General features: G+C 40.7%; 7 protein-coding genes across 7 annotated transcripts in view; 4 read left to right on the plus strand and 3 right to left on the minus strand.

The window, feature by feature from the left end:
• LOC310939791 (regulator of G-protein signaling 3-like) overlaps nt 1-13,475 on the plus strand; it is a gene marked incomplete at both ends in the record, with an annotated part of 24,944 nt that extends 11,469 nt beyond the window's left edge. The window contains 17 exons of the mRNA XM_083904635.1: nt 1,554-1,616; nt 4,643-4,724; nt 4,945-5,050; nt 5,147-5,243; nt 5,388-5,669; nt 6,848-6,887; nt 6,974-7,233; nt 7,373-7,456; nt 8,413-8,524; nt 8,633-8,802; nt 9,378-9,960; nt 11,263-11,486; nt 12,359-12,405; nt 12,483-12,581; nt 12,842-12,903; nt 12,998-13,164; nt 13,242-13,475. Coding sequence (XP_083760761.1) covers nt 1,554-1,616; nt 4,643-4,724; nt 4,945-5,050; nt 5,147-5,243; nt 5,388-5,669; nt 6,848-6,887; nt 6,974-7,233; nt 7,373-7,456; nt 8,413-8,524; nt 8,633-8,802; nt 9,378-9,960; nt 11,263-11,486; nt 12,359-12,405; nt 12,483-12,581; nt 12,842-12,903; nt 12,998-13,164; nt 13,242-13,475 — 2,712 coding nt within the window. The remainder of the gene's footprint in view (nt 1-1,553; nt 1,617-4,642; nt 4,725-4,944; nt 5,051-5,146; nt 5,244-5,387; nt 5,670-6,847; nt 6,888-6,973; nt 7,234-7,372; nt 7,457-8,412; nt 8,525-8,632; nt 8,803-9,377; nt 9,961-11,262; nt 11,487-12,358; nt 12,406-12,482; nt 12,582-12,841; nt 12,904-12,997; nt 13,165-13,241) is intronic.
• A 1,595-nt stretch (nt 13,476-15,070) lies between these two features.
• Nucleotides 15,071-15,661, minus strand: LOC310940277 (myosin light polypeptide 6-like; the record flags this gene model as incomplete). The annotated part of the gene is made up of 1 exon (XM_083905209.1): nt 15,071-15,661. One exon carries the CDS (start codon nt 15,659-15,661, stop codon nt 15,071-15,073), a length of 591 nt encoding a protein of 196 aa, XP_083761335.1.
• Nucleotides 15,662-22,977: 7,316 nt separating this feature from the next.
• On the plus strand, nt 22,978-30,795 carry LOC310940434 (transcription termination factor 1-like). Its single transcript, XM_083905407.1, has 11 exons — nt 22,978-23,014; nt 25,199-25,787; nt 26,189-26,313; nt 26,428-26,613; nt 26,744-26,822; nt 28,060-28,184; nt 28,288-28,483; nt 29,385-29,477; nt 29,812-29,877; nt 30,290-30,375; nt 30,575-30,795. The coding sequence occupies exons 2-11, from the start codon at nt 25,231-25,233 to the stop codon at nt 30,775-30,777; spliced, it is 1,716 nt and encodes a 571-aa protein (XP_083761533.1). The 5' UTR covers nt 22,978-23,014; nt 25,199-25,230; the 3' UTR covers nt 30,778-30,795.
• Nucleotides 30,796-32,322: 1,527 nt separating this feature from the next.
• On the minus strand, nt 32,323-35,614 carry endog (endonuclease G; the record flags this gene model as incomplete). Its single annotated transcript, XM_083905408.1, has 6 exons — nt 32,323-32,529; nt 32,611-32,692; nt 32,828-32,937; nt 33,026-33,167; nt 33,252-33,445; nt 35,444-35,614. 6 exons carry the CDS (start codon nt 35,612-35,614, stop codon nt 32,332-32,334), a joined length of 897 nt encoding a protein of 298 aa, XP_083761534.1. The 3' UTR covers nt 32,323-32,331.
• Nucleotides 35,615-36,722: 1,108 nt separating this feature from the next.
• Nucleotides 36,723-50,339, minus strand: ntng2a (netrin g2a; the record flags this gene model as incomplete). The annotated part of the gene is made up of 9 exons (XM_083904636.1): nt 36,723-36,841; nt 36,920-37,009; nt 37,789-37,932; nt 38,028-38,233; nt 45,092-45,268; nt 45,909-46,147; nt 46,265-46,410; nt 47,763-48,021; nt 50,112-50,339. 9 exons carry the CDS (start codon nt 50,337-50,339, stop codon nt 36,723-36,725), a joined length of 1,608 nt encoding a protein of 535 aa, XP_083760762.1.
• A 2,896-nt stretch (nt 50,340-53,235) lies between these two features.
• med27 (mediator complex subunit 27) lies at nt 53,236-57,214 on the plus strand (the record flags this gene model as incomplete). Its single annotated transcript, XM_083905346.1, has 8 exons — nt 53,236-53,438; nt 54,236-54,380; nt 54,889-55,019; nt 55,465-55,558; nt 56,369-56,476; nt 56,583-56,624; nt 56,899-56,976; nt 57,075-57,214. 8 exons carry the CDS (start codon nt 53,236-53,238, stop codon nt 57,207-57,209), a joined length of 936 nt encoding a protein of 311 aa, XP_083761472.1. The 3' UTR covers nt 57,210-57,214.
• Nucleotides 57,215-60,428: 3,214 nt separating this feature from the next.
• Nucleotides 60,429-71,144, plus strand: part of fnbp1a (formin binding protein 1a) — a gene marked incomplete at both ends in the record, with an annotated part of 14,918 nt that continues 4,202 nt past the window's right edge. The window contains 14 exons of the mRNA XM_083905466.1: nt 60,429-60,458; nt 62,012-62,127; nt 63,071-63,121; nt 63,620-63,767; nt 63,972-64,034; nt 64,165-64,260; nt 65,153-65,167; nt 66,007-66,135; nt 66,227-66,373; nt 67,841-68,017; nt 68,130-68,321; nt 68,531-68,545; nt 68,628-68,737; nt 69,053-69,185. Of these exons, the coding sequence (XP_083761592.1) occupies nt 60,429-60,458; nt 62,012-62,127; nt 63,071-63,121; nt 63,620-63,767; nt 63,972-64,034; nt 64,165-64,260; nt 65,153-65,167; nt 66,007-66,135; nt 66,227-66,373; nt 67,841-68,017; nt 68,130-68,321; nt 68,531-68,545; nt 68,628-68,737; nt 69,053-69,185 (1,422 nt within the window). The remainder of the gene's footprint in view (nt 60,459-62,011; nt 62,128-63,070; nt 63,122-63,619; nt 63,768-63,971; nt 64,035-64,164; nt 64,261-65,152; nt 65,168-66,006; nt 66,136-66,226; nt 66,374-67,840; nt 68,018-68,129; nt 68,322-68,530; nt 68,546-68,627; nt 68,738-69,052; nt 69,186-71,144) is intronic.

The following is a 71,144-nucleotide window of genomic DNA, read 5'->3' on the forward strand; positions in this document are numbered from 1 at the left end:
AAGATCTAATTTCAAGTCATTTTACTCAAGTCTAAGTCAAGTTGAGGCTTTTACCAACATTAATCAAGCAAGTCTCAAGTCCTCAAATTTGCTTAAAGGTTAAGTAAGTAGTTTATAGGGCCATCTAGAGGAGAGGCTGAAATTTACAAAATCTGCTCACCCCCTCCCTTCCCTGAGCGCTACGGTATCCGCAGCTGGTCAAATGTCGTCCTCGTTGTCTTTCTCTGTGTCAGCTGATGAGGTTCGTGAGGCGAGGGAGAGGGCGAGCTACTGCGGCCGTAGCAGACGAAGCGGAGAGAGTGGAGGCGGGACTTCAGCTACAAGTAAAGAGACGCTTGATTTGTTCTCTCGCGTTTGTCCTTACAGGCTCCGGTAGAAACATGGCATCTCGCTGCTAACAGTGGCTATGCAACCGCGGCCCGCGACCATGTTATTTTACATGACTTTTTGAAACACTACGAAAATGAAACTATTATACAGCGACTAGACAATGCAGGAGCACATAATATGTATAAAAAAGTGGATCTTGGGTTATATAAACCCATAAATACTACACAGTGTCCCTTTAAGTCAAACTTGTGTCAAATCACATGAGTCAAGTCCCCCACCTCTGTTAAATGTTTAATAATTATGAAGGTGCTCATATCTTTCTGTGAATATTTTGTGTTTTGAGAGATAAATTTAAACTGAAAATCAGTACCTTGTTTAGAGACCAGATTTCTCAGAGTTTCTGTAATCTCAGCTCACCTTGATTGTGTTGGTAAGTTACTGCTGTAATTTAGGGTGAGTCATATCATGTGAAGATCTACACATCAGGTCTATGGGGAGTAGCTTCAGAGTATAAAGAGTAAAAAAATCCTGAATGACATTCAGGATCGCACGGAGGGGAGGTGTGTGAATGTGTACGTGCATGTGTGTGTTCAGGAAGTGTGTGTCTTATCGCAGGGATACATCCAGTGTTTTTGTGAGTCACTTTGTGTGTGTGTGTTTCCTGCTATTCTTCACACTGTTGGTTCTCACACACACACATACATACTGCTCTAACATGCAGATCAGTATGAATTTTCACACACTCCTGCTGGACCAGGGTCTGATCTAGTCCCTGTTCTAAATGTGGACTTGTTTTGGACTTTGTCTGGATCAGATCAGAATTGTGTCTCCTTCTTTAAATCTGAATTAGGATTTCACCTGGTGTGTCTTTTAGACATCCAGCACTGGGTTTGACATGGATTTGTGTATTTAAACTGGACTCGGCTCTGGCTTGTGAAGTTAAGACCTAAATTAGATATGGTTTGGTTTGGACTAGGGCCAATCTTGTTTTTTGGAAATTTGGCTTTGATCTGGTTCTTTAAATCTGAAAACAGGTCTTCAGATGGTACCAGAACCTTAGAGTTTGTGAAGTCTGTGTGAATCTATTTACATTTCTAAATACGGACTTGGAATAGAGCTTGCTTTTTCTTTTCTTTTTTGTAAACGGGCTAGTTTGTCAGACTCTGGTCCTGTAGAGGGATTAGCCGGACGGCAGGTCTACAGGATTTGAACCAACAACCTGATCTGTGGCCATGCACACCATTCACCGACTGTGCCGAGTTTGCATCGGACAGAACCTGCCTCAGGTGTGTGTTTTGTGTGTGTATGTATGTGTGTGTGTGTGAAAAGATTAGGATGAAAGTTTATATTGAGATGAAAAGGTCTTTAAATCCAATAAACCCAGTTGCTTAAGTTTAGGACATTTTAAGAATATGTTTATATATATTGTATCAGGTGAGCCTTTTAGTAAGTTGCTAAAAATGGATTCTTCTTGTGTCCCCACTGGCAGCCATGTTTACAGTAGAAGCAAACACCAGTCTATCAATCTGGTTCTCAGTGCAGGGGGTGCACACAGTGCAGTCAGTCTTGACCATATGTCAGTACACCATACAACTACACTTCAAAAAATGGGAACTATCTCTTTAAATGAAATCTCAGTCAAAAAAAGCAAACAAAGAAGAACCTGGTAGACTTGAGTAGAACCAAGTCACATGTTTGTCAGTACTTACAGTTTTTTTTGTGTTTTTTTTTAAACGTAGTCAGGTGTGACAGGCATTTCTGCTCATATTCACTGAAAAACTGATCTCAGCACAGTACAACTAAACACAGTTCTAGTAGAAGCAAAACAGCAGGAAATGTGCAGCCTGTGCAGAGGCGCAGCTTGTGAACAGGCAAGGCAGGCAACTGCTTGGGGCCCCGAGCTGATAGGGGGCCCCCCGACACTCGGAGTCTGAGGGCTGTTTTTACTGAAATGTGCAGTGAGCAGCCACATCCCAGTCTCCCTTAAAAACAATGGAAGATTTACAATGACATCTCGGTAGGAAACCTCCCTAAAGGGGCCCCACCTCACTTTAACCTGTGTGAAGTTATCGTTCTGCAAGTTAGAAAATGAAGAGGATTATTTACAGTGTAATGCATATCTTTTTTACTCAGTTTATATATGTTTTTGTTCAGTTATTTACAGTATTTTATTGTTCTTTACATTTATAGTTACACATACTTTTTAATTACAAGGTTTCTCCATGGTATTTCATTCATTTCGAAAAAAATTTGAACTCATATGTTTTTCGTTGGTGTCAGATTATTTATAACATAATGGTGATGAACACTGGTTGGAAGGGCCCCCTGGGAATTTTTGCTTAGGGCCCCTACAGACTCTAGACTCGCCTCTGAGCCTGTGTGATTGGCTGCTCAGTGTGATGTCGGTGACCGCCTGTCATTTCCCAGCAAATCCTCCAGAGTTTTCTCTGTGTGTGGTTTTGTAAGAAAGTGTGTTTCCAGTCCAGCTGGTTGGATAAATGTTTAATAGTCATAACCATTTTCGGCTTCTCTCTCTCTCTGAGAGAGGAATAGTTTCTAGTCCAGCTGTTTAGATAAATGTTTCATATCCTTATGTTTAAAACAACGGTGTGTGATGTATGACTGTTCCTGTGTGTGACAGGCGAATCAATAATTCACACACAGATTAAAGTTGAAGGATCTGTTGAAAAATGGCATCAGACAGGAGAAGAGTGTGTGTGTGTGTGTGTGTTTGAAGCGGGGTCCATTATTGTCTGCTGTTCAGAGTAAAAGTGAAATGTCCTCACCTAGCTGGTTCTTCCTTGGTTGGATCTTGTTTTGTTTTTAGTTTTGTGTCAGTTTGTCTTTATTACTGTTGCTTAGTTCTCCAGGACCAGGAAACTAACCCTGTATCAGGACCATGAACATGGTCTGATGGAGTGTTGAAATATTAGGACTGATTCTGCAGGGAAACACAAACACAGAGTTGTGTCTTGTTCAAATACCTTCACCCCAGAGTTCGCCTCATCATGCTCAGATGGGGGTCCGGGTTTCCCTACAGAAGTTTTAATATCAGCCTGTCAGTCTGAACTCGGGGACATTAAACTTCTTTTGTGGAGAAAATACTCTCAAGAGAGTCGACCTTTTCCTTCAGAGTGTCGGTGTTTACAGAGTCATGGAAACCAGCACCCACACTGACCTCCAGTCTGGATCTGACACAAACACCCCGACTCAGTCAACATAAAACCGAGAGCAGCAGGCCACAGTCCAGACAACACACCTCTCACAGGCTATAGGCACAGAACCTGCATGAAGTTCATTCTAATCATTAAACACCAAACTCTGGTAGCAACGAGGAGCTATTGACGGCTGATTTAAACACGGAGAAACAATAAGTTTGTTTGCTGTCCATTTCATATGTGACAAATTCAACCGTTTATCTCTGAGCAATTAAGAACACTATGGGTACAAACCTCTCAAGCTAACCTATCTCATGATTAACTATGCACCAGATATAGTATTTTTTTAAAAAGAGGGCTGCAAACAAAGAGACCAAGGTCAGAAGTATTCACTTTTAAGTGGAATTACCAGACTTGAACTCAACTGTGTTTGGCACGTTTGGGACGATATATGCTTGGCATTCAAATGGTAATGTTGTGAGAACCTTGTTTTAAGTCATGTGCAAGATAGAGTTTCGTCAAATATTTAATTATATATTTAAATTAAATATAATATTGGTTACAATCAAGGGCCCACGGTTGGTGTAGTGGTTAGCGCTCTCTCCTTCCAGGGTTCCCTGGGTTCGACCTCCCTGTGTGTGTGGGGGTTTTCTCCAGGTTCTCCGGCTTCCTCCCACAGTCCAAAAACATGCAGATTTGGGGATTAGGTGAATTGGTCTAAATTGAGTAGGTATGAGAGTGAGAGTGAATGGTTGTTTGTCTCTATATGTGGTCCTGTGATGGACTGGAGAACTGTCCATGGTGTACCCCGCCTATCACCCTATGTCAGCTGAGATAGGCACAGCACCCCCCGCGACCCTCCTGTGGAGGATAAAGCGGTAGATAATGGATGGATGGATGGGTTACAATCAAGTGAAGTTATCTTAAAATCAATCATTACCTGCACTTGGTGACGTGATTGTGAAATCTTCCATAGACCAGACTGTCTATTATGCAGATGCAGCTCCTGTCTTTGGACACAGCAACTGAGTATTCAGACACTGTGGGGATGTTAACTGAGCCCATCTCTGTTCTGTTATAGAGATCACACATGCACGTACTCATCAACATCCATGTGTTTGGCTCACAGTCTGCACTGACTCTGTTCTGTCCAGGTGAACATTATCCGAGGAACCGACGGGTTTGGATTTACAATCTGCTCCGACTGTCCTGTCAAAGTCCAAGCCGTCGACCCCGGTGAGAAAGTCACGCAACATACGTAAATGTACAGCTGAAATAACAAATAAACATCTGAAAACAAGGAGCAGGAGTTGCACTTTCCCTCCTCAGGACCAGTATCTGCTGAGTCATCAGTATCCAGGTCACATGGATTGAGACCTTCTTTGATTGGCTGGGTGAAGTCACTGGTTCTTGTGATGCCACACAACTCAGTCAAATGTCTCTTCTCTGTTCACAGGAGGTCCTGCTTATCAGTCTGGACTCTGTCAGGGAGACTCTGTCTTGCAGCTGAACGGACTTCCTGTAGAAACTTGGAAGTGTGTCGAACTTGCCCACGCCATTAGGTAAAGCCCACCTCTCACACCATCTCTCTGAATACTCAGTTTGACAACAAAACCTTTCCAAATAAGTATAATAAAACTATATGTGTGCCTCTGCAGGAGCTGTCCATCTCAGATTGTGTTGGTCGTATGGAGAGGTTTACCTGACCTAAGGTCAGGATGTGAAACTTTGCTTCAACCATTAACAAACAACACAGTGAGTAACTGGTAGGGTGTTGTCACATTGTGATTTCACAGCTGTAATTGATGAAAAGGACATGACTACTATTGCTTGGTCTTTGTCGTTTGACAGGTGAGTTCACCTGGTATACAGTGAAGCTAACAGTCCTCTGTTTCCCAGATAACCGGCAGGAAGCTGCTGCCTCACCCCACCCACAGCAAACATGGCCGCAGACGGGGTCAGGGCTCCGTGGTTCGATCCAGTTTGGCTGCTCTAGGTTCTCTGTGGAGGGACAGAAAGGAGGAGCAGGATGAACAGGAGGAGGGGGAGGAGGAAGAGGAGGAGGAGGCGAGGGATGTAGCTGAATACTCCCGCCGCACCACCACGCTAAAAGGAACACGAGTGACATCATCAAATGGAGACAATTACATCATCCTGTCACCTGTCTCTTCAGGAGGACAGGTGAGTTTCAGTTGGTGGAGTCTACAGGTCCACAGCATATCACATAGCCCTTAAAGTGATGTGGAACATTACCTGTAATACTTGTAAAACTTTTTATATTATAAAAAGTGACATGATGTAGGATCAACTAACAGCAGGGTGAATGTCACGCCTGTCAAAGCCTGAGCTTTCAGGTCCTATATATTCTTTTTAATGTGTTAATTAAATTACATTATCTCAAATGAACACATGAATTGTAGAACTGAACAAGATATATATTTTGAGAACTTCTACTCTGACTTAGGTCTTTAGGTAGAACACTTAATCTGAACTACTATTTGAACAATTGGCTGAGAACACATTTTGAAACCTTCATCTGAAGTAGGCCATCTTTTGCCTGACCAACAAGCATGGAATCTTTCACCAGAACCACAGTTCCAGTGGTTTTTCAGATTATTATATTAAGTTTTTATTTATAATACAACCGATCTGATACAGTTTAGATTCATGTTAAATTACATTTTTAGAACATGTGGAAATTCTCTGCTGCTGGTGAAGAATGAAATAGAGACTTCTGTCGGCCGACAAGGTTTTATTTTCTTTGCAAAGAAAAGGTCAATCTACACAGTTTTTCGTAGCTGGAGAAAGACCCAGAGCATAGTGAGCCCTCAACATTTATACCTGGGGAACATCCCTTCCAGATCTCTTTGTCTGGGAAGGGTCTGCCCCTCCAGGCCATGCTTTCACACCACCTTCTCTATTGCAGGTATTGGAGTCGACTCCCCTGCAGAATGTTGTATTTAGATGCAAGTTGAGTCTAGACATCCTAATTGGAATACACTAAAGGACCTGGTATCTTGTCCTCTTGTGTTAGGAAAGGGATGTTGGGCAGCTGTAGCTCTGAAACAAAGACAATGAATTTACCATTACAAACATAAAACATTTCACAACGTACTGTATAAGAATTTATCCAGCCTGCAACCTTACCTTGAATCCATCAGCTGAACTAGAACATATGCATCGTTTAAAGTTTTTCTTTCTCATTTTAGCCCAGATCAAAAGTGAGAAAAAATCGAGAGCACAAACCTTATGTATAACCTCAGATCCTAACATAGAACAAAGCAATAATAATCACTGTAGAAACACACATCTGTGTTGATTTGATTGGACACATTCCATATGTTTTGTGTCTTTTTCAGCAACTCCACCCAATTTATCAAGACAGGAATGGAACGATTGGTATGTTCCCTGGTCTTAATATCGCTAATTCGTAATTTTGACGAGTATATTTACTAAATTGTAATATTTATATAATTCATCACTAGGTCGTCTATACCAGACTCACCCCAGCAGAGGTCAGAATCTTCTCCGTGACCCTCGACCTGGATCATCACGACAATCGTTCACCAGCCACACCTCCACCCTGCCCCCGCCTCTATCCTCCTCCTCCTCTGCAGCCATGCCCACTAACTATGGCAACTACCAGAACTGTACCATCGTCCAGTCACATCTGCCCTGCTCTGCTTATGAAAGTCTCAGTATCTCAGTGGCACCTAAAACCGTCATCTTCCCCATCTTTGTTCAGGTCAGAACCTTTAACCTTTAAATTGACCCATGACTAATACTAAAGTCGCCATGTTAAAAGCAATGGCCTTTAGTTTCTGTGTGGAACTTTTCAATTGAACCAGAGTTTCAGAGTCTGCTGTTGGTCTTGTTGATTTTAGCCTCTGGATCTGTGCAGCCCTGAGAGAACCTTGCTAATGTCAGAGGAAATGATTCTTCACCAGGCGGACCTGCTGCCCGCAAAGGTAACAGTAGTGCAAATGTGCGAAGTACCACCACCAATTATGCCAACGACTGCAATATACTATAATATATATACTGAAGTTCTGCCTCTCAAAGAGAGCTCTCGATTGAATCAAGAGAGATTTGCTGAGATTTGTTTGTTGTTTGATGTTGTAAAGTTTTCTTTATGTCTTTGTCACCCAGCACTACTGATGCGTATTTGCATTGACATTGTCACCCTCATTGTGACCACACCATCACATTACTGCGAAAGATTTGTTAAAAGTATTACTAAATGCTAACACTGCTACTCACAGCACTGCTTAGAAATCCTGATAAGACACTGAGCCGAGTTTAGGATTATTGATCCCGACTGAACCTGATCCTGAAGGACTCAGTGACCTCTGAGGATAAGTTTCACTGAAATGGATCATATTGATAATACTGCTGACACACACACACGCACACGCACACGCACACACGCACACATGCACACACACACACACACACACGCACGCACGCACACATGCACACAAACACACACACACACACACACACACACACACACACACACACACACACACACACACACACACACACGCACACGAGTGAAGAGGTTCTGGGAATCTGCAGTGTTGTAGTTTCATGTTTTCTTTAAAAATGATACGTCTGGTGGATTCTGACAGAAGTCAGAGATCACGTTGACATACTTACTTCTTAAATAACACTTGTATGTTTCCTGTATGTAAAAGTCACATCCATGGTACTGTGGATGATGAGTTCATCACAGATTAACTCAAACATTTATTTACATAACTCATCTGTATGTGTCGCCTAGCGCATGATGGTGGGCAGTTTCTGTCATGGCCATTTGTAGCAACTTTGTTTGAAACAAACAAGACAACAATGCTAGAAACTGGTACAATGTCCTATAGTGTGTGTTCTACATGTTCAAAGTGAGTGTGTGTGTGTGTGTCAGGTGACAGTGTTGATCTACAATGACCTGCTGCTGTTGACCAGAGAGGATGAGGTTGGACGCTGCAACGTCCTACAGAGTCCACTGTTTCTGAACACTCTGCATCTCAGAGAGGGTATTATTTGTTCTTGTTATTGTTTTGTTCAGACCTCTTAGAGCTGTTGTTTTTGTGTGTAATCTGATTGTTGCATTTAAGTTTTTTTTTTTGTGCTGTTGTGTTCAGTGTCATCGCAGTCGCTCCACATCTACATTGTGCAGACCTCCCAGACGTGTTGCCGATGCATCTTCAGTCTGGAGTCTTTCAGCGTCGAGCAGAAAATCAGAGTCCGTCTCTGTCTCCACGAAAACATCCATCACCAGCTGATTTCCACAGAGAGTGCACACGGCCATCAGGTAGAGGACAGGTTTAACAGAGCACTCATGTGTTCTTGTAGGCGTCACTTTAATGCTTGACAGTGGAGATGCCTGCAGACTTTGGCTATTGGTGGTGTACACCACTGTTAGGTAAACACTGTCTTAAAAAAACAAAATGTGCAGTTCGGCAATGTGTGATAAATTCAAAATTAGTGATCAGCCATACACTTAAAGCCATCACTGCATACATGTGACTGCAGAGCAACTCCACACATGTGGCCTCCCTTTATACCTGGCATTTGAATGCCTTTTCTGTTATTGGATAGTGTTTATTCACATGCATTTACACCTGCATCATCCAATCCAATTGCTATTCGATATTGGTCACACCGTGACAATGTGGTCACAAAGTGTCTCCGACCACCTCCTGAAGTGGTTTGGCAGATCGGATAACAATCCGTCCTCGGGTGTATTTTTACACCTGTACTTACAAGTGGTCAGGGACTATTTGATTGTAATACGATCACAGAAAACACATTTTATTGCAAATTTGTAAAGAAGGCCTGTGAGACTTGTATTAACACAAACTCTCCTTCTTTTTTCCTCCTCCTTAGCACTCAGACCTCCCCTCAGACTTTGGCCTTCTCTCTCTTGGACACTCTGACCTCCTGTATCGTCCCTCCTCTCCTGATCCTCCCCTGCTTCACCCGCACTCCTGCTACGCCTCCCCTCGAAATGATCTCGGACCTTCGTCGCCCTCTCCTTACGCCTCAAACTCCCCTTGCTCCTCCTCCACTCCCCCTCCTCCTCCCCCCTTCTCCTCTCTTTCCCCATACACCACCTCGTCCTCCTCATCTCACCCCAGGAACATTACGGCATTATCTCATCTCCCTCCTCCACCATCTTCCTCATCCTCTTTTACTCTGCGGAGTCCAGTCTGGAAGGAGAAGGGGAGAGCAGACGAAGAGGAGAGGAGGAAGAGGAGGAAGCAAGAGGAGGAGGACGAGGTGGAGGAGAGGCAGCAGGGTGAGGGGGAGAGTGCCTCAGAAACATCAGAGAACGTGGGAGTTGTGTGGGGACGGCGTCACCAGTTTAGCCCGCAACACTTCAACATGAAGGAAGAGGAAGAGAGCGATGAATATGAGGAGGAAGAGGGAGGAAGTGCTGAGGAATTTCCAACCTCCTACAGACCTGCAGGTCAGTGTGTTGTAAACCTATAACTGAACAAGTGAAATAAGATTAAGGGCCAATTCCAATTCCTATCTTAACCCTCAACCCTTATCTTAACTGGCCCTCAAAACCAAGTGTTGAGGGTTATTTTGTCACTTAGAAATGGGACACCCCTTAAATGCAGATACGTCTTCAGACTGTGGGGGGCAGAAAAACGTGAAAGCTGCGTCCAGTCTGTCAACTCCAAAGAAGAAGAAGAAGAACACATTTACGTCACGATTATTTATTTATTATTTTATTTCAGTCAAGTTATTAGGTTGTCAGTTAGTTATAAGATGATACTCATACAAATACCACAACCACGGACATATTCAGCTGACAGTTACCACACACCACGGCTTATTGAAAAGTAAACGATAGCAAACGATCGCGTGTGCGCACTGGCCGGCTATTGACAAAAGATTGTAAAATAAAAATAAACGTTACGCAACAATGACGTAAGTAATCCATAAAATGGGCCTAAACTAAGATAATACAATGGTTTTCATAATTTTTATATCTCTATTAACAAAGAAAATACTTAATTTGTATCGCACTCGCTTCGCTGCCTTCGACGCCATCTTTCTTATGTGAAAACATGCAATGCATTCTGGGTAGCCCTTGCTCCCAAGGGTGGTCTCGGAAAATCTCAATATTGAGGGGCGCGATACAGCCCTTAAACTTGCCCCTCAACTTAATTTTTCTGAGAATCGGGACAGCACTTGCACTAGAGGGAGCGCACATTTTTGAGATTGAGGATTAAGATTGAGGGTTAAGCAAGGAATTGGAATTCACTCTTAGTGACTAGTAAAGAAGTCACTGAAAAAAGCTGAATAGATAAAGATGTCTGTGAAGGTTCTCACTCATTCAGGTCATAGTCATCTTCAGTAAATAGATAAATCACAGTTTAAAATCCTGGTTGTATGAGGTTGTACAGGACAGGCAGTAAGTGCTGAATGATTATAAAGTGTAGAGAAAGTCAGATCACACGGAGCTATTGGTCTTCTGCTGCCTTGTTTGGTAAGTTTGTGTCACTTCTGAACAACAGGCTTAAAACACTAAAGCCACAAAATAACACACACAATTTTAAATCTGTAATTTTATAAATGGGTTTTGGTTTGTGTTGAACGGTTTAGACATTTACACAAATGTATTTTTTCAGTTGGAAGAGGCAAAAAATAATTAGAAAATATTCAAGATTGCTGGCATAGATTTTAGTCGCTAAAATCTATTTTTTGTCTTGGGTTCCTTTTTCCTGTCTGGTTGATTAATTGATTGATATTTGCTCAGTTCTGCAGCGCTCGCTCTCTGAGGGTTCTTTGCTTCAGGAGCCCCGATCGCCCCGCTTCCTCTCTGACAGCACCATCCACCAACTCACCCGCACTATGACCTTTGACGCTAACCTTGGTCCATGTGCCAAACCATTACCACCCTCCCCACACACTCTGAGGAAACAGCTGACCAAGGAGGGGGGTTCTCTGCACCACATGCTGCTGCTGCTAAATGGCACCAAGGTAGAGACCAGTTGAGTCAATTATGGACAAGGACAGACAAGGATAGACGAATACAGAGCAATAGAACACAGAAAATATTGGGAGAGTTGAAAGCAGAACAATACCAGGAGAGTGATGTAGAGACAGAACAAACCATAATAGCAGCAATCAGATCATTCCAAGATAAACCAGTCAAAACCAGATCAACGACAGAACAGTGGGAACCAGAACAAACCATGATAGAGCAGGCGAAACCAGAGCAGGTCAGATCAGTACATTTAAAGGCTGTATATACTGTAATAGAGCAGTATGAACCAGAATAGACCAGACATTGGCAGGAAAGACAAGTGAAGTCCACGTCAGAGTTGTAGAAATGTACAACATCCTGGGACAGAGTAGTAGAAACCTGATCATTCAAGGATAGAGCAGCAGAAATAAGATCATACTGGGACAGAGTATTAGAAACAACCGACCGGGCTCTGACCAGGACAGATGAGTCCAGAGCATTATAAAACAAAACTAACCAGAACAGACCATTAATGAGCAGTAGAAACCAAAAAGAATCACAATATCACTTATTTGGATAAAGCAATGGAATTCAGAACATACCAGACCAGTGCAGTAGAAACCAGAAGAGATTAGGATAATGCTGTACAAACCAGAAAAGACCAGACCAAAGCAGGGGAAACCAGAAGATGTAAGTATAGAGCATTAGAAACCTGAATGAGATCACTGTGTTGGGAACTAGAGTTCTGGAGGTCCAGAGAAAAGTAGAAATGAATAAAGACAAGTAGAGAACAGCAGAGGGAACATACTGCTATAAAGTCTACACATTCAGGTTGAGTTTGAAAGAACCAGGCAGAATCTGACTGTCTGCTGTTTTGTTTGTTCAGGACTCAGAGTTCAGAAACCTTCACCTGAGGAAGAAGACCAAGAGTCTGTATGTAAACACACTCACTGTTGTTGTCCCGTCCTATCCTGTCCTGCCTTTTTGACTTGTTGTTTTTATCTCTTCAGAGCGGCTGATGTTCGGAGTCGCCTGTCATTTCTACACCGACGAAAAAACTGTACCCGTTTCCACGGTAACAGTTTGGAGAAGGCTCTGAAAAACAACCGGTAATACAAGACGCTTCAGTACAATTATACTTTTGAGACCCTTATCAAGGAAATACAAATAATTATACTTTAGACCTAAACATCCTAATCTAAAACCAGGTCTAGATGTTCAGACCTGAACATCCTAATCTAAAACCAGGTCTGAACCATCAAATGGTTGAAGTCATCACTGCCAAATCCAGCTGATTCCTATGCGATTATTGTCTGTTTTCAACACGGTCCACGGGGGATTCACTATCTGTGGTGTTTTGTTTTTTCAGACCGTCTCCTGTGGAAGTGCTGAGGTGGGCGGAGAGTCTCGAGGCTCTATTGTCCAATCAGTGTAAGCTCATCTAATTCCTGTTTGTGTTTAACCAATAGTGAGGGGAGTTTAACTATTGGCTGAAAAATCGACCTGCTCTCTTCTCATTGGTCAGATGGTCTGGCAGTGTTTCGTCACTTTCTGAGGTCAGAGTTTAGTGATGAGAACCTGGATTTCTGGTTGGCTGTGGAGAGATTTAAAAGAATACACCCCCTCAACAAGATGGCTGCCAGAGCTGAGAAAATCTTTGACGAGTTCATTTCTACCAGTGCAGCAAGACAGGTAGAAATCTGTCTGTCTGTCTGTTATGTGACTGATCCTCTGACTTGTCTTGTAACCTCACCTCCTTGTGTGTCTAGGTCAATGTGGACTCATCTGTCAGAGAACTGACCAATCAAAGCCTGCATCTTGGTGTTAACCTTACTTCCTTCCAGCTGGCCCAGGATCAGATTTTCAGCCTAATGGAGACCGACAGCTATCCAAGATTCCTCCGGTCCCAACTCTATGCCCGGTTGGCCAATCAGACCTCACTAACAGCCACAGTATTGGCCAATCAGAGCCGAGCTGGGATCGTGCCTGACAGTCAATCATGACTATATAAAAGAGCAGGCAGAGGCGGGACAAAGTGGAGTAATTGATGATCATCCAATCAGAAGCTCTGGTCTGATCAGAGGCCGTTGTGCTGGATGTGTGCTTCTCTTTTCTACTCTTAGACAAAAAGAAACAAACATTCTTTATCCAAGTGCATTATGGGAAATGTATAATGCAGTGTTTGTGGTGTAAATGTCAAGAAATCTTCACCTCTGCTGCTCAAATTTGTTTTTATTACTTATTTTACTTCATCGTCTTTGTTTCAGATTGAAATATAATGTGCCACAAACTGATGAATAATTGCAGTAGGGTCATCAGCACCCACATAATACTGACAGACCATCAGCCTTTGCTGTGTGGTGTTAACTGTTGTGGGCTAATGTTAGCATGCGTTAGCCTGTATAATTTTAGCATGCTAGTGAATGTGCTAAACTGAATAACTTCTGCTAAACAAAACATTAACATGCTTAGCCTACACTTAACATTTAGCTGAAGAACAGCGTCACAGAGCCGCTCATATGTCTGTTTACACAGATCATCCACATTCTTTTATACTCATTTTTAACGTCTTGATGGCCGTGGCACGGATATTGAAAGACGTTTCAATGTCATATGATGCACACGAGAAGTTAAAGATTTAAATTTTTGGCGGATGACTGTTTTCGTCACGTTGTGACTGTCTACAAATGATGACTACTTGTACTGTATGTGTTTATTGACCCTTTATTACCTGTAATAACATGCAGTAGAAGCAGAAGCAGCAGAACAATAGTGGTGGTGAAATGAATCGTGTTTTTTTTAAGTAGGGTTATCTTTTAATTTTCTCATTTATCAGATGTGTCAATGGTAAAAAGAAGGAGACAAAGAGAAAGATAGTAAAACATATAATGTATCTCAAATAAATAAATGTGAATGACCCAGTGAGACAAATCAACTTAGTTTGTCTATTATTTCTATTTCATAGATTTGCTCTGTGAACAAACAGCACTTTAACACAAGTTGATCAAACCAGTGCGATTCGGGACTCTTGAGAGTAAACCTGTCAACAAACAGACTCATTCACAACATAATCAGTAAGGACTGTCCCACTGTGTGAGGGCCCTGTTACGGCCATTTTGAATTTTTCATAGTTTACCTCTTGAGACAAACCTCTGTTTACGGTTACTACATTCAAATTCAAAATACCGAGGTCTTTTAGGTTTCATTTTCTGACGTAACTGGCAACCCGTGGTTGCTCGGCAGCTGAGACTCTACTGACTGCAATGATCGGTAGACGGTGGTAGGTGGCGCCACATGCCAAAACATGATTTCAAAACATAAACATGATTTGCAGTTTGCAAAATATTTTTTCAATGCAAATATTTTGGCTGTACTGTTGTTGTTGGTGAGTTCAGTATGTTAAATGAACATTATTCCTGAGTCTCTGTAACATAATAGGAGGATTTTATGGCCAGTAGCTTTAGATTTATTACATAATGCACCTTTAATAAAACTACTAGAAAAGGACACAAGCATGTTTTGTGGTGGATAGTGTCTAATTTATTTCCATGACACTTAGGAGAAAATGCATCAGATAAAAAGTCACCACAGTTGTTTTCTATCCAGCCAGAACGTGTTTAACAAACTCTGTGTAGTTGATGTGTCCGTTGGCATCCTCTTGTCCCACCATCAACTGGTCCACCTCTTTCTCCGTCATCTTCTCTCCAAGCGTGGCGAGGACGTGGCGGAGCTCAGCCCCCATCACTGTGCCATTTCCTTCCTTGTCGAAGACCCGCAGACCCTCCACGAAGTCTTCGAAGTTGCCCTGCTCTTTGGAGCGCGCCACATGCTGCAGCATGGGGAGGAAGCTGTCGAAATCTAGCAGCTTGGCATACATATCCTCGGCTTTTGGTCTGCCCAGCAGCTTCATCACATCATCGTTGGTTGGGTTGTGGCCCAGCGCTCGCATCACGTCTCCACACTGGGCATAGGTGATCTTCATTTCACCTGTCGGTGTCTCATCAAAGAGTGTGAAGGCGTCTCTGAACTCTTCTATCTGGTCTGGAGTGAACTCCACCACGATGCTCTTCAGGTCGACCTCCGGAGGTTTGGACTCTGGCTCTGCTGGTTTGGGAGGTGGAGGCTCCTCTTTCTTCGCCTCCACCTTCTTCACCTCTGTCTTTTTTGGTTCCACTTTCTTGGGAGCCATTCTGCTGCAGTGTGTGGGACAGACAGAGGTGGACGAGTTGTCCATTTTATAAGAGGCAGGGAGAGGGAGAGCGATACAGAGAGAGAGAGCAGATAAAAAGCAGACAACCAAAGAAGGAAGAAAACAGAAATAGAAGCACTTGACGATAAGAAAGGTCCAGGACCAGGTTTGAACTAGTCTGAAAGATTTCACTACTCTTCATGGAGTCCATAAAGTAAGGATTATATCATATTGGTACAAACAGGATAACAAACAAAATGCAATTTCAATGGCAAAATTAATCAAAACCAAATAAATATTATAAATACAAATGAGTCAATGAAAATGTATGTCAATACTTTCTGACACTTTAACACCTATTCTGTCAGTGAAGCTCAGAACATGAGTTGAAATAAATACTAAATCCTCTAATAATACACACACAGGTCAATATTTCTCCCAGTAATAAACATTTGAGTCAGACCAGTCGACTACTTCTCAAATCTCCTCTGTCTTTCAGTATCTTTGTCTGACGAGGTGTTGGTCCTATTTGGAACACATCAGTGTCATTAACATTCCCTGCTGTGATAAGGATTAGCCATGGTGCTATTTTCAGTCCTTAGACACACACACATTTGAACAGCATTCTTAGTGAGGACCCTCATAGACATAACATAATCCTCGTAACCTAATCCCAAATCTAAGTTTTTTGATCCTCACAAAGATACCCATACAAGAACACGCACCCCTAAAAAGCCTTTTAAAGAAGTGAGGACCAGCCAAAATGTCCACACTTTCCCAAAATGTCTTCACTCTGTATGGTTTACACACACACACACACACACACACACACACACACACACACACACACACACACACACACACACACACACACCCCCACACACACACACACACACACACACACACACACACACACACACACACACACACACACACACACACACACACACACACACACACACACACCAGCATTTCCACTTTATAAATCAACACAATTACAAATATCTACTTCATGAATGACATCTACAAAGAACTACTCTTTGCAGTTCCATAGAATGTCTGCAGGTGGAGCCCCAGAGCAAAAATAGAAAAAAAAATTTGGTCCAAAATTTGACAAAAAAGTCATACTGTCGTCCAAATTTTTTTTTTTTTTTTTTTGACAAATTGAGTGTAGCATGTTATAGCGACCTAAGGAAGTGATTTCAATGAAAACAAAGTGAGGACCGGCCAAAATGTCCTCACTCTGTAAAAATGACCTCATTTTGTTGGTTAAAAACTCTCAATGGTCCTCAGTATGCCGCAAGTACAAGAACACACACACACACACACACACACACACACACACACACACACACACACACACACACACACACACACACACACACACACACACACACACACACACACACACACACACACACATTATGACAGCTGCATCAGGTGCACATGACCATCACTGTGGTAACATCAACGTTTCTGTTGTTTCTGCTCAAGTTGCCGTGACATCACAGTGACACCTGGTGGCAAAGTAGAGAACTCCAGAGTGAAATACAATACATGCAAAACTACTGTAACTACATCAAATGTGTTTACTTTCATCTTTATTTCAGTCAAGTCACGCTGTTTTATAAAAGTCAGGTCCAACCAAAAGTCAGTAGCATCATAGATGCACATGGATGAACAAGTTAACAACAAATAACAAGTTACAAGGACAAACACAAGGTAATAATGATGAGGATTTAATTTATCCAGTAATTAAATCATCTGCAACTTCTTCCTTTCTCCGAAACTTCTAGTCATTTACAGGTGAGGTCGTCCTCTCCTCTGAACACAGATCATCTGTATGCATGTCTATCAGTGTGTGTTTTAGTGTATTTTTGAGGCCCACAACAGAAGAACAGCTTTCTCTAGGTTCAACAACTGACTGACTACCTCGCAACAATGCAGGAATGTGTGTGTGTGTGTGTGTGTGTGTGTGTGTGTGTGTGTGTGTGTGTGTGTGTGTGTGTGTGTGTGTGTGTGTGTTTGGACAGAGGGAGGCAGGATTTGGTGCCTCTCTTTGGTTACTATGGTAACTGTGATGTAAGCCCAGAGGGGGAGTTTGCCCTCTTTCTCTTTCAATGTGTCAGTGTGTGTGTGTGTGTGTGTGTGTGTGTGTGTGTGTGTGTGTGTGTGTGTGTGTGTGTGTGTGTGTGTGTGTGTGTGTGTGGATGACGATAGAAAGACTTCAGTGAATGAGAAGGGAGCGACGACCTCACAGAGGCGAAGAAAGTAAGTTTATGAGAAAATGTCAAGAGAACATGATTTTGCGGTGAAGTAATTGTTTTTGTTGTGTTTTTTTAAACTGAATTCTTTAAAAACTTAGATCGTTTAAACTTTGTCCAGCCAACTTTTCTGTGCTTTGTTATGTATACAATGTATTAGTTTTAGCACTAAGTCAGATTCAAAACTTCAAGGAAAGAAAGTTTTGGTTTTGTCTCATTTTCATCTCTGATGTTAAGGTTTGTGTTTGTGTGTGTGTTTGTCTGCATTTTGATGGTTTGTGTGTCATGTCCTTGGACAGCCACTTTGTGAAGCTAAATACACGGAGAAACCCGGTGACACTGTTATGAGTGCAATACAATGCTGATGTGGTCAACTTTAATATGGATTAAGTGATTCAGAATCAGAATAATACTGCTCTGCTTCAGGGTGAGATTAAAACAAAACCTGGACTAATTAAATCAAGACCAGGTCTAGTGTACTTCAAACTTGAGTTACTGAGACCAGATCAGGCAGCGTTTGCATGAAGGTGGAATAAAGAAATCCAGGATATCTGAGAAAGTGGAACCTTAACCTATTCTACTAAATTCATCCTGACTTAGTTCATTGTACGAACATCCAACCAGGATGAGAGTCATCTCCTCTGTTGGCTGCACACTGATTTGAAACACAGCCTCCAACCATTAGGAAGAACCATGAGCTCCCTCTGAGCCCTAATATGACCAGTAAATATGGTATTATTAATGACTCTGTAGTCATGCATAAAACCACGTTTTCATATCTAGATAGGTTTATGTCCAATTTCCTAATCTAATCTCTCTCTCTGTCCTATTCCCTTACTTTAGCTCCATACCTTGATGACATCACCACTCTGGCCCCCACCTACACCGACCGTCATGACTGACAAAAAGTTCTCCGGTGTGCCGTCTCCCTTCACGTCTTCACCTCTACATCGGAATGGACCATTTGGAGAAACAGCACCCAAAACCTCTCACCAAAATGGCAGTCCAGACCAAGGGCTGGAACACCAAAGTTCTAGAAACATTAGTCCCGTTCTCCAGGTTCTCTCTGCCCCCAACGGCAGGACCTCAGACCCCACCTCACCCATTCGGAACCTTGGAGGTCTTGTGAGTTCTGTACAAGGTTCTGGTCCTGAAGGCAGGTCCAGTTTACCCAGACCTCGAGGTCGGAGCCTTGGCTCAGCTCTCAGTGTGAGGACCAGAACTACAGCTACAAGAAGCAAGGTAACTCCGTTTTGATTTCTACAAGGTTTGACACACTTTGAAGCTCACTTCAGCAGTCGTAGATGACTTCACTCCTCTGACTCAAAGAAGCAGAGTTCCTCTTCTACATATTCTCCACTGTCAAATAACTCTGACTGGTTCCTGTTGTAGCATAGGAGCAGTCAGCAGCAGGATGAGCCAGAAGCATTGTTGGACCTGATCCTTGAATCACAGGGTCAGAGACTGAATGACCAGAGAGCCAGCGTCAGTCTGCTGCCTGATCCAGGAGCAGCTGGTCTGTGTGAGACCTGCAACCATGACAAGCCTCATGCATCCACTTTAGACTTCTACAACATGCTCATTCACTACCAGGTAGCAACATGTCATATAAAAATGTTTTTCATACTTCATTAAAGCTGCAGTAACCCAACTCTTTTAACCCAGATCACCAAACTAACCAAGGCTCTGAATATGACTTTGTTTTGATATGCACCAAAACTTTTGAATTTCCCAATATCCTCTATCAGCAATTATAATGTAATATTGTTTTATTGACCTCCGCCAAGGAGGTATATGTTTTCTTCAGAGTTTGTCTGTCTGTCTGTCTGTCTGTCTGTCTGTCTGTCTGTCTGTCTGTCTATTAGCAACATAACTCAAAAAGTCACGGAAGGATTTGGATGAGATTTTCAGGAAATGTCCGCAACACTGTAAAAAAGAAAACTCAAAATTTCAAGGCAACTTGCTGCAATCAATTTTTGAGTTTACAGACCAACAAAAGATCTTGTTATTATTTTGTTTTATGTTGTATTAGTTGATGGAACTTTTTGAAAAACTCAATATCTTTTGATTGCATCAAGTTGCCTTTGAAATTTTACAGTGAATGGGACCAGGAACAAGTGATTTAATTGTGGGCATGATCCGTAGAGGGGGGCGGGGTTGAGCTGCCTTGGCGGAGGTCTATGCTCTCCGAGTGCTTTTCTACTTGTTATGGCGTTTTAAAGGGTCGTCACATTGATAAACATATCATTTAGTGATAAAATGAAATAAATTACATAACGTATGCATTCATACCATCCAGTTGAGCTAGGTCAGTCAAAGAGACCAAACCTCAGCAGCTGCCCACGCTCCAGTAGGTTTTCTGATAAAGTAGAGTAAATGCCAAACTAACATATACTGTGACAAGAAAAAGTTGAGAAAACTCAATATTTCAAGGCAATTTTTGAGTTTACAGACCAACAAAAGCTCTTGAGTTTTTAAAAAGTTCCATCAACTAATATTATTTTGTTAGACAAACTTGTAAGTTAGAGTTGTGCCAACTAATATTGTTCAGATAATTTAAAAATTAAATGAAAAAAAATAATTTTGAATTTTGAGGTGGCACAAATCTAAGTTACACGTTTGTCTAACAAAACGATATTAGTTGATGAAACGTTTTAACAACTCAGGATCATGTGAAATTGATCGCAGTAAGTTGCCTTGAAATTTTGAGTTTTCTCAACTTTACAAAGAAATAGTGCAACATAACATTTTACGTTTAATATATAATATATTAAATTTTTTAAGTAACTTACCCAGCGCTGGTACACAGTTACATATTGCTGAATGACTGAGTTTCTGAGCAGCAGAATTCACTTCACAATTCAAAAATCACTTTCTTGGTACTTGTGAATGTGACTGGGGACATGAGAGCTTAATCCCTCTTCTTTCTCCATACACAGTCTGACCGAATGGAAGAGCAGCGCTGCTCCCTCCCAGACCTGGATGATGCGGTTGGATCGGTTCTTGAGGGTCAGGAGGATTTCTTCAGTCTGATCCAGAGGGTCCAGTCTCGGAGAATGGATGAACAAAGAGCCTCCCTGCTGATGTCACACACTGAGGATGATGATGATGATGATGATGACACTCACTCTGGCATCTCCCCTGTCCATCACTGACATCAATAACAAAGATCGGAGTCTCAATGGACAGGATTTTACGGAGTGCTGTGTCTTTGTGTCCAACAGATGAACAGAGTCTGGGTATTTTTGAGTCCACCTGCAGGATTCAGAATAAAACCTTTATCCAGACTGAAACAAGGACCCAGAATCCAGACTATGCTGATGTGGACACAGAACCTGAGCAAGATCCAAGAGTGGTCAAATGAGCTATTACTGTGCATTACGCTTTCTCTGTGGGCCCTAGGATGTGGTTCTGGTCTTAGGCTGAGCCGTGTAAGTGATGTGAAACACAGGTGTGGGTCATAATCTCCTCTTAATCTAGAAACTGCTCTGTCCGACCAAACAGTCATCGTAACAGAAAAACCTAGAAGCAAGACCTTATAGGACTGTACAGACTCAGGTCCTGGGAAGGTTCTGTGTGATTTTACTTTCTCTTGGGAAAATTAGCTTATGTCGTGTACTGGACATTATCTTGGTTTTAACTTAACCGTAACTACAGCATTAGTAAGACTTGAATCTGTCAAATACTTTAATCTTGATCTGATTTAAATATGAATCTAACAAACACTGCCAAGATCAGTTTTATTTTTTAGTTTGTATACTTTAGTTAATAGTGTTAAGTTAAACAAATAAAATGATAACATAAATTTAAAAAGTCAATTTATATTCAGAACAAAGTAATTGGTCAAGATCAGTGTTCAATTAAAGATACATTAAAACTAACAACAACCAGTCAAAGAAATAAAATGGAATATTTCACTGTCAGATGTAGAAATATTTTATTTCAATCATCACTGAGGAAGCATTTGTAACTATATTCCAATAATCTGTTTACAGTAGGTATAAGTCCTGTTTTCAAAGCTGCTACTTTAGAAAAAATGTGTTGAGGATTGACTATGAAAATGGGGCGCCGATTGTAAAGTTGCGCATGCTACAGCAACGTTTTGCCACATTTAGCAAAAAAGGAAAACATTTTTTTTGTTAGTTTTGACCAGATTTACAGCAATATTTGTAAACCTTGTGATATTTACTTCTCTTGTAAAAATAAATAATTTCGATGTTTAATCTGAATAAAAAAATCTAAATCTAAATGTTAATAAATATGAAATATAAATGTTAACTCTAAATGCTAAATCTCAATGTCAAATCTAAATATATTAAATACTAAAGCTTTTGTTTGAAACTAAATATTTAGCTAATATGCAATCTCACACTGCCGGTAACCGGATGTACCAAAATAAAAGCTCGAGGAGGTCAGGCTGTGTTTATACAATCAAATAACAAATTAAAACCACCCTACTGGAGGAAATGCATTTTATCATACGCTATCGTGATAATAAGTAAATATCACAAAGTTCACATATATTGCTAGTCAAAATGTTAAATGTGGCAAAAAGTTACATTTTACTTTACAACTTTAAAGTTTAAAGGGGCCCCATATATGAAGAGTCAAGTTTTTGTTATGAACAGCAGGTAAACACAGGTGTTGTTGCTCAAACTGTCAATGAGCCTCTCTACCAGAACAAATACCTCATGATGTCACAGTCACGCCTGTGTTTACCTGTGTCTTGTCAAGGTGGAGGCTGAAAAAATATGTTTTATTATAGTTTAGAGTTTCACAGTAACGCAAAAATAAAGAAGCAAATACTTTTTTATACTTCATTTTTTTCTTTAAATACTACTCGGCTCTACTCTACTCGGTTTGGTATTAGGTAATGCTGCTTTTTTTTTTACCTCAGTAAACTGTACAGTACATTTCATTTCTCGGCTGTGTCTGTGTAAAAAAAAATCAGAGTGAGACCTCTGAGCTTCTTCAGACGATCTCTGAGGCCCTCAGCGCATGCGCTGTTTCAAACCAGAAATAAACAAGCACCCGCCATTTTGACCCGCGTGAGCGAACGCCAAGCGTGCAGCAGGAAAGTAAGAAGACGGTAAGTCAACATTGAGAGTTTAACTGTTAATCCGGTTTACAGTGTCAGGTGAAGTCCTTGACCCGCTCAGATTTACATTAAACATCCCGGTTAAACACGTACCAACAATAAATTCGTTTTTTGTAGAGGTGCTGAATCCCGGGACCCCAGCTCAGTAACACATGGGAGGAGTGTGTACGTGTGTAGTGTTCATATGTGTTCTCTTTGAGTACTTTATCATCATTTACTTTTTTACTACACGCATCTGTGAACACTTCAAATACCCTGTATTAGAACGGTAGAACACGTGACTAGGAAGTTCTCAGTTTAACCTCAAAATGCCGATCATGAATTTCATGATACCGATATGTATGGCGTGCTTGGGCCGATAACAATACGGCTATACACGTACACTATGTATGTTTATCCCTTCACCCAACTGCGGAAGTTATTTCATTTATATATGCACCATAAATCAAATAGTGCGAAGGGGGAAGCTAACTTTGAATGCTCATCATTGTGTCAGCGTTTTCAGTATTTGCATTTTCACAATTCTGCTAATGATCTTGACAGAGCAACTGCTGTTATAATCATTAGTCATATCTTCAGATCCTGGTGTGTTTCATTACCCAATAATACATTTTAAAGCCAATATTGTGCCAATAATATTGTGCATTCAGAATAGTAGTGATGCTCAGATGAAGCAGTATTGAACCACTGCGAATTTTATAACATGGGTTAATTAATGAATTAATTCAATAATTCATTAATACATTAATTCATTAATGAATGAATTCATTAATTCAAAGGTTCATTTTAGTGACATCTAGTGGTGAAATAGTAGACAACAAACACTGTCAATATAGTTCAGCCGATTCAGTAGATATTGACAGGTATCTGGGATTGAGAGTGGGTGTAGTAGGTGAAGGGAAGGTGGGCTGTGCTTGTGTAACTCAGATAGTAATGACATTTGGGGATGGGAATTTAGAATTATTTTGGACTCAGGCGATTTCTTTTTTTGCTGACAACTTCTCTAGCTTTTGAAAAAACACGTTAAAAAGGAACAGATGAGGCTGTTATGCATAAATATTGTTTAGCCAACAAGAACTCTCCAAACTATATAAACGCTATCCAATCTCTAGTATCCAAACTCTCAACTTCAAAAACCCACATTTTGAATGGAGCGTGAGGGTTCTATAAAGCTGTAAAACCTCGCGGCAAAATCTGAACCACTTCCCGACGCAATTGCGTGGTGCAGTGAGGCTTCGGACGTCAACGTTTTTGGCTCCTCCCCTAAAAGCAGAAACGCCCCTTTCATTACTCGACACACGATTTGAAGCCTCGGCACATCTCGTGACATCACTACAGAATGGACATCAACTTGTGACTGATGAGCTTCATACATGGCATTTTGCCATTTATTTTCTTTCCTCTTCTATAAAGTGTTCATGTGACAACATCACATCCATAAATTATATTATATGTCATATCTGGATGAACAATTGAGAAACATTTTACACCAAACCCACAGACAGACATGTTGGACCGGCTCTTTATTTACCGACATTGAACGTGTTTCGCGGGTTTATTTTCAGTGAAATTCTCCCAAACTTAGGGTCAGAGTTTTTTTTCGAGCCTTTGTCCGTTTCCGCCATAATGTGTGCGTTCTTCTTCTCTGCTCCCTTGCGGGACGTAAACAGCGAGCAATACTGCTCCCAGCACTTCCCGTAGCTAGTTCTGGATAGCTCGAGTGTGTGTTTGGTCGTGTTTGTTTGCACTGCAGTTACAGAGGAGCATGAAGCGGCCGGTGTGTGATTTACAAACAACAACAATAAAACGACTCAAATTAAATCGTAATGGATTACGTTGTAGCCCTACAAATCTCTGTTTGTAACATGGTTTGCTCCAGATTTATGAAATTTTTCTCTGTTTCCAAAATTCAAATTGTCTTCAACCATCACTTTGGAGCAAAACTCCTTCTTTTAATAATCTGACACTTATCGTGATAATTAATTGATATCGCCTAATGTGATATAATTATTATACATACAGATCGTGTTTGAGCATATCGCTCAGCCACAGCAGAACAGTGTCCACTGATGGACTTACTGGTTGAAGTTGCTCCAACTGTACTCAACTGTGATTGGTCAGCAGCTCACACACTGGTGGACTCCCACCAGATTCACTGTGTTTCCTCTGTTTCAGCTTCAACAATGAACTGACCTGCAACATCAGCAATGCCACGCTCCACCAAGATGACTCTTCCAACAGACTCCCTCTCCTCCCTCCCTCCGAAGAAAAAAAGTAGAAGGTCGGGGATTGTGGAGGAATTTCCTGTTCCTGTTGATGTTGACACACCTGAGAGGCTGAAGAAGAAGAAGAAGAAGAAGAAAAGGAGACATGAAGAGGAGCAGGAAGTTGTTCTTCCTCTTCCTCAAACAGAGAGAGAGACAAAGAAATTGCACAAGAAAAAGAAAAAGAAGGTGAAGGAGGAACAAGGAGAAGAGGCAGATGAGGAGGGAGTACAGGAGGAGGTGGCCGGGGAGGTGCAAGGCACCGTATTAACCAGGGAAACAAAAACGCAAACAAAGAAATACAAGATTGAAGCAAGTGATGCCGGTGATGTCTCATTGGTTTCTGTGGACCAGGGCACCACAATGGAGGTGGAAAAGGAAACGAAGCCAAAGACACGTAGGACTGTGGCAAAATTGGGGTCTCCTAAAAAAGATATTGTGGATAAGAGGAGAGAAAAAACTGCAAGGAAGAGGAAAAGAAGAGAAGATGTAGAAGATCAGTGAGTGTTTTCGTCCTCTCCTTTGAACACAGATATTCTGTACGTCTGTCTATTAGTGTGCGTGTGTGTTTTAGTGTGTTTATGCCCCACAAACTACCTCACAACAGTGTGTGTAAAAAAATAGTGACATATTAGGAGGATTTTACAGCCAGTTGCTTTAGATTTATTACATAAAAGTGAACATAATTAAACATATTTAAATTAAATTAGCATAAGTAAATAAATCTCGAGGTCCTTGAATGATGTAATAATGTAATTGAGAATTGCCCCGTTCCTAAACCCAAGTCATACTTTTATTGAAGTTGAAATTGAGCACTTTTAAATACAAGTCTTACTTTTACTGGCTGTACTGCTAAGGTTGTCCTACTGTGTTAAAGTGTGTTGTTATTGTTTGTTGTCAGGGTGGCTTGTGGCTTGATGAAGGAGCTGGAAGAGTTTATACCAAATTTAAAGCAAAGGTCGGCAAATGAGATCTATAAACTGCTGCAATATGACCTGCAACGCTTCAAGAACTTCAAACAGCAAGGTTGGAATACTGTTAACAGTTCAGACATCAATGTATGAAATGTGCAAATAAGTCATGTCTCGGATACATTTACAAAATCACAGGTTGGAATAAAAATGTCACCTGTTCCACCAGGCATCTCACCACGTCACGGGCGGTACACTCAGGAGGAGATTGAGCAACTCAGACAGAACGTGTCGGACTTCCTAGCTCTGACGGGCATCAGCTCAGCCGCTCAGCTTATATTTCCTCAGAGGTATAAAGACCAGGAGAAGTACATCAGGAAGCTAAAAGCGCAGCATCACTTCTTTGAAAAAATCGGTATGCAACATCTTCCAGGACAGTTCCTTCTGCTGCAGCCTCCATCAGACTGTCAGCAACTCTCACTAAAAATGACTTTATTTTTAAATGCATTTCTCTCCACACCTGACTGTCCGTCTCTGTCTCTCAGCTGAGGGGATCCCTCGCACATGTCATCAAGTTTACATCCGAGCTCTGAAGCTCTTTGATGAAAGGAACTACCATGGAAGGTCAGAGGGCAAATCATCATGGGTCTTGTGCAAGAAATTTGTCATGTTCTTATGTCTTAAAATACTCACTTTTTAATATGGGTGGCTTGTACATACTTATGTATACATACATGGTAAATGTCCTATGTGTGTATTTGGACCAGGATAGCAAATTAACATAATTAATTAATAAGTAATTGCATATTTACATGTATTGAGTCCTGTCCACTAAGTGGTGCAGTGCAGTTCATCTTAGGCCTGGGCGATATATCGATTTTATCGATGAATTCGTTTTTTTTGTTCCGACGATTTTAAAAATAAAATTATCGATTATTTTCTCCACTTACTACGGCGCACTTTTTTAATGTTCGCACTGGGGAAATGTTCCTGGGGACCGCTCATTCGTGGCACCACCTGTGCATCTCCTCACAAACACTCACGGGGCCAGGGTTTCCCCCAGTGCATATTGCATATTATTGTTCATAAACTCCCCGCGACATTAATTTCACACCAGAGAACATTCTCTCTCTTTGAGCAGTTAACTAAAGAGATCGGCTCATCTGATGCATCTGTTATTCCCTTAATTGCAGCGTTGTAGGGGTACTACCACTTTTTTATTTATGTTAATTATTTTACTTTTAAATGTGACCAGCATAAAATGGATTTCATAGGCCCCTAGATCAGTCGGAGTCTGTGCTACGGTCATGGAGGATGTATTTAAAATATGTTAATTAAGTGACACTGAACAGTGTATGTGTGACTAAAACGTCATGAATTTACACATAGTACATCATATGAATAATAATTTTGTCTTTAGTAGTTTAAAAAAAAAAAAAAAATCAATTTAAATCAAAAATAGATTTTCTATTAAATAAATCAGGTATTTTATTTTTAGGCCATATCCCCCAGCCCTAGTCCATCTTGCCACAGTGTGGTTCTCTCAAAGATTTGCTTGAGAGGAGGCTGCATGGAAAAACCCTGCAGTCAAGCCTCTGACAACAAATCAGTGGACTGCTGTGTGGCTAGCTTCACCCTGTAGACCACTGTGCTTGGTACCCCAATGGAAAGGGTGAATAAAACTTGGTTAGATGGTACAGATTAGTTATTCTGATACCCTTCTCAGCATTTTACAATGGAAACGCACATAATTACTGTACTGTACTGAACTTTACCACTTGGTAGTTATACAAGTAGAACACTCTTTATCTCTACATTGTACCTTTTGGAAACCCTGTGTGATGTGGGTGTCTTCTTTCAGGTTTTCGGAGGAGGAGGTGCATTCTCTGATCAAGTTACAGAAACGACATGGTAACAATTGGAAGGAAATCTCTAAAAAGATGGACCGCAGTATTTTTTCCTTAGAGAAACGCTTTAGCACCTCAAGTAAGTGTTAGGATAGATCACATGGTTAGTAGATTTAAGAAAAAATAGACATGAGTTCTCAACTATATGTGTGTATGTATATTTATTTATTTTTGGTGTGTAGGTACAGGTCATGGGGCGTGGAGTTCAGATGAAGAATCCAAGTTGAATTTGGCTGTGAAGGCTCATCTGGAGGATTTGGTCCAGCAGGGTCCTGCAGGGGCTGGTCTGACCAGAGAACAGCTATGTAACAATCTGCCCTGGACGAAGATCAGTGAGCCGGTTGGAACCAGATCCTGGGCCCAGTGTCGCCTCAAGTGGTCAGTACACCTTCTGGCTCTGATACTGTTCATCAAGTGTGAATTTCAGTGGAACACAAGGGACCTCCAGATTTGTATGTGGATGCAGATGACGGTCAGATTATACGTTTGATGAAAAGAATGACATTGAATAAAAAAGAAAACCCAGGTGTACTCTTTGGGCCAATTCCTATCTTAACCCTCAAGCTCAACCCTTAGTCTTAACTGGCCCTCAAAACCAAGTGTTGAGGGTTATTTTGTCACTTAGAAATGGGACACCCCTTAAATGCAGATACGTCTTCAGACTGGGGGGGGGGGCAGAAAAACGTGAAAGCTGCGTCCAGTCTGTCAACTCCAAAAAAGAAGAAGAACACATTTACGTCAGGAGTATTTATTACGATCCGTTTGTCAGTCAAGTTATTATGTTGTCAGTTAGTTATAAGATGATACTCATACAAATCCCACAACCACGGACATATTCAGCTGACAGTTACCACACACCACGGCTTATTGAAAAGTAACCGATGCTGGTCCGCACCGGCCAGCTATTGACAAAAGATCGTAAAATTAAAATAAATGTTATGCAACAATGACGTCGGTAATCCATAATATGGGCCTAAACTAAGATAATACAATGGTTTTCATCATTTTATATCTATTAACAAAGAAAATACTTAATTTGTAGCGCACTCGCTTCGCCATCTATCTTATGTGAAAACACGCAATGCATTCTGGGTAGCCCTTGCTCCCAAGGGTGGTCTTGTAAAATCTCAATATTGAGGCCCTTAAACTTGGCCCTAGACTTAATTTTTCTGAGAATCGGGACAGCACTTGCACTAGAGGGAGCGCGCATTTTTGAGATTGAGGGTTAAGATTGAGGATTAAGCAAGGAATTGGAATTCACCCTTTGTCTGTGTTTCAGGTTTTCAATCTTGAAGTCAAAGCTGACTTCAGGTCACAGCGTCTTCAAAAGAAGTCCTGAGGGAATTCGGAATAAAATCAACCTCATCAAAACGTAAGATCACAGAGCACCAGTTTAACAGGCTCCATCTCAACCTTATTACACCGAGAGGAGGGCGAAAGAGACTTGACGTTACAATAGTTAAGAAAAATTCCAATAATCAGAACTAGTAATAATATTTAAAAAACACAAAACAGTTATAAGAGTATAGTTTTATTAATGATTGCAAGCAGCCTTTGTTTTATAGTTGTATAAAATTGTTTCCAATGAGCTGATGACAACTTTAGTAATGGTGCATTTTATTTGGTTTATCACTTAAAAAACTGCACTTTTAGTTGAACCAGTGTACAAATGATTTGGTCCACACTAAGACATTTGTGCATTTCAGATTGTACAACATGCATGTGGATGATGCAGCAGAAATCAACTGGGATGAGGTTGCCAAGCATGTTGGGTAAGGTCAATTGTTCATTCACATTCAGTCTGCTCTCAATCCCTGAGCTGTTCAAAGGCCCAGAGACCCAATACAATGACTTAGTACTGTCATGTAGCAGTAATTGTACCACCGTGTTCTAGTTGTAGTATTATATGAAATGTATCCATAAATGACTCTCATACTACATTGTGGGAGGAGGTTGGATAACCTGCAGAAAACCATCACAGGCATGTTACTTACAGTAGAACAGTGTTTGTGATTCACTTTAAAGACTATTGGGCCTTTCAAAATGATGCTCGACACAAAAAAACGGTTATTTTTGAACCGGAAGGTTTTAAAGAGTATTTTGTGATGGGGCATTACCTATGTAGTATCTATGTAATACTGTGCTGTGGTACTGACTGTAGTATTGTGCATATGTCCATTACAGGAGCGCGACTCCCGTGTGTTTACAAAAGGGTTACCACCGGCTGAAAGTTTCCAGAGTACACAACTGGACCATTTTACCATATGGAGGTCAGTTCTGCAATACTTTATCCTACCGTTACCTGTACTGTAGTACCTGGTACTTTCAAAACAGGGTATTTCTCCTCCATATATGATCAGCTGTTCTGGCTGCACAATATTAGGGAATCATGCACTATCTAATTTCCTGTCCATGTCTTTCTGTCCTGCTGCTGTTCCATCCCTGACCTCCTCTTTGCCTCTTCCTCAGACATCATTGATGTCCTGCATCGCACAGAGATTCCTCTCCTGAAGAAGAAACTGAAGGAACTGAAGAAAAAAAATGGGGAAAAGCAACAGGGGACGCTGCTGGAGCAGGAAGATCAGGAGGAGAGAAAGTATCTGGTGTCTGACATCTTCACCTCTCAGGATGAGGATTATGTGGAGGTGGACAACAGCAGGGGTAACCGTTAGCCAATCAAGACGCAGAAGGAATTCAAGGCAGCAGCTCCTTAAAGACTCAAACTCCCTTCATGAAACTTGATTCAGACTAATGAACCTGAATGTTTTATGTGTTATTTTTTTTTTTATATATATATAATGAGAGGACTTTTTCCAAGCATCCTTCATTGTGTTAATATTATTCATCACTTTTTATTATGTGTTTCTGGTGTAAACCAAGGCCTTAGATACACTTGCTATCAAGCACACATAAGCACCAGGGGCCTCATGTACAAAGGTTGCGTACGCACAAAAACGTGGCGTACGTCCTTTTCCACGCTCACGTTCAAATGAAATATGTATGAAACGTGAAATGACCGTGGAAATGTGCGGTGCCCACGCCAACTTCATGGCTGGCGTACGCCGTTTCTACAGCTATTGTTCCTTTGGTGACACTTAGTGGTGATGCTGGGAAACTGTTAATCATTTGAAATCAGAGTGATGCGCACATCAGAGACACTTATGAACAATTAACACCTTGCAAATGGAGCAATCCGACGTGAGCGAGTATTTAGGGAAAGCGAGGACTTACTTGCAAACGATGATAATTGGCTCATAAGCCGATTTCGGTCAGGAGTGTGTCAGTCAACCCTGAGCCGAGCCATGCCAGCTCTGTGGGACGGAATCATCCGAATGTCATCCAGGTTCATCAATCTCCCATACAATGCTGTCAAACAGGCCAACATTAAAGCACAATTTTCAATTTTTCCTGCACACGTGGGCGGCGCACTTCTGCATTCATTAATAGTGATAAAAAATTAAAAAAAATTAAACGAGTCAAAGTGTTTAATATCCTGCCATCTTTACGCACGAGTGATGTGTATCGTGAGCAGCTGATTGTATGACCTGTTGCGGTCACTTCGCTCCAGCGGTGAGCAGAACTCTCTGCTTCACCTCCACCTTGAGATCTGACCATTTCTTTATAATACGTGTGTGTGTGTGCGCGCTGCTCGGATCCCACAGCATTTACAGACTCACACGCTCCCACTCACGTTTTTTGTCATATTTATACCAAACAAAATCTTCCTGCGCGTTTTCATTCATTCACTAGAATCTCTTGCTCAGACTGTGTAAAATTCCTTTACTTTCCTTTGTTCAGTGCGTTATTTGATCAAAGAGGTGAATCTCAGGGCCTATTTAAATTGATTTGCATATGTAAATGGGGCGTGGACAGGGAGGAGTTTGGCACCTCTGCATGTGCGCTCAATTCCACGTTGATTTAGGATGCTTGGATCCATGCGTACGCACACTTTGATATATCTGAATTTATTTGTGCGTACGACAGTTTCTGGGTTTTGGCATACGCCAAGATTTAGTAGGAAATCCACGCAAGTCTTTGTACATGAGGCCCCTGATGTTTTTAATTTACAACATTGCTCCATAAGAATAATCCAGTAACGTGCATATAGTGCACAGTGTGCACTATGATGCGTTTCAAATGGACAGTCTTGAATGTGCAGCTGACTTGTTCCCATGAACATAAGCTGGGGGTACAGTTAATAACTGATGTATTATGGGTATTGTAGTTCATTTATTGGTGATGGCCTGCAGGCCACTGGTTCTCTTCATGATGTTTGGGACAAACAGAAGTCCTGATGCTCTTTCAATGGTTTCTATGGGAACAAGAAAGCGCTCCAGAGGAACCTTCTCATCTATCGGTTCATTCGGTAAAACGTAAGACCGAAGCTCCACCCCTCTGCCGTCCATCTGCTCGAGGATCAGCACCTGAAGAGACACAGGACAGGTGACGTCGTGTGCTGAAAGACGAGTGACACATCATTTTGGTCATCAGCGAGGAACACTCACTTTGAAGAAGTGTGTCGGCACAGAAACGTGGTTTCGTCCAATGACTTGATAACGAACGTAGAGTTTTCCATCAGCCTCTTGCCTGAAAAACACACAGAGGATAATAATAAACTTGATTTGGATACTTTTAGTGCATTTCTATCTGTTGAGGTTGTCCTGCAGCTCCCACACCCCTGAGCACTTAAGACACTACTACAGAAGATTAAACAGAGACTACCTGGGCAGGTAAAGTGGTCCTGAGCACACGTAGACATTAAGGTAACGTTTGGTCAAAGAGCGGCACAATTTCTCCAGATTATTCCACGTGACCTGGTTCAAGTGAGGGCTCTTGACACAAAACACAAAGAACAGCAATAAAGGTGGGTACACCTGCAATGTGTATGTGGGTGTAGTGTGCACCAATGTGTTTGCTTACCTGTGGAGCAACGTTGCTCAGGTAGAAAGTGTCCTCCATGGCTTTCTGACTCCACTTGTGATTGGCCGCAGCAGCCAGGTGACCTCTGTCAAAGCCACTCCCCTTGTAGTCCTGATTGGTTGACCTGTGGAGCACATGCACACTGGGAAATACACGGTTTAGTTAGGGCAATGACCAAAATAGTGTTGTAACTATAGTTACTAATCTTCCTTTGTACCTGTCTCACCTGTCATCCTCTTTGAACTCGCAGCATTTTCTGTCTGATGGTCCGCTCAGGGAGGCAGGGTTTAGCTTCTCTATTACCCAAGATGCAGTGCGTGTGCGGGGATCATAGGAGATGACGTAGGACTCTCTCGTCTTGATGTTGGCCAATGAGGGAAAGCCATATTTCATCACCGCTCCAGACCCACCTGGACTGACCTGGGTTACCAGATAGAGCACAGGTCAGTGAGGTCACAAACAATATTATTTATTTAACTTGTTATTACCACTGGTTTTGAATTATTTGCGTGGACACTCAGACATCGCTGGATTCCCTATTAAATTCCACATTCTTTTTGGGATTTTAACATTTTTTTTCTTTATTTTCATTCTCCCAACTATGCTTGCTGTTTGTTTACAACAGTCCCAGATACAACGCGGTGCCTGAGCCCCAAGCATCACTAGCATAACCATAGCTAAATGCTCATAAACTAAACCTAATTACAAACCCTAAATCCATAATCCCTAAAAAGCCCGTTAAAGTTGTGTGGACCAACCAAAATGTCCTCACAAGGTCAAATATATTTGTTTGACAATTGGTCCATACAGAATATTTAAAGGTGAAGTAAGTAGTTTATAGTGCCATCTAGAGGAGAGGCTGAAATTTACAACAAAGAACTGCTCCTCTGCTCACCCCCTCCCTTCCCTGAGCGCTACGGTATCCTCAGCCGGCAAATGTCGTCCTCGTCGCCTTTCTCCGTGTCAGCAGATGAGGTTCGTGAGGCGAGGGAGAGGGCGAGCTACCGCGGCCGTAGCAGACCCATGGATGTATAATATGAACTGGATAGAGCTCTGCCCCCTCTGCCTTGAAGACAATTTTTGCATGGTGGCCACTGTGGGTACTGCAACAAAAAATCCCATGGAGCCCAAAAAGCAATTTTCCCATTGACCGCAATGGTAAAAGAGACGCGTGTTGAGTGTCCACAGGACACCTCGAGACATGGAGACGGGCTTTTATAAATCTTTATATTATGTTTTTTTAGTTCCTGGAGTTTCATATTTGAAAAAACATTCCTAAAGGTGATGAAAAGCCCAGACAAATCTTATTTCTCAGAGTGACGTCACAGCTGTGTACGAGCACAGCCAAGCGCGATCATGTGGCGTCTCGGGAACGGCGCTGCTGTCAGTGAACCGTACGACGTGAAAACTTAATGAGAAATGTGAATAAATGAAGACAATGAGGGGGTTTCGTTTACATTTTTATAATATTATGACAAAGCATGTTTTAGTTGTTTATTTGGCGCTCATTAACATTTATTTTCAAACGTATTATCGATGTATTAACGAGCTGCTTTGTGGGTTAATTGAGGAGAGGAGACTGACATGCTGCACTTTATCACTGTGTTCAGTCCCGGACATCATGACACTGATGACGGTGTGGACTGTGGAGCTGTGACTGTGTGATGCACTGAGACCTGCGGTCACTTCGCCACTGATTCCCAGGGAGGATGTTTGTCTTATCGTCACCATTGGTTCATGAAGTTACTGTTAAATGTGATGAACACGCGAATAATAGTTTAATATAAACGTACATTTATTTACAAATCCATGGTTAAAAGCCGAAGTTAACGTGACGGCGGTATTCATGAAATCCGCTAGCTCACGTCATTAGCGTACTCCCATCATGCCTTTCGCTGTTCATGTACGCGCCAAGCAAGTCGATAAAGCGGACGGCTCGTTCACATAGCCGAGAGGAATTATGGTAGTGACACTACTGCGCATGCTCTATGGACCCCATAACCCGGAAATAAACGCGGAAGTCAAAAACATTTTTGGCATATGCGCTGGGTGAGCAGCTTCATAGGAATGAACGGAAGCGAAGGGGCGGAGCTCTATCCAGTTCATATTATACATCCATGAGCAGACCAAGCGGAGAGAGAGGAGGCGGGACTTCCGCTACAAGTAAAGCGACGCTTGATTTGTTCTCTAGCGTTTGTCTATACAGGCTCCCGTAGAAACATGGCGTCGTGGCAATGCAGTAGCGGCCCGCGACCATGTTATTTTACATGACTTTTTGAAACACTACGAAAATGAAACAAAGAATATTATACAGCGACTAGACAATGCAGGAGCACATAATATGTATACAAAAGTGGATTTTGGGTCATATAAACGCATAAATACTACACAGTGTCCCTTTAAGACACACCCACACACCGTCAGCTCGGAGGCTTGAACGCTCGGTACCGGGACCACCGGGATTCTGCTAAGAAGACCGAATTGGACCGGCTCCTCCTCACCGCCTCTAGGGCTCAGGAGGCGGCTGACCGCGGCTCCGAGTCCCGCTCCAATAGCCAAGGTCGCACCGGTCCTATACCACCGCCTCATCATGCTTTCCCCGGTTCAGCTCCCCGGGGACACGGGACGCGTGCTGATGACGTCATAATATGTCAGTCGACAACACATGGGAGGGTTGCCAGTTTGAATATCCAAACCCCATTTCTCACTGTCACTCTAAATTGACCAAAACAATTAAATATGAATAAAAAATAAATACAATATACATGGTTGTTTAATATACTCAACTATAAACGTTGTATTATTTTAGCTGTTATTTGTTAGTTATATTGGTGAGATACATATTCTTTTATTAGTGGTATGCTGTTCTGAATATTAAATGAATATGTATGTATATACACGTACAAAAGGTTGGGGTCACTTTTTGAAGGAGAAGCACCTTTTTCTCAATGAATATAACATATTAATCAGAAATGCACTCTATACATTGTTAATGTGATAAATGACTATTCTAGCTGCAAATGTCTGTTTTTTAATGGAATATGTACATAGGTGTATAGAGGCCCATTTCCAGCTTTCTAATGGTACATTGTGTTTGCTAATTGCGTTAGAAGGCTATTGGATGATAAGAAAACCCTTGTGCAATTGTTATTATTTTGAATAAAAATCAAAATTGTGTAAATGTCTTGACTATATTTTCTATTCATCTTGCAACTCTTTTGATGAATACAAGTGTGACTTTAATGGAAAACACCAAAAATGTGTAAAGGTGACCCCAAACTTTTGAACAGTAGTGTATATGTACATGTATAATTGTTATGAAACATGTTTTGAAAAAAACAACACATCTTTGTCCTGTTCTGCTGTAGTATAGTCTAAATTAATTAAAGTCAATGCAGTGTCCTAAGGAAAAGTAGAGAAGACAACTTATATCAATTCATGTCTTTATTTCCAGGTGTTGAGTCATGATTAATTGACCATTGACTTTCACATTTAAAACATACATACGTACATCTGTCTCTATGGTTACTAACATCAGTTTTTTTTTGAAACAGGAACAGCTTTAACTATCAGCACCACAGTCTATCATGTCACATCCTCTTCCAACAGCTTTGGTAAAAAATAAATAAATAAAGAATATTCAGAAAGTAACCATTCCAAGACATTGTGTGGCATAGCTTTAGGTCTGTCGGCTGGGTCAGCACGAGGTGGAGGTGATCACACTTAGGGTTAGCACATAAAGGTGTGAAATAAGAAAGGCAGCGTTGTTGAGGCAACCGCCCTTCTTCAGACAAACGGGCTGCTCGCAGAGTGGACCTGCACACACAATGACATCATCAGACACAACCACCAAGTGCCGTAACCATGGCCCACACAAGCCCGGTGTGCGTTTACCTGTGAAGTCATTCAGGCAGGCACAACGCTGGGAGTCAATGCAGGTTCCACCATTCTGACAAATCAGACGCTCCTCATCACAAATGTTCGCTGAGGGAGGAGAATGGAAATGTTAAACCATTAAAAAAGATTGATTCATTGATTTTTTACGATAATGGTGCCTTTACACTTCAGCCATTTTTACATTTATTAGTAGGAAAGGCACACGTTTTATCCATAAGATAAGATTAGATAGTCTACCTGCAGTGGGGAAATTTACAGTGTTACAGCAGCAAGACAGAGATAAAGATAATAAATAATAAACATGCATTAACAAGAGAAATACAATATAAAAAGATTAACACTAAGCCTATATAAAAAAATTTAAATAGAGTAGAATGTATATTGTATATAATAGACAATTTCCGGAATATATACAGTATGCACTAGATATTTACATTTTAGACAGTATATTTTTCTTGTGTAAAATAGCAGTATATTGCAGTATATTTATTTTATTATTATCATTATTATTATTATTATTATTATTTTACATTTAATTTATTTATGTATTCATTTATAATTATTGTTATTGTTATTATTGTTATTGATAATCGCCCAATGTCAGCTGAGATAGGCACAGCACCCCCCTGCGACCCTCTGGTGGAGGATAAAGCAGTAGATAATGGATGGATGGATAATAATAAAAACAACAGATTTTTAAAACTAGAGATATTCCTACTGATACCTCTCAAACTGGCTGCTGTGCAAATGGCCCATTTGCTTTAACTCTACACACCATCTTGTGACATTATAGTCAAAGGACACCAGTAAACTTACTGTATCGTTTATTTCTAGCATTACAGTGTTACTGAAGCCAGAGTGTGTACCTGTGCAGCTGGCCCCACCCCCTCTCCAGGTATATCCAGTTAAACATGAGTCACAGCGCCTCCCTGTGGCTCCGTCTTTACACTGACAGAGACCAGAGTCAGAGCAGTGAGGAGAAGTACTGCCTTCAGCATCACATCCGCACTCTGACACACAGAGAAATGCTCACGTTGGCCTTACTTTCATTACCGAATGTTATTATTATATTTCAATGATTCATGTAAGGTTTTGTCCCACTGACCCGCGCAGACATTGTCATCATCTAGCGACAGTGAGGCGTTTCTGTAGTAACCAAGGCGACAGTACTGACAGTTCTGTCCTCGCGTGTTGTGTTTACAGCTCACACACGTGACTACGTTGATGAAGTCGATGTAGCTGCAGCGGTTGGAGTGTCCGTTACACTCACAGTCTAAGAGAGAGACAGAGAAATACCTGATGTCAGCCACACTGTACAAATATATAGTTGTAAAGTAATATGATGTCAATAAGGTAACATAAGTGATGCAACATAGCATCAATTAAAACGACTAACTGATAGACTATAGCATGGCCCATTCAAAAAGCATGTCACAGCCCATATACAAAAGACTGTAATGTAACTGACGTAATATACAGTAACTAATATAGTTATATGGTACCCTGCCATGTCGTGCCAACTGGAGTGTCAAACTCATGATTGAATCTTGTTGGCTTGTTTTGAAATCCCTATGTTCTGAAAGCCTTATGTTCCTATGTAAAAAAAAGTATTACATTTACTGCAAATACATGCCCGAAGGCTAATTCCCATATGTCCATTGTCAATTCCAATGTCAATAGTCCAAAAAATGTGTAAAAAGGTGAAAAAACTATAAAGGTGGAGCTCCAGGCTGGGTGCGTGTTGCTTGTTGTATCCGCTCTGGGGCTCCAGGGCAGCGGGCTGGTGGTGCTCGGTGTCCCCGCTGTGGAGTTCCAGGCTTTTCGGAACATAGGGATTTCTGAACATAGGGCTGGCAACAGTGGTTGGAAGTCAGTGTTTAATGCATGAATAAAAAGCGGCTTTAAAATGAAGGGTTCTATAACTTTTTTCCCTACTCTGTAGCTATGGTGGTTATTTTGTTTTCATTATTTTTCGGATTGGATCTGATTAAGGATATGATTAAGGATGAGGAGTGACACAACACGTACCTGTTATCATTGAAAACAAGCAGTGGTGGCATGGTAGTTATTTCAGTGGTATCAATGGCTCTAAATGTGTACAATAGGAAAAATATATATACTTTGGGAGCCTTAGAAATAAATAACGTAACATTGAGTATCACATAAGTAGCACACAACGCTGTCCATGGCTGTGGCTCACAGCAAGGAGAAATATTGACCATATTGATCCTTTCTACTGTGGCCTCTGGTGGCCATATTGGCAAGTGCAAGTGTGGAAGTACAAACAAACAGACAGACAGTTGGTTGAAGTCACAATTGTTATTATAATCATTTTTGTCATTACATCTTCTTTGTGACCCTGACTCTGATAGGGTCAGGGGGAGGAGTCATCAGTACAGGAACAGGGGTCATAAATATATGGGTGGTGTGAGAGTCACAGGGGATGTGGATGTATTCAGTGGCCAAGTACAGATTAAGGGGTCATTTGGTTGGAGTCAGCCTTACCCTGAAAGTTGATGTAGGCAATTTTGGAGAGTTGACTGAACTTTGGTCCTCCTGGAATCAGAATCTTCTGGGTTGCTTCAGACATAAAGCAATGTGTGAACCATGGCACATAGCAACAAACCCTAACTCTAAGGTCAGGGGGTAACGGGGCTAACCTCTGAACTATCAGAGCTCAGAACTACACAAAGCAAGTCAGTGGTACCACTGGGATATTTCTAGGTGTACCTTTTTTCTCATAGCCTTTCTCATATTTCTCCTTCTGTTCTTCCTTTTGTGTTTTCTCTTTAGTTTCCTTCTTTTTTTCCTCTGGTGTTTCCTCTTTGGCCTCAGGAGCTTTTGGTTTGACAAGGAAGAGAATTTAAAGTTGCATGGAAATCCTGCAGCTGCTCTGAATAGAACTTTATATTTACGTTTGTTTGCAAGAGCCTCTAACAGAATGCCTCGTTTTACATTTCAGATCTACATTCATACTTACGTCCTTTATTTTTTAAATAAGTTAAACCTGCTTGACGTGATATAACACATTTACTCTGTTGGAATCAGGGTTTTTGTTGTTACACAGTTAAACTCACTAAGATGTATTTTGACAAGAAATGATCAACAGTGGGACCGACTTATCTAAGGCTAAGCAGTGTAAGTTAAATTTTGAGCCACATCATCTGTGGTACAACAAAGAAAGAACGTATAAAGTCTACACAGCTGTTAAATTCTACCTGCAAAGATATCATATTGAACAGACACGGCACATATTCTAGACTGAAATCTATCCTAAAATTTAATCTGAACAAGCAAAGCTCTTAATTATTTTTTACCTTTATCCTCTTCCTGCCCCCCTTTCTTCTCTCCTTTATTATCTGCCTTTACATTTGAGTCTCCTGCAGGTTCCCCAGCCACGGAATTCTTTCCAGATGTTCCTTCCTTCTGTGCTTGTGAGAGAGACAAACCTACTCCAGGATCATCTACTGCTGGCTCATATTCCAAATCTGTCACAGGTGAATCAATTTCTTTTGATTCCAGTCCACGATTTTGTCTTTCCTCCGTGTCTGGACCTGCTAAGATGTCAACTCCAGGGTCAAATAAATCTGATCCAGGAGGATCAGCAGGTCTACCAGAATCATCTGGAGCAGTACTAGGATCACCAAAAGGCTTTGGTCCAGAAGTTTGTCCAGTATCTGATCCAGAATCTAGTCTTGATTTAACTGAATCACTTTTTTCCAGCAATGGAAATGTGAAGTCCACAGGAGCCAAATCACCATCAGGATCAGACTGATCTATGGTGCTGGAGCTGGTTTCTGCTGTTGAATCACCTCCTTCTTCTTCAGAGGAAGGTGGCAAGGACTCTGAAGTAGTACTAGGAGCTAGAGGTGGTGCATCGATCAAAGAGTATGGTGTCCTAGAAGATGGCACTTCTGGAGAAACATCTGAAGAAAGTACATCTGGAGGAGGTAGTTTGGGAGAGGTTACATCAGGAAAAGGTACAGCAACAGGTGGTGCATCTGGAAGAAGTACTGCTGGAGGTGGTACATTTGAAGATGGAACTCCGGGAGAAGGTACATAGGGAGATGGTGTATCTGGAGGAGGTATATTAGGAAGAACCATATCTGGAGAAGAAAAATCATCAAGAGGTCCATCAGTAGGCAGTACCCCTGAAGGAGCTAAACCAGGCAGCAGTGTATCTGGAGAAGGAGGATCAGCAGGAGGTCCATCAGGTGAAGGCACATCAGGAATATATACATCAGAAGGAGGTTCATTAGGAGGTATATATGCCAAAGTGTTAGGAGGGATATCAGGAGATGGTCCATCAGTTCCTTCTGCAGGTGAAGCATTTCCAGTTTGACTTGTAGGAGCTGGTGCAGTGGACTGAGCCCTATCACTGGGTGTTGTTATTTCTGGGACTGTTGTTAGGGATGTTATTCCAGTTGATGAGGTACCTTCAGTCGATAAGGTTGTACCAGTGATCAGGTTGGTAGTACCGGTCCAAAAAGGAATGGAGTCTTTGCTGTCTGATGAGGAAGTGGGGTCAGCAGGTGGAGTCACTGTGTCAGAAATAGACACCTGAGCGTCACTACCACAGCCTGCGACTGCAGGCTCGTTGGCATTGTTACTGAAGGTGCTACAAGTGGTGTTAAAAATGGTGGTGTTTGGTTCAGTGGAAGCTGGAGTGTCTGCTGTCTCTGGAGCTGGACTGCTGAATGCAGCTTTGTCCACTGTGGGTCCGGTTGTGATGCTTAAGTCTGGAAATGCATCAGAGCCTGTAGTTCTAAGATTACTACTAACACTAGTGAAAGTTGTAGTACCGGTGTCGACTGTCATATATTCTTCACCAGCTTTGGGAGACTCATCAGTGTCACTCGTTCTAGTAAAATAAGTTGTCAAACTACTACCAGTGCTTGTTTCTATAGTAGTAATAATACGTTTGTCAGTGGTGGGAGAGTCATTGGCTGTGTCTCTAATAGTAAGAGGACTTTCTGTGCTTCTATAGTCTGCATCAGGAGACCATGTGTCCATGCGAAGAGTAGCAGTACTATCTGTAGTAAAAATAGGGTCAGTAGTGGATGTAGTAGTGCCAACTATTGTAGCGGTCTTAGTAAAATAAATGCTATTACTTGTAGTGATGTCAGGCGATACAGAAATAGATGCAGTAGTCAAATCAATAGTCTCAGTCGTGGTTAAGGTCCTGCCAGTGGTGGTAGTAGTAGTAGTGTAAGTCACTCCATCTGATGAGGCAGACGGTCTATCAGACGCTGCTGTGTTAGTGTCACCAGCCGCTGTCAGAGAAGAAGAGTTATGGCCCTTTAGTGAATTCCAGTTTTCTGTTCTCTACAGAAACTGATTGTACCGAGCACAGCCCCCCGCCCCCTGCCCCCCCAACCACGGCTGACAGTAGACTCCAAAACATGACAATAAATGACACCTGCTCTAAACCTGAACCTTCAAAGATTTTGCATACAAAGATGTAGGCCCCATTACAACCGGTTTTCATGATACTCAAATTAACTAAACTGAATACAATCTTCTGTATGTGTGTGTGGATGAGATCAGAAGCTCATTTACTCTTTTAATTCTTTGTAGAAAAATACATATTATGTTATGTAATAATGAAATCATTTTACTTTTTTAAATTTTATTTTATGAAATAATATTCCTATAAAGTTCACATGGTCTGAAAACAATCTTGGTCAGCCTTAAGGAAGATTCTTCCTCTGCGTATAACCAATTCTGCTTACGATCACTAAACCCTCACACAAAACACCTTCAAATTTACTCATTTAGGTTTACAAAAGTCCTCAAATCCTGTTCCTTCTCCAGAACCAGGTGGTGGTCTCTGGTCAAGCTCACTCATTCTCTATTGCAACCAGTTACCTTGCTTGATTTGGTTGAGATTAGGAGATACGTGACCTACAGTGCTCCTCATAAATGTACCTAAATACAGGATACAGTTTGGAATCTACTGCAGCTGTCATCTGAGCCCATCTAGCCAGTCACTTTTTAGGAGCAGGGATGTTTTTAAGGGACTTTGGTGGTTCTGAGGCAAGCTAGTGGCCTCTTAATGTCTATTGAAAGAGTTGCTGCAATCTCTTGTACATAAAATACATAAAACATAAAAAAAAGTTGCCTGCCTTATCTACCCTGTTGCAACATCCCTGCTCAGAAAGTGTGCTGCAGAGATCTTTATCAGAATCCAGTGTGTCTCTACAAATGACCAGCACCACATACTGCTGGACAGATTCCACCTAATATTGCACTTATAGTTATACTTTAGTTGGATATGTAATTAACTTTTTAAACAATTTAAAGATTAACATCAATTTCACGAGGCAGACTTTGTGTCTGTATCTGACCAGAGTGTGTGGATTAAGGCTGGTGCATCTCTACAACACTGGGATATCACACCAGTCTATTGATCTCAGTCTGTTCTATTTGTTCTACTGTCTACTCTATTGATGTTTACTGTCACTGTTGCATCTTGTGAGATGTCAGAATATTAATCTGAGCTCAGATCAGATTTACATCTGAAATAATCGCTTCATTATTATTAATAAGGCAGATTTTCTTTGATCCTAAAAACTTGAGTCTCTGTCTCTCAGTCGGTCCGTCAGTCTGTCTCTATCACCCCCTCCCCTTTGTGTGAGTGTGTGTTGACAGGTTAAAACCCATGAACACAGATTACACACACACACACACACACACACACACACACACACACACACACACACACACACACACACACACACACACACACACACACACACACACACACACACACACACACACACACACACACACACACACACACACACACACACACACACACACACACACACACACCATCTGTTGGGGTGTTAACCTGCTCTTAACCGCAGATTAGTGTTCAAAGGCTTGACCTGAAATCAGACTTGTGACCACTCACCTAGCCACTGATTGACTGATCATTAATTTACCTCCATGTCTTTTTGTAAAAAACATATGATGTGATGCCAAACTGGGGATGAGGCAATCCAATACTCATTGTCAATATTGGTCTGATATTTCAAAATCATGAGAAGTAGTTGACTAGTAAACATCAGTGGATGCATCAGCACACTTGTGTGACACCTAGTTGTTTAACCAGGGTAAATTAGACTGACTATTGGTACCAGTAGATCAGGGGTTCTCAAAGTTTTGATACCCGAGGGCCAATTTAGGAACCCAACATTGGACTGAGGACTGAGGGCCGCCAAAGGAAAAAAAGAAGAAATCCCATTTGTAATCATTTTAATGACCAGATTGCAGTTCTACAGTTTAGCTTTAAGTAATATAAGTGTTAATATAATGTAATTTAAGCATCACTATAATAACGCTTTATAATTTACTGGGTAATTACCCAGTATTTTGGCCATTGTTCTTACCTTCTTATTACAGGTTAATACCAAGTATCACATTTCTGTTACCATATATTTACTGGGTAAATAGCTAGTAATTGGGGGCTGTAGCTACCTGCTTATTACCAGCTTATAACCCAATAATACACTAAAATTCACCATATGGAAACCAGTCAAATGACCTCGTAAGTGTATTTTTGTTTACACTTATTGGTCTGTATCCAGTAATGTCCAATAAACATTTAACAAGCTTAGTAGCTCCTGGATTAAAACTATCAACTGTAATTCATTGCGGGCCGCCAGAAATGTTTCTGCGGGCCGCCATTGGCCCCCGGTTCCGCACTTTGAGAACCAATGCAGTAGATACTCAAGGTTGCAATACTGGTATCAGACATGAAAGTAGTATCAAGCCATCCCTGTGCCAAACATATGAAAAATCACAACATATTCTGTTCACTAGATGCAACACTTTCAGGAGGCACCGAGTGGGGTGTAAAGACAGACGTGTGAGGAGACGAACGCGTGAGCGTTACTTACTGGCTGCTGTTTCTTCAGCTTCACCTGCAGAGATACACAAACAAACACATCAATAATAACATTCCATCCATTAAGTTTGAAGTTTGAGTCACGACAGAATCAGAGAAAAACATGAATAATGTCTTGTTTGGTGTTTGACCAGTCAACAATGCAAACCCACTTCAGAAAGTACCTGTACTTTTGTAAAGCAGTGCATATTTTGGGAGCATAAAAATCATTATATGCAATTAATAGCTCCAGGAGCAGAGTGTAGTGTGGGTGTTACATACAGAGATTGGCGGTGCCTTTGGGAAGGGGCAGGTAAGAGCCAGGTCTCCAGCTTCGAGATTTGAATCCTTGGCTACAGCGTTGACAGTCCTGTCCTGTTGTGTCGTGGTCACATTCACACTGCAGTGTTGCATCTCGTAACACACAACGAGATGCATGCAGGTTACACTTACACCTGCAGGAACACACACACACACACACACACACACACACACACACACACACACACACACACACACACACACACACACACACACACACACACACACACACACACACACACACACACACACACACACACACACACACACACACACAATACACACATCAGCTGTGTTTAGCGATTATTCCCACGTAAACATTTTTTAAACGTTTTTGGATGTAGTGTTGTGGAAATTATCTTCTGCTGCTGGTGACGAATGTAGTAGAGATTTCTGCCGGCCGACAAGGTTTTATTTTCTTTGCAAAGAAAAGGTCAATCAACACATGAGTGGCCAAAGCTGAAGAAAGACCCAGAGTATGGCGAGAGCTAAACTTTTATACCTAAGGAACACCCCTCTAATATACATTTGTCTGTTGCAGGGGTCTGCCCCTCCAGGCCGTGCTTTCACACCCTTTTGTCTATTGCAGATATCGGAGCCGACCTCCCTAGAGGTATACTGCAGGATGTTGTATTTAGGTGCAAAGCCGAGTCTAGACATCCTAATTTAAATACCCAAAAGGACCTGGTATCTTGTGTTAGGAACTGTAGCTCGAGCTCTGAGACAAAGAAATTGAATTTGCCATTACAGTAGTCAGCTGCTTTTTTTCATTACCTGGCAGGTACGTCAATGTTGGAGATGGCATAGAAGTACTTCAGCAGGTTGTCTTTCTGAACATAGGTTCCTCCTAGTGCTGGGCGTAGGAGTCTCAGGCGGAGGTTGGTAAAGGTAAAGAATTCTCTCAGCCCCTTCATGGTCTCCATACGCGTATACAGAGCATCTATGTTGATCAATTTTGGACCGGCAAACACCCCAAAGCGAGCGCGCACCTCGAACATTACCACCTTCTCCTCCTATAGTTTAAATATATTGTAGGTCAGTTTACGTGCTCTGCAGCAAGTGATCAAAACTGTTTAAAAACTTAATTAGTCTAATTGGTTATTTGACTAGTATGAGGTCCAGCTACCCACCTTAGCACCGACCCACCCAGAGTATTGCTCAGTGCAGATAACTCGTGTTATGTTACTTGGTGCCAGATCAGAGACTCCTTTAGGTGACATGCCAAACGTCTCCAGACAGTCATCAGCATAGTATTGATAAGGCTGCCATGTTACACCTGAAACAAGAATGGCAAAGAATTATATTTTGGAAATGTCAATGATTTTGTGAAGAGTTTTTAACACAAGTTCAGAAAAAGTATACAGTATACTTAGGGCATGACTCCCCCCCCCCCCCCCCCCCCTTTATGATGCGATCCCAGGGAAATTGGTTTGATGAGAAGACTAATGAACTCTAATGTCAAAATTGAAAAGAATATAGTCTCATGACTTAAACCTGGAGATATACTGTTAATTCGGTTTAACACTGTACCAAAAAGTTTGGACCAATTATTGGTGAAGCTTTAAAGATGTGGGAACAAGGCATAACAATGCTAGATTACAGACAATTCAATTTCCACAGTGGCAAACTCGAGGGTAGGGTTATTTATCAGACATGATTAACAATGGTGGCTTGGTTTTCCAAGACTTGAAATACAAATAAAACTTACTGTACCTGGTTCCAGTTTACTCCACACTTATATACATGTGGGGCACCCCGGAATGATTATTTGCCAACTCATCCAATGGTTGAAGTTCTACAGTAAAAGTGTCCTTATCTCTTACATACATGAAAAGATACAGGAGAACCTACCTGACTATATATATATTGACATAACTGCAGTTTGGAATACAAATTTGAAAAATGATGGTCAAGTAATCGATTGGAAACAAGAATGGAACAATATCTCCTTAACATTACGAAATCACAATCACCAATTTATACAGTAAAAAGATATATTATAGATATTATCTACCTGAAGATGGTTTCAAGTCCTGTGTGTTCTCTATGTGACCAGAACACAGTTGGTACTGTAGAAATGTTCATTTGTTTTTTTTAATCTATAAACTGTAAACGACATAATCTGTGACTATTGATATGGTTGCTTAATAAGTATGTGCAAGAAGGGTGGGTTAGGATGAGTGGAAGTTGAGAGTGACTGGAAAATGTGAGGGAGACTGTTAGCACAACAAGTAAAGCTATGAATTACTGGTACTCCACCCAATGAGCTGAATATTAGGGTTTAAATATGAGAAAAATACATTTTACCACCTCATGTCCTTTTTTTCTCTTTTATTTTTCAATTATTATTACCTGACTAATACATGTCATTTTATTTGTTTCATGTTGTGAGTTATATGAAAAAGAAATAATGACAATCACCTAGTTGGTCACAAAAAGGAAATGGTGGTGTCGACCAGGGCTCAGTACTGGGCCCTGTACAGATTGGCTCTTTTATAGTCCACATCAGATATACAGTATATACGGAAAAGGACAGGACCCACTGTATTTGTGCACATTCTCATAAAACCCAAAGATACTAACAAACAAATGATGCTTTACCACTGGATATATCTGTCACTAAATTACCTTTGTCCATGGACTTCTCCAGCACCATACTGGTTGGTCGACCATATTCGAAGGTGACGGCGATGTCGTCTACCACTTCCAGACTCTTGTTCCAGGATAAAGTGATGTTGGCCAAAAGTGGCTCGGGATACCTGGACCATGTGACTGTCTGCCAATATGTGATGAGCCCCCCCCTCTCTCTGTCTCCCATGAGCTGAGGAGGGTGAGACAGGTCAGGGCTTGAAGCATCACATTCGTCACTGCACAGGTATGGGTTCTCCTGAAGACACAGAGAAACACATTTTATTCCTTGATCTGACTCTGAGGGGGAACCTTCACTTGAAGTTGATAGTCTGACTAACATTAGTGTTTAATGTTTTTAACTGAAAAAAAAGAAGTTGTCCTTATGGATCAACCTGATAAACTTAGAGAAACAAATGGAGTTTAATGGTGAAATTATGGTAATGGTAAATTAATGCTTTCTGGCATAAACACTGACTTTGTCATGACCAGTAGTCCCCATGAAGACTATATCCTGGTTAGACATTAACTGGTTATGGTTAAGGTTTGGGATAACACTGTTTAGGCCTAACCTGCGTGTGTGTGTGTTTGTCCCACTAACAACATCCATGAACAGTGATGGATTAACACTGATGTTAATCTGATCAGTGTGTGTTCAAGGTTTATCCTTTAACTTCAGCTGTAGCTGCCAACTGTCACACTGCAGCTGAACAAAGATTTTATCAACATGATTTACCAACACTGAGTCCCAGGATGAGGACAGATACAAACACATGATTACAGTTAGTTACTGTAGCAAGTAACTTAAACCTTGACCCTGACCCATTGAATATACATAAGATTATAATTATAACTTTTACATGGTTTTTAATTACCAATTTTAAAAATATATTTTTATTCACAAATCATTAGTCTGGATTTCTATATTTTTATTTTGTCTGATGTGCTCTGTTTTTCTTTTCATTTATTTCGATAGAAAAAATAACCAGAAAATAACCGAATAACCATAAATCACTTAACTTTGTGTGTGTTGTTGTTCTGTAAATCTCAAATGTGCAACTGACCCATCACTTCTCACAATGTAGATAACGTTTTTTTATTATTCAATTTTCAACAATTAATTTATGACATTTAGTTTTTACTTCCTTACCACTGTTACACCTATCAATAATTCAGGCATGACTTCAGTTTCCCCAAAGGAACAATTAGACTGACAATGGGAGAGCATGTGGTTCCCAACCTGAGGCTCAGGATCCCACAGGAGACCACCTGATGATTGACACATACTCATTATTGACCTGGACATCAGATGACACTGTATTCTGAACCTCATTTTGAAACTGTGGAAATCATAAAATGTTCAGTGTGGCTTATATTGAGCCTTGATTTCTCTATAGTATTCTGTGGTTCAAGAGGACAATCGTTTATTTAAATATTGTAAATGTTAAATGGTCTGTTTTTATGTAGTGCTTTGCTAGTCTTGAGGACCACTCAAAGGGCACGTATATTCATATAATGCCTTGTTTGGTATGTTTGTGTCATTGAGGTGAGAAAGAAAAATTTCAAAAACAGAAGTCACAAAATAACATCACAGTGTGCTGTGGTGTAAAATTATTGACTTTCTCTGATGACTGAGTGCCAGGAGAGAGTGGTGTTTTGTTTTTCATAGCTTTTTTGTATCAGATGTTGAAGGACTGATAACCTGGACCCCCATCCCTCCTGTACGGTGGCCCTGAGGTGCAAAACACAAACGCAAATCAAAAGCACAAACGCAAATCAAAAAACACAAACGCAAATCAAAAAACACAAACGCAAATCAAAAACACAAAAACATTAACTCAAAACGGAAACACAAATCAAACAACACAAACACAAAAGCAGAAAACACGAAAACATTAACTCACAACGCAAACACAAAAACACAAAATCATTAACTCACAACGCAAACACAATTGACACAACGCAAACACAAAGGCAGAAAACACAAAAATATTAACTTGCAACGCAAACACAAATGCAGAAAACACAAAATCATAAACTCACAACGCAAACACAAATGACACAACGCAAACACAAATGACACAACGCAAACACAAAGGCAGAAAACACAAAAATATTAACTCGCAACGCAAACACAAATGCAGAAAACACAAAAACATTTTTTGTTTGTGTTGTGTGATTTGTGTTTTTCCGTTTTGAGTTAATGTTTTTGTGTTTTTCATTTGCGTTTGTGTTTTTGATTTGCGTTTTTGATTTGTGTTGTGTTTTGTGATTTGCGTTTGTGTTTTGCACCTCAGGGCCACCGTACTACGGTCTATATCTATGTGTGTGCAGGTGTGTGTTACTGACCAGTGTGCAGAATCGCTCAGGTGGGTTTCCACAGGTGATCCCAGGGGGGTCAACCCTGATCTGCATCACCTCCTTCATGTTGGTGGGTGGAGGCTGACAGGAGTAGAACTCCCAGCCTGGCCCAGCCTCCGAGCTGCGCAGAGAACGGCACAGGTCGAATTGACCTCCGGTTTGACTATGGCCCAAAGCCGGCAGGATGGCGAGGAGGACGAGGAAGATGAGGGACATGGTGTACTGACTTTTAAACAGACAACAGGTTGATCAAGACATCGCATCTCAACAAGTTCACGTATGTCAAACTCTTTTTGGTTTTCAGAATGAAAATTGTTGATACCTTGGTAACCATCCATTAGGTGGTCGCCATCACCTGTGGCTCCTTCATGTAGATCTACAAAACTGTTGTGACCTGCAGACTGGAACAAACCCACAACAAAACCCATCAGTGACACAATCAAGACTTCAGAGTCTGAACCATTATAAGCAGGATAAGGCAGAATAAGCCAAGAGCCCTGACCCGAATTGGGATGTGAACCAAACTAACAATCAGTACGTTGATGGTATATATATGGTCTCTGATGATCTTCATATACAGTTATTGATCATCTTTATATACAGACACTATTCATCTTAACAGTTACTTGACCTGATAAATCTGATCCAGCCTCTGGACTTCATCAGCTCTGATCAGGCATGAGGTCCTGCATAAAGTACTGTAACAGATCTAAACTGGTGAAACAGCAGGTTGAACTACACTCTTAGAAATAAGGGTTCCAAAAGTGTTCTTCTACAAGGGGTGAGGTTCTACCTGGAACCATTTGCTTTTGAAAAACTCTTTCCCGAAGAAAGGGTTTTTCAAGCGTTCTTGGTAACACTAATGGTTCCAGTGAGAACCATTTTGATCCAGAGAACCCTTTAAATATTTTCTGAATAAAGGGTTTTAAAAGGGTTCTTGGTGGAACCCTCCAAAAGGGCCAAAAAGGGTTCTCCTATGAGGACAAGCCGAAGAACCCTTATATGGTTCTACTTAGTACTTTTATTTCTAAGAGTGTACAATGAAACTGGTGGAACATGTTCAGAGACATATTGCCTCTAAAGAAATAAGGGCAGATATGAATAAGACTCGTCCTGTTTGTTTGTTTGTGTGTTTGTTTTCTGAAATGAAGATGGACGTGATTAAAGTGAGACACTGAGGAGTCCTCAGTGAGGACACCGATGTTCCCCTTCAATATTAAAACATCCTAGGCACACAAACTCTTCTGCACGCCCTCCACCATCTTACATTTACCTGCACCAGCACCATTCCTAAAAGTGATACTGGGTCAGGATCAAAGAGGTGCTGGAGTCCAGAGTCCTTCACAGACAGTTCTCTAAAAACATGTTTTCTGTTACTTACCTATGTGTCCCTCTGTATTTGTGTTCATCAAGTGTCCCTCTGTTACTCACCTGTCTCTCTGTTTTGATAAGCTGATTAAACTGAAGACCAAACGTCCGTCCTCCTGCGACTCACAATATCCTTTTTTCTTCTCTTCTTTTGTCTTCACCACTCTTTGTGTTGTGTCCTCTCTTCTCTTTTCATCCCTCTTCTCCTCTCATATCACTCATGCCCTTGTTTTCTCTTCTGCAGATGAACTGTTTGTTCCGTCGACTCGCTCTCAACTAAATCTCTTGCTCTGTTAAGTCTCCCTCTCACCCTCTCTCTCTCTTTCTGTCTCTCCCCCTTCAAACTGTGAACTCTCTCTCTCTCTCTACGACTCTCTCTTCTATCCACATTTGGTCACACTGAAAACAGTTTTTAATTTCATTTAAAATAAAAGATTTTTTTTTTTTTTTTTTTATGATTATTATATTTTAACTGAAAGTCAGTGTTACGACGGAAAATCATAAATTACATATACACATATATCCACAGGGAAAAAATAAATAAAACAAACCCCCAAACATCATAACAAAATATCAAATATGCATAAAATTAGAAATACATTAACATTTACATAGTTGTTTAAATGGACCACTCTGTATGCAACCTTATATCTGTCCAAACACTGTTTATGTCAGTATATCCTATTCCATACAGTGTCTCTGTCACCTTCTGTTCCTTCACGTATTGTTAACTTAAAATTCTTAACATCAAGCGTCTATGCCAATATTTTACACAATATACTGTTTATGTGTCACCTTATAACACAGTATTTATATATATTTAATAATACTGTGTATACACCTAATGAGTCTGCTGTATAACAGTGACATGTGTATCACATTAGCGTCTTCTTTTTAGTTAGTCACTACAGGGGTCACCACAGCGACACTTTCTATTTTTGTATAGAACATAGCGTGCGTATTAGTTACCTGATGCTTCTTAACCTATATAATAACACTTGTGCTGCTTTTTGTGTCATATGCAGATTCCTCTCTTGAGCCTTTAACCCAAAGATCATACAGCTTTCTTTTGATTTTATGATAAAAGGCTAATTTAAAGCTATTAGCTGATGTTTATTTTTTATTTTATTTTTTTTATTATTGAAAAAGTAGCCATGTACAACATATAAGGTAGCGCAGAACATATACAGTATACAAACATATAACAAAAAGGGAAATAAAATGTATTATAAAAGATCGGAAAAGATATAATACAGTTTCAGGAAGGTTGTTACAAAATGAACAGTTTATGTTAATGTCTTCTCTAAATTTGACCATATATTGATTGGCAGGATAATATTTGTGAATGATTTTAAAGGACACTTCCTTCACCTTATTGACAAAGTATCTGTGAGGGAGTTATTATCATTATTATTATTATTTTTTACAATGATGTGAGAAACAAGTTTCTGACAAGAGTCAGTTGGTAATTAAGATGTCTCTATTGTTCCAAATAAAATATCTAAATTGTGAAATGTTTGGCTGCATTGTAATTAGAGTTAAAAATAAATACAGTTTTTTCAAAAAATAGAGTTTAAAAGTTAAAAGTAGAGTTGTAGCCTCTTCATTATGTTTAAAATTATGTAGGTTTTTAAAAGTTGGAAATTAATTTGGTTTAAATGGATCAAGTGGGATTCTCTGACGTTTATGATTTCTCTCTCAGTGACGTCATCTCTGAGCGCCACTCGGCAGGGAAACAAAGAAGATGGCGGACGTGGTGAACGTCGGGGTGAATCTCGAAGCGTTCAATCACGCCATTAGCGGCATCCAGGCGCTCCGCTCCAGCGTGACCCGCGTCTTCGAGTTCCTGAAGGATGGCATGAAGAACCGGGAGACGCTGGAGGGCCGTGAGAAGCAGTTTATAGCCGAGTTTCAGGACAACCTGCAGTCGGTCAACAGAGACCTCAAGTGAGTGCGTCACAGCAGACTCCAGACAGATATGTGTGAACACTGAATAAACTTCAGTGTATATCTCGGTATAGTAGATATGTACATATGTGAACACTGAATAAACTGTCTCGGTATAGTAGGGATGTAACGTTACGCAGAGTTCACGGTTCAGGACGTTTGTCGGTTTTGACGTTACATTCGGTAGCTACGAAAGGAAATGCGATTATTAAAAAAAAAGAAACAAATAAATATATTATCACTAACCAGATTCAACGAAAATATGTAACTAATTGTCATAAACGAAGGATGTTGGTGTGTGTATTTTTGTGACTAACAGAAGCACTGTAGTAAAAATCCTCAACAGACAGCACCTCTTCTCTCAGGGGTGGTGGTACACTTATTATCCACTCACAACCAGCTTTTTGCTAAATGCTATATTTGGAAAACCGTCCGAAAGTGGGAAAAGCACCACCTTCACTTTTAGTGTAGGTTTTTAGTAATGTTTGCTTTATGTGCATGCCCAACATCTGCCTTGTTTTAAGTGTACTTCTGTAGGGCTGTTAAAGTGCTTTGGGGGGAAATCTTGAAAACACAAACATAAAAGAAAAAGACGGCATAGGGAAAGTTCGGTTTCCCTGTGGATATGTGTGACTGGGGAGGGATGGAGAAAAGTTCAGTTCATATTTCCCTGTTAGTCTAATGAGCCTCTTCTTCACGATGACAGATTTCTTTGAGTCTGGATTCTGGAACACAAATATTGAGTCAGTCATTGCTGTCGTTTCATATCATTATTTGCTCTGCTGTCTGTCTCTCAGTGAGTTGGAGCGTCTTAGTGGTCTGGTTGGACGTCCCTCGGAGTCTCATCCTCTCCACAACAGTGGTCTGCTCAGTCTGGACCCTGTTCAGGACAAAACTCCTCTATATTCTCAGCTGCTGCAGGCCTACAAGTGGTCTAACAAGGTAACCATGCTACCAGCCTGCTAGTATTTTATTCAAATAAAATAGTACAAACATAGAGGGAAATTATTGTTTTGTTTTGTAATTTTAATGACCAGTTGGCATGTATTTTGAACATGCAGAGGTCAGAAATCAGAAACTTAATTTGAGACATTCTGATTTTTTTTTCCGTGGATTGAAACCAGCATCAAAATCTCTCGCTCAATTGTCCTCATCCTTCTTCTATTGTTGAGTGATCTGTAGTTGATTGAGCAGCTGAGTCTCTTTGATCACTCATCCACTTACTCATGACTTTACATTGTAAAAGTCTTATTGATGTCTCATCACCATGGCAACCAACATCTGCCTCTCTAATATCAGGACCACTTCACCTGCTATTAGTTTTCCTGTCACACCTGGTGTCAGGTGCGCACACGTGTACACACAGCTGATCCACTGCTGTATGATTTGTGTACTTGAACTGTGTGTGTTGTGTGTACATTGATACATATTTGCATGTATGTGTGTGTAGTTGCAGTACCACGCTAGTTTGGCCTCCAGTTTGTTGAACCAACAGTCACTCAAACGATCGGCCAATCAGATGGGAGCTTCAGCCAAGAGACGACCCAAAGTCCAACCCAGTACTCTGGTAATACCTCCTCAGTGAGTAACATCAGTGTATGCTCTTAAATTACTGAAGCAGCATGTACTACTATAATACTGCAATCATGTATCTTATTTTGTTACAACAGTTGTGTGTGCTTTTATAATATGACATTGTTGTGTTCTGTTGTATTTTGTACAATTATAATCATGTAGTTGTGTATACTAATACTTCAGTAGTGTGTGCCTTTAGAATTCTACAATTGTGGTATGATACTAAAGCAGCATGTGGTATTAACATACAACAGCATTGTGTACTGCTAAAATACCATTGTATTGTAAGCTGTCTTCCTGTCCTCAATGGTCCTATGTACCGCCTTATGTAGAACCAACATCTCAGAATGAATGTTTTTGGTTAATGATAAATGTCATTGTACTCTGACAGTAAAATACCACATCAGGTCCTGTTCAGTACTGTCATCGTACTGTGTTCCTTTATTTACAGTTACGTGGATGATGTCATCTCTCGGATCGGCAGGATGTTTCCCGACATGACCATTGAGCTCTTCAGACCCAACGGAACGTCTGCTGTACTGCTGGTATGAAAATATAACAATAGTAGGGCTGTAACGATACACAAACTCACGATTCGATTTGTATCACGATTTTTGACCCACGATTCGATACATACCACGATTTTTTTTAAATTAAAATTTTTATTTATTTAAACAACATTTACTTATATAGCAACTTAATGTAACATTTAATAACAATATTTTGTAACACTGTGAACAGATTGAACATAAATAAATAACCAAAGATTTCTCTCTTTTCTGTAACAAAATAAGACTGTTGAAAAATACAAAGTAAATGATCAATCCGACTGGGATTTGTCCCCAAAGCATGCTGGGAAGTGTAGTTCTTCATTAGAAGCAGTTTTGTTCCGGTGGAAATAACTTGTTTTGATAAACAGCAAAGGTAAGACAACATTTCCGCTTGTATTTCTTGAAAGTCAGTTGTTGTTTTGCTCTTATTTTGGGGCTGGATCCGTGAATCTTGTTCGTAGAGTGATAAAAATCTGTGAATTCTCTGCTGTTTACATAATCACGCTGACGCTCCGGTGCTGCTTTTCAATGTGTGGGCTGGAACGGGTTTTTTCCGCTCCTGCGGGTTTGATCCATCTGTGTTTTAACTGTGGTTCGTGAAGATAAGAATGGTTTATATGAGCTTTTAGCTGAGTTTCTGACCTTTCTGTGGGTATGCAGCATGTCTGTTTGTTAAAGTTAGACATGGTTTTATTACGCTTTTGTCGCTGCGTCTGACGCTGTAAAGAAGAGATTAATTAATGATGACTGTAATTAATTTATCACAATTAACGCGATAATCTTTCTCACTTGTTTCCCTCTCAGGTGACTTTGGAGAAGGTGTTAAAGGCGATTCTTGTGATGCGCTCACTCTTCATTGACAGAACCGTTGTTCGAGGATACAATGAAAATGTTTACAGTGAGGATGGAAAGGTGAGAGGTCACACTCACATGGACAGGTGTGACAGGTGTAACCTCTGATGCTTGTATAACTTGTCGTTCTGTCTCCATGGTAACCTGTCCATCTGTTCCTACCCAGTTGGACATCTGGACCAAGTCTCAGTACCAGGTTTTCCAGAAGGTAAGACTCACCTGTATTTACCCGCCTTTACTCACCTGTATTTACCCGCCTTTACTCACCTGTATTTACCCGCCTTACTCACCTGTATTTACCTGCCTTTACTCACCTGTATTTACCCGCCTTTACTCATCTGTATTCACCTGCCTTTACTCACCTGTATTTACCCGCCTTTACTCACCTGTATTCACCCGCCTTTACTCACCTGTATTTACCCGCCTGTGTAAGTGAAATGAAAGAAGTTAACAGTGTTCTGATTGGTTGTGGTGTTTGTTAGGTATCGGATCATGCCACAACCGCTCTACTCCACTACCAGCTCCCCCAGATGCCCGATGTTGTGGTTCGATCGTTTATGGTGAGAAATTGATCAGCAGTCAATCGATGTTACTTTATCTGTCTCACCTGTCTGTCTCTTTACCTGCCTCCCTGTCTGTCTTTCTGTCTCACCTGTAGACCTGGTTGCGGAGCTACATTAAACTCTTCCAGTCTCCGTGTCAGCGTTGTGGTCGTTTCCTTCAGGATGGACTTCCCCCAACATGGAGGGACTTTAGGACCTTGGAAGCTTTTCACGACACGTGTCGTATGTAAAAAAAAAAAAAATCCCTTTTGTATTTTTGTTTATGTTCTATGTAAAGTTTAAATAAAGTTTGATTACATTTTTCATAGACGCGTGTGTCTTTGTGAAATTAGCTTTTCGCATGTGTGTCAAAATGTTATTTTAGATTAATTATTTTCTTGAACTATTTTAGGTGTAGTCTTGGTTTTTATCTTTATAGTAACTTGACATAAGCTAATACAGTATATAATATGTAACTGCAATTATGACTGAATAATTACTTATTACTTCATAAGATCAGCAATCGGGACCGAATCTGTCAGAAGATTTATCAATAACACGTTCAGAAATCACTTCATTAGTGTGATGATCAGTAATGATGGCTGAGCATCAGTCACTTTTCTAATGAAGTCTGTTTCCTGCAGCTTCTGAACCTCTGAGACCATTAAGATCCTCCAACAATAATCGCTAACCTTCATCCATTATTGATCAGCAGCTGCAGTCACATCAGAAGTCCACACATTATTCAGATGAAACATGGTTTTACTATGAATATTTATATTCATACTGAGCAGGTGGTGACCTTTGACCTACAACAGTTGGGCGACCTGCTGATGCCCGATGGGAGTGAAAGTATTTCTCTCATGATCTAAAATGTCAGATTTAATTATAATACAAATAGTTCATTTTAAGTATAGTGTTTTCTGATCCAACAACAACACGTTGAATGTATGACTCATAATCCTATTAATTAATCCTGTGTCTTTACAGCAATATTTGTGATCATTACATTTTGTCTTATGTGGAATTTGGTAGTATCTTTTTTATGGCTCCGCTGTTCTGACCAGTGTGATCTCCGGTACAGATTTTTAATGCGTGAATGTGACTCTAACCTCTGTTCTACAAACTCGTCATCCTCAAACCTTTAAAGGACTCGCCGACATTTTCAGCTGCTGATCTGAAGACGAAGGTTCAAACAGACAAAGAAGCCTTCGCAGATTCAGCGTGACTCTGCAGACATTTATTCTTTCATCATACAGGTGACATTTATCCTGTCAGACATCCACTTCACAGATCTCACATTGGACTCTTTTATCCCACTTACATGTATGTTTCACTGTTTGTCACTTTTGGTTTCACATTTGGGTGTTGTGTGGTCATCGGCTGATTTAAAATAATCTTCAGATGATTGTAGATATTTTGAAAAGATGACATTTGAAGTAGAGCTGCATGCAATTTCTTTTTTTGCTTATTTTTTCTATATATACATATACATGTGTATATATATATGTGTGTATGTATGTATATACCCTTTGATTTTTCTGCAGTGGCACTTGGTGCTTATCTTAGTTATTGAACTACCATTATTTGCCAGTAGGACTCCTTGTGACTTTTACTTTATGATTCCCTACATATTTGATTTTAGGACTCTGTGACATTTTGCTCTGACATGGCCAGCCTTTAATGTAGATATTGTGATTAAAGAGGAAAGAGCGCTGCTTGCTGGACGACTGATGCAATCACAGCTGCTCTAGTCTACTCACAATAATTATTATATTATATACAATTAAAACCTAAATAAACATATATATATATATGTGTGTATGTATATATATATATATATGTGTGTGTGTGTGTGTGTGTATATACCTTTATATGTGTGTATATATATATATCATATTGAAGACACATGTATGTATTTATATATATATTTTATATATATAAATATATATATATTTAAATAAATATAAAAAAAAAATATATATATATATTATATATTTATACACACTCAACAAAAATATATACATATATAAAACTTGTAGTTATTGTTATGTGACAAAACAGAGTATCCAAAAATAACAGTACAACTTTATCAATAAAGTGGCTTTAATTTGCAAGCATTATGAGGAATTTCAAAACAAAAGTCCTGGAATAATGGCAGGAAGAACACAATGGGGGACGATGATCCAAGTTCACAAACTTCAATAACGTGTGTGTCCACCATTAGACATCATGGACATCACCAGGTTGTCGCTCGTGGCCTGGAATGATCCTGGAATGATGCACAGCGTTGCCACAGCTGTAACGCTCAACCCAGCACTCAGCATGCCAATGGCACGCTCCCTCATGATTTGTTACATCTGTGGCATATTGACGAGTGACAAAAGTCCACATTTTGGTGTGCCCTTTTATTGACCAGACCATAAGGAGTGTCTGTGTACTGGTCACGCATATTGACCACCACTCTGCCATGCTCCATGACTCTCGTGAGTTGAAATACTCAATCTGAGATTGTAGTCAATAGGAGTGGCCAAGTGACACTGGACTACTGGGTTTGAGCAAAACAAATCATTCCATAAACAAATACATAAAGAATCTGAGCAAATGTCATGACATTCTACTTTTGTTCACCATTTCAAGTCTGTGCGTTTATATTTTGGTTGAGTATATGTATGTATGTATATATATATATATATAGATATATATATATAAACATACATACATACGTACATATATATATATACATATATCATATTTAAGACACATAAAAAAAGAACATACACTTCAGTTGTTTAATTGCATATGCAACAGATTATCAGAAATATGACTAAGCAATTTAAAACCATGTGTAGCATAACATAACTGCACTGCTCACCTGGCGCACTGGTGCAGTGCTCAACTGGTGTGTGCTATGCGATGACGTCATCCATTACGTGATCACAGGGCTGCAAATCACTGCAACACTTCAAACCATGGTCATGCATGCATGGTACATTTTACATGGAGGAGAGAGAAGAGAGATCATCCATTCATTAGTAAGATGCACAGTGTGTGTGTGTGCGTGTGTGTGATATATAATATACCAGGACAGTGTAATGTGTGTAGCAGGGCGGGGCTGAAAGAGAGCATGCGCAGTAATCACACACAGCATCTTCTCACTGATGACAAAGAGAGCCACTGGGGGAACGCGCCGCTCGCCACAGCGTCCTCTACGTCGTGCTACTGCAGACAGAAACAGACCGACAGACAGACAGATACAGAGAGACAGACGAGGATGTTTGTCTGACGGTGGGTGTAGATGTAGGATGCGGGAGGCGTTCAGCAGCAGCAGCAGCATCAGCATCAGCAGCAGCAGCATCAGCACCAGCAGCATCTTCATCATCATCAGCAGCAGCAGCAGCAGCTCGCGGTGATTGTCGGGTCGGTGGAGCAGTGAGGCAGCCGCAGCGGGACAGACACAGACCGGAGACATGAGCTGCAACTGGGGCACCGAGTTGTGGGTACGTACACTCGCTCACACACCTCATGCACGCGGAAACCACCGGGATCATAGTCCGGTAAAAACCCGGCCTTCTGGTTAGCGTGCCGTGCCAGCAGCGGTGACCGGTGAAGACCTGGTTACCAAGCGGTGTGTGTGTGTCTGTGTGTGTGTGTGTGTGTGCGTGTGTGTGTGAGCGAGAGGCCCTCGTGCTTCTCTCTGCTCTGCCATAGCAACACGGTGAGTGACGACAGCGGCTCGCGCTCTGCATCCTCCATGATGCTGGTGCTGCAGCGCGCGACCCGAGACAGAGACCCCAGACCCAAACCCGAGTGTTACATGGAAAATACCACCACTACTACTACTACTACTACTACTACTTATAGTAGTAATGATTAAAAAAAAAATGCTTTCGATGAATATACTGAACATTGATATTCAGTATCATAAATTAGATTATACAAATAAAGAATTTGGTCAAATTACCCTTCATTCAAATAATAACATGACATACAGCATCACATACATTTTAAAGAGGAGCACATGTCATAGCGGTCTAATTTGTTTTAGATTAAAGAGTCAGACAATGCCTCATCTAAACACATTCAGCTCCCGTTTGGTCTTAAAGGGACACTGTGTAGTATTTATGGGTTTATATGACCCAAAATCCACTTTTTTATACATATTATGTGCTCCTGCATTGTCTAGTCGCTGTATAATAGTTTTTGTTTCATTTTCGTAGTGTTTCAAAAAGTCATGTAAAATAACATGGTCGCGGGCCGCTGTTGCATTGCCACGACGCCATGTTTCTACGGGAGCCTGTATAGACAAACCCGATAGAACAAAACGAGCGCCGAGACGAGGCTGAGAACGGATCTTTTTACGCGTTTAGAATGGAGGACCACACGTATTTTACAGCGGATAAAGGAACACCAGTACCTGACCGTACGCCCGCACCACGGAGAAAGACGACGAGGACGACATTTGACCGGCTGAGGATACCGTAGCGCTCAGGGAAGGGAGGGGGTGAGCAGAGGAGCAGCTCGTTGTTGTAAATTTCAGCCTCTCCTCTAGATGGCACTATACATTACTTACTTCACCTTTAAGATGCTGTACCGTATATACACAGTACTCAACGTGTTATTATAGATCTATATCATTGGTTCTCAAAGTGCGGCCCGGGGGGCCAATGGCGGCCCGCAGAAACATTTCTGGCGCCCCGCAATGAATTACAGTTGATATTTTTAATCCAGGAGCTACTAAGCTTGTTAAATGTTTATTGGACATTACTGGATACAGACCAATAAGTGTAAACTGTAGAACTGCAATCTGGTCATTAAAATTATTACAAATGGGATTTCTTTCTGTTTTTTTTCCTTTGGCGGCCCTCAGTCCAAACGTTGGGTTTCTAAATTGGCCCTCAGGTATCAAAACTTTGAGAACCCCTGATCTAGCCATTGGCCCCCGGGCCGCACTTTTGAGAACCAATGCAATAAAACGATAGTAATATTTGTCATATGCAGATGGATTTTCAAATAATGTATCTAAATACAGTATATTTGTGATGTATTTCAGGACCAGTTTGATAATCTGGAGAAATACACCAGCTGGGGGATCGACTTCCTCGAGAGATACACCAAGTTTGTTAAAGAGAGAGCTGAAATTGAGATGAGCTATGCCAAACAAATCCGGTAAGTGTACAGTACGTTGCCTATACACTGCTCTGTCATGACTCCCAACATGACCTGCATCACCGTTATATCCTCTACATCAGGTCACAAAGAGATTCAGAGATGTATTATCTACATCTGCTGTGACAGGATTAATCAAAATATTGTGTTAATTTCACCACAGAAGAGATGAAATTACCTCTTCACTTGGGTGCAGTGAAAGACATGTTGGTATATTGGCACTCCTGCATATTGGATTTCGTCAAAAAGTCCAATATCTTGCATCCCTACTAGTCTCCATGCGTTAATATACCGAATGTCAGTTCTGTGTTGATCATAATTATAGTATTGCACAGCAGATGGGTTGAAACTCAACAGCCACCTCCCCCATGGTGGAGCAATTCAGAAACATTAGCTTAAAATCAGAGTTACCATAATAAATCATCATATCCTAAACATAAATATTGTGTTTAAAAGAAAAAAATCACTCACTATGAAATCTCATTGTTTAGTGAATACAACAAAATATTCTAACAGTATACTGAACCTTACCTTAAATGTGATGGAGCAAGTATTGATCAGTTATTCTGCATCCTCAGCAGATCTATTGGTCCTTTGCACAGCAGCCATTTTGACAGTTTTAAGTAGGGTCATTTGATTATTTAGCACAGATGTAAATAACATTACGGATGACTGAGTTCCATTTAGCCCTGCTGTTTCAGGGTTAACACGGCTTCACTGTCACACTTTCCTGACCTACATGAACCTGACAGAGCTAATGAGATCAGCAACATGTGCACTCTTCCTGCTTTACATGGCAAAATGGATGTTGTGCAAGGTTTTATAAACAATAAACAATGTTACATTGGATTGGAGATTATGTAGAAGTCTCTAGCTCTTTGTCACTGCACTGATACATTTGAAATGTACATACCTGTCTCTCTGTCTGTCTTTCTGTCTGCAGGAACCTTTCTAAGAAGTATCATCCCAAGAGAAGTAGAGAAGATGAGAGCAGGTCAGTCATCATGTTTCTGTCTTTATTTCAGTAATTTAAAGTGCATTTTTTGAGGTATAAATCAACATATGTGGGTATTAATATTGTCTTTGACTGATCCGGGTGAATTGTCACAGTAAAGGATTGAAATTATACATACATTGGCATACCTACTGCCTCTCTGGTCAAACACCAGCTACTGCATTCAAATTTGCCATTGGCTTTCTTAAGCCGGATTTCCACCGGGCACGTTACGGCAGCGGAACATCAGTGGCACGGTTTTGCGCCGATCATGCGATAATCCTGATCGGACGTGAGTTCGCGAGATCCTGCGATAGACTGTGTGTATAAAGGACACAGCTTCTTCCACACTCTTAGCAATAAGGGTTCCAAAAGTGTTGTATTGTGCCGACTCTCCCAGTGTTTAAATGTGGTATCTGGTTGTTGCAGGTGTATACTCTCTTTGGCTTGTTCAGGTGTTTGTCACAGTAACACCTGATATCTGATTGGTTGCTGCAGGTACACTTGGTGTTTGGCATTTGCGGCAACTCTCCGTCAGCTGAATGAAGTTGTGGTTCAGAAAGAAGAACTCGCTGAAAACCTGAACACACAGATCGTCTGTGAGCTGACGCGATACACCCAAGAGCTGAAGACTGAGAGGAAAACTGTGAGTAAACAATCAAACAAAAATCAGCAAAGGTAGTTTTGGGTAAAGCTTATTTATATGACCGGACACATATTAAATATAAAAGACTTCAACAAACAACAACAAAGTTAGACTGATATAATAATCATAGTAACAAATTATATATATACTGACTGATTAATGACAAGTATATTCAAGGCTGAACAGTTTGTGTCCTTGTTGTAGCATTTCCAAGATGGCCGCCGTGCCCAGCAGCACATTGAAAGCTCGTGGAAACAACTGGAGTCTGTGAGTGGCACACACACATTTGGCCCATATAACCCTGTTATCACATTATTGTCCTTTTTTAATTCAGAGGTAATAAGGTTAAAAGTATGAAACACTGTTGATGTATACAGATTTATTTTTTCTTGTTCAGAGTAAACGTCGGTTTGAGCGCGACTGCAAAGAGGCTGAACGAACTCAACACATCTCTGACAGAATTGACCTTGACAACAAGACGGATGGAGAAAAGGTTTTTATCAATACAGATGCTGTGCATTCAAACCTATAGTGAAATTGTTTTTCAAAAGGTGTTACTCACACACTAGTGGTCGCTAGATAATGTGTGTGCTTGTGTTATTTGTGTAAGTAAACACAAGCACAAATTCTCTCCTGCGGCTAATGGTAGAGCTAACTACAGTGTGTTCATAGTGAAGTGCGATCGGCCCGCTTGAATCAAGTGACAAACGTATTTTAGAACCAGTTTTGCGTTTTGTGATTTGCCTTTGTGTGTTTTGTTTTGCATTTGTGTTTTTTGTTTTGCATTTGTTTTGTTTTTTTTGCATTTGTGTTTTTTGATTTGCGTTTTTTGTTTTGTGTTTTGTGTTTTTTGTTTGTTGCGTTTGTGTTTTTTTGTTTTGCGTTGTGTTTTTTGATTTGTGTTTGTGTTTTTTGATTTGCATTTGTGTTTTTTGTTTTGCATTTGTGTTTTTAGTTTTGCGTTTGTGTTTTTTTGTTTTGCGTTTGTGTTTTTTTGTTTTGCGTATTTTGGTTTTGCGTTTGTGTTTTTTGATTTGTGTTTGTGTTTTTTGATTTGCATTTGTGTTTTTTGTTTTGCGTTTGTGTTTTTTGTTTTGTGTTTTTTGTTTTGCGTTTTTTTGTTTTGCGTTTTAATGTCCTCTCTTACTTCACACTGTCTTGCTCACTTGGAGCGGTACATACAACAACTGCAACTCTGTCCTCCATTTGTGACAAAACATCGAGATATTGGAAGAATCTCAATTCCAAGTTTAGATATTTCAAGTCATTCATTATGGATTAAAGCATTACAAGCATCAATGAAACAGCTGATGTTGTGATCTAGTATCTTAGAGATTATGGACTTATCTGAACTCCTGTCTTTCTCTTACCTGAATGCCTCTCAGCGCTGCTCAATGAAGGTAAGCTGCCTACTCATGTTAGTCTCACTGTTTCTGCCAACATTTGTTTAAGTCACTAATTAACTCATCTATTTATAAAGCAAGCTGTGTCTGTGTGTGTGTCTGTGTGTGTGTGTCTGTGACGGGCATGCTGATTTAATACGCTACACCAGGCAGGGGCGTTGTCAGGATTAATATATGTTTGTTGTAGAGACATTGTGTACAAGCTCATAACTTTAAGGACTGATAGGACTCATAGTTTTACCGTGAGTGAGTGTTTTAAAAATGCATGGATGTGGCCACAATGGACGTGGTTCTACAGGTTGCCAATAGCCTACTGCGATACACTGCAATAATGTAGACAATAGCCTACTGGTAATAAATGATGTTTTTAATGTATTGACAGATGTCATAGACTAGCCCGACAGTTTTCATTAGCCCAAAGCGCTCGACAGTTGAATATTTTTGAATTGATTTATGTAGGACATGTATCGCAGCACTTCACTGTTTCCAAATGGACACGTTTCAGGGGAGCTCCACCCCATGTCTGATTGTGTGGATAGGTGCATAGGTCTCACCTTGGTGATCGTCACGCCAGGAATACACTGTCAGTAACCCAATTCGCTCTGGATTTCCACGGCACATACTTCCTACGGGCACTGCACTAGTTATAACAAAATATCTGGAAAACGAAGCCATCACAGAAGTGTTGTTGAAACCTATATTATCTTAAATGGCCACCAAGGGGGTAAATCCTTTGGTTTATATGAAAATCTGAGACTTCACACACATACCAGTGGATGACATCACAATGGAGAGAAACTCACTGCCCTGTGTCTTCTTGTGTCTGCTGCTTTCAGGCTCGTCAGACGGCTCAACAGAAACAACAAGCTGCCGAAGAGTCCAGGAAAGACTATGTGACCAGTTTAAACCAGTTTAACCAGGACCAGCACCAGCACTACCACACTCTTGTACCAGTTATATACCAGGTAATTGACTGCTACTATATCCTGGCACTGGGTAAAGTACCACCGAGTCAGCAGTACTATAGACTAATAATATGTGTACTGTGTTTCATAGCGTATCCAGGACATGGAGGAGCGGCGCATCGAGAGAGTCTGTGAAGCAATGCGTTCGTCAGCAGAAGCTGAGAGAAAAATTCTTCCTGTCGTGAGTCGCTGCTTGGATGCCATGATGGATGCTGCTGAGAGCATCCAGCCCAGGATGGTGAGAAATCTGGCATAGTTCTGGAGAATCATGGAGTAATGTGTGCCTACTTCACTCTTGTGAGGTGCTGTAAATGCAGAAATGTCAATACATGTTTTGACATGTATTGACAGTGTGATGTCAGTAGTGTGTATCGTTGGTGAGCAATTCAGTTAGGAGAAATGTTGGGAAAAGCAGCATTTAGAGCTGAAATGATTCATCGATTCATCGATTATTAATCGATTACTAAATTAATCGGCAACTATTTTGATAATCGATAATCAGTTTGAAGCTTTTTTCATGATTAAAACAAGATTTCTGATCGTTTTATTTTCTTAAATGTGAATATTTTCTTCGTTTCTTTGTTCCACATAACAAAGAAATCATTAAGACTGAATCATTTTGGATTGTGAACAAAACAAGACATTTGAGAACATCGTCATTTCCAGAACACCGATCAACTTTTTTGAACATTTTCTGACATTTTCTGGACCAACCGATTCATCGATTCATCGAGAAAATAATCGACAGATTAATTGATTATGAAAATAATCGTTAGTTGCAGCTCTAGCAGGTATTATTTAATTTAACAAAGTTACAGACCTGAAAGTGCTGGAATAATTTCCATTTTAGGAGGTTACATTTCATGCACAGATCACTAAAGCTAGCAAACATGTTGTTCATGTAAAGATCCCTTAATCTGAAGAAATGGTTCTTATGAAAGGGACTATCCTTGGAGTTCAAAAGCACATCTGAACTGGAGCCAAATTCTTAAAGTAGAGACAACAATTGGGTTATATGAGAATCGTGAGAAGAGCCCAGAGTGAGGTGAAGGGACAGGATTTGGCCTCCTGAATCCGAAGAGTTATTTAGTGTAGATTGCTCTATCTTTGTTAAAGCTCTCTTTTAATCCTGGGGATCCTACCTTTCCAAATATAAAAGGAAACAAAGTAAGTGGCTCGTTGGTCTAGGGCAGAGGTATCGAAGTCAAATGACCTGGGGGCCAATGAGCGTCTAGTGTGGTCAATGGGGGCCGGCCTAGAGAACAAAAAGTTGGTAAAAAAAACCAACTTTCAACCATTTTTTCGATGTGATTAGCTCATTACGTAGGGTGCAAATCGCCAAAATTGACTTTTTTCTGACAAAATTCAAAAAGGCCGACTTCCTGTTGAGTTGAGGCCATGGTCTTCCCGCCAAGTTTTAGGAAATTCAGGGAAACTCAATCTATGCTGAAGTTATAGGGCACTTCCCGTATCGTGGTGAATGGGTTGCCATGGTCACACTGTTTTGAATCTGCAAAACCTTTCAACAACTTTGCTAATATTGCCAACAAACATTATATTATATTCTGTCACCTCGCTGGCAGCTGTGCCTCAGCTAAACACTGTGTTTAAAAGACGGTGAGGTCGTGGCCTTTAAGAGACGCAGATGACACGGACATGTCACACCTAACACAGTGTGGGTATTTCTTTGTGTGTGTGTGTGCAGGACACCCGTCAGGTGGTGGAGGTGTATAAATCTGGCTTTGACCCTCCAGGCAATGTTGAGTTTGAAGATTATAGTGCCACAATGAGGAGGAGCATTTCAGAATCAAGTTACCTTGACAACCGGACAGAGGGGCGGAGACACAGCAGGAAGTTGTGGCCCTTTATACGAAAAAACAAGGTACACAAACAGCATTCTTCAAACACACCTGTGGTCTTCACTTGGCTTTACTGACCTAATCCATATATATCTATCTATCTACCTGTCTATCTATCTATCTCTCATTCTTCAGCTGTTGACCCTCCTCTCCTCCCCCCGACAGCCTCCCCCTCCACCCCCAACCTCACCTTCACCTGGGGGTGTGGACAGCACTTCCCAATCCCCACCCCCTGCTTCAAGAGAACCAATCACACAGCGGCTTAATGACCTCATGTCCTCTGGCTCCAGAACCAGGAAGCAGTGTCTGCGCAACCTCAAGAGAGGGGTACATATATATTGTTTTAAAAATATAGATTTATATTTATATAATTTGTACCAGGAGTCTAAAATGAATGATATAAATATATTATGTGTGTATAATATATATATTAATATATGGCATATACTGTGCAAGTACTATATATACTCTATGTATAAACTCCAAAGTGTCAGTAATGTTTGTTGTTATATTTCTTTTTTCACTTCTCTGAGCAGCTGTCCCTCAAACTGGTCAGTATCTTAGCAGCCACAGGTGTATTACCACGTGGTGTTGACAGTATTGTGTTCTAATAATGTGCTGATGCTGTTTCAGGGCTCCAGTCCTGCAGACTGTAGTCACCTGCCTCCTGAACAGAGGCGAAAAAAACTTCAAACTAGAATCAACAATATCAACCAGGAGATTCAAAGAGAGAGGGAGCAGAGGTAACACGCGTGCGCGCGCACACACACACATGCACGCACGCACGCACACACACACACACACACACACACACACACACACACACACAAACACACACACACACACACACACACACACACACACACACACACACACACACACACACACACACACACACACACACACACACACACACACACAGATGAATCACTGAGAAAACGTTCAAACTATTCTCTTCTCTTTTTACATTTTGCCTCTGATATGTTTACATTTTTGGGGGCTGTCTTTTGAATTGAATACACACTGGCTGTTTGTGTGTGTGTGTGTGTGTGTTTTAGAAATGCTCTGTTGAAGATGAGGGAGGTTTATGAACAAAGTCCTCAGATGGGCGATGCCAGCAGTGTGGAGCCTCGACTGGAGGAAGTGAAGCAGAGTCTGCAGAGACTGGAGGAGGAGCTGAGGAGGAACCAGGTTTATAACACAAATACTGCATATAGTACACACTGCACACAGTCTGTACCCACACTATATCACTGTACTGTTCTGTGTTACACATTTAGTGTATATACTGTATAACAATCATTTTACCACATACATTAACATGTATGATAGCTTACCGATCACATAAACTCTCATACAAGAGGAATGTCAGAGGAAACAAACTTTGGTATATGGGAATCTATTACTCACAGAGCAGAAAACAAAGTATTTAAAAATAAGTTTAAGAATAAATATCTATGAAATAGGCATGACTAAAAACAAGAATAAAAAGAGTGATAAATACACAACTTCCCTAAATGAACAGTTTTTGTAATGGTTAATACACAACTATGCAGATGCTCTTTAACTGAAACGATATTTTTAATGCTAAAGTATAATAATAAGATTTTATATTATTATAATATTTCATACTTACTATTATTAGTATGAAAGATGTTCGAATGATGTGAATTATAAAACTGTATTGTAAAGCAGCTTTTAGAGTTCGTCAAGACTAGAAAAGCACCATATAAAGACCAGTTAGTATTATTATTTCGATAACAATGTCAAATTATAGTTATTTACTTTGGCATTCCAATACAATATACAGTACATTATTGTATAAACCAATGATGGTGAATTAAGTTATTTGCCAAATAAATAATAGCATTCTTAGTTTTAAACAAGATTGTCAAAGATTTCTAAAATATTAAAAAAATGTTTTCTCGTTTTTATGACAGGTGGTCTAATACATTTGTTAATTACTGTACATGTGTGTAAAACATTTATTATAACTTCATTAGCATCAATCTATCAATCAATCAAATCAAATGTTATTTATATAGCCCACAAAACACAGTTTGTCTCACAGGACTTCATAGGGTTGGTAACATCCTCTGTCCTTAGACCCTCGACCAGGGTAAGGAAAAACTACCAGGGAAAAAACCCTTATAACAGGGAAAAAAAGGTAGAAACTTTAGGGAGAACCACAGGTGAGGATCCACTCCCTGGACGGACAGACGTGCAGTAGATGTTACTCAAAACATACAATACAGTAAAAAGTCTTTAAATGCCAGGATCCACCTGGATCACTGTGTTTGTCACAGCCTGTAGCGAAGGCTAGCATTAGCATGCATATTAATATGTACCTATATTGAATATTAAATATTTTTTTTGTACATGTTAGTGTCTATGTTAATGTGCACATATGCACATACATCAACATACATGTTTGTGGTTATGTTAATGCATATATAAACATATATTTGAATGTGTGTAAGTAAATGTTATCGATCCATGCTAACGTTCATGCCAGCTTAGGGTTGCCACCCGTCCCGTAAAATACGGAATCGTCCTTTATTTGGCAATTAAATGGTTTGTTCCGTATTTCCTTAAACATCCAATCCACATGTCTGTCACACACACATCAACACTAAAGATAAAGATGAAAATAAAACACAGGGAATAATAAGGCCAGCAAACTTGTCGTGGCGGGATCTATGCAGGATTCTGGCCGCCCCGGCTTCGGTCCTCTGTGCGCGTGCTGCTGTCACGGTTGCCTAGCAACAGACGCCACACATCGGTGCTGCTCACAGTTAACTAAAGACATCAGCTCATCTGATTAATCGGTTATTCCCTGAATTACAACTAAACTAAAGCTCTTCTACAAAAAGATTGAGACCACCGAGTGAAAACAATGAAAAGTGCGCTGTTAAGAGTTGTTAACACTAAGATCTACTCTGATCCCCTTCACGTCATCGCGACTGACTCGATCTTCGTCATAAAGATTATTATTGGATGTAAAGATAAAACTGCGTGTAGAGAAATAATCCAGTCTGTGCTGATATGGAAAGATCGCTTGGAGAAAAAGCGCAGAGCGCAGCAGCGACGCACAACACAGCAGAGAAAGAGAGAGAAACCACAGTGCAGGTGCGGTGTGCAGAAAAAAAG

Source organism: Microchirus variegatus, assembly GCF_963457635.1.
Source record: "Microchirus variegatus genome assembly, chromosome: 18".
Classification (NCBI taxonomy): domain Eukaryota; kingdom Metazoa; phylum Chordata; class Actinopteri; order Pleuronectiformes; family Soleidae; genus Microchirus; species Microchirus variegatus.

What these genes read in the sequence shown, in the direction of transcription:
- LOC310940434 (XM_083905407.1), top strand. Translation starts at nt 25,231, where the DNA reads ATGCCACGCTCCACCAAGATGACTCTTCCAACAGACTCCCTCTCCTCC. An exon ending in TCACTTCTTTGAAAAAATCG is followed by an intron (nt 26,614 to 26,743) that starts GTATGCAACATC and finishes TCTGTCTCTCAG; the next exon opens with CTGAGGGGATCCCTCGCACA. An exon ending in GAAACGCTTTAGCACCTCAA is followed by an intron (nt 28,185 to 28,287) that starts GTAAGTGTTAGG and finishes TTTGGTGTGTAG; the next exon opens with GTACAGGTCATGGGGCGTGG.